Source organism: Hypanus sabinus, chromosome 4, assembly GCF_030144855.1.
Source record: "Hypanus sabinus isolate sHypSab1 chromosome 4, sHypSab1.hap1, whole genome shotgun sequence".
Classification (NCBI taxonomy): Eukaryota; Metazoa; Chordata; class Chondrichthyes; order Myliobatiformes; family Dasyatidae; genus Hypanus; species Hypanus sabinus.
The window spans coordinates 168,840,054-168,907,295 of record NC_082709.1 but is presented as its reverse complement, the minus strand read 5'-3'; the positions used below and the strand labels follow the sequence as shown (position 1 = coordinate 168,907,295).

General features: G+C 43.8%; 1 protein-coding gene across 2 annotated transcripts; it reads right to left on the bottom strand.

The window, feature by feature from the left end:
* Positions 1-9,966: 9,966 nt before the first annotated feature.
* On the bottom strand, positions 9,967-59,636 carry LOC132393475 (interferon-induced GTP-binding protein Mx-like). Of its 2 annotated transcripts, none has more exons than XM_059968753.1 (15): positions 59,528-59,636; positions 57,196-57,367; positions 48,801-48,880; positions 46,610-46,802; positions 45,063-45,200; positions 40,142-40,296; positions 38,535-38,673; positions 30,709-30,907; positions 30,307-30,385; positions 28,578-28,700; positions 18,337-18,481; positions 17,591-17,749; positions 14,757-14,833; positions 12,159-12,389; positions 9,967-10,643 (listed from the first exon to the last, which is right to left on the bottom strand). In XM_059968753.1, exons 2-15 carry the CDS (start codon positions 57,239-57,241, stop codon positions 10,419-10,421), a joined length of 1,989 nt encoding a protein of 662 aa, XP_059824736.1. In that variant the 5' UTR covers positions 57,242-57,367; positions 59,528-59,636; the 3' UTR covers positions 9,967-10,418. The 2 variants fall into 2 exon arrangements, with proteins under 2 accessions (XP_059824736.1, XP_059824735.1); XM_059968752.1 differs by lacking the exon at positions 59,528-59,636 and adding an exon at positions 59,080-59,278.
* Positions 59,637-67,242: the final 7,606 nt, after the last annotated feature.

The following is a 67,242-nucleotide window of genomic DNA, read 5'->3' as shown; positions in this document are numbered from 1 at the left end:
CATTCCTTTCCTGTCCATATACCTATCCAATTTTTTTTAATTACAATATTGAACCTGCCTCAACCACTTTGACAGGAAGCTCATTCCACACAGCTACCACTCTCTGAGTAAAGTTCCCCCTCGTGTTACCCCTAAACTTTTGCCCCCTAACTCCCAACTCCTGTCCTCTTGTTTGAATCTCCCCTACTCTCAATGGAAAAAGCCTATCCACGTCAACTCTATCTATCCCCTACATAATTTTAAATACCTCTATCAAGTCCCCCCCTCAACCTTCTACGCTCCAAAGAATAAACACCTAACTTGTTCAACCTTTCTCTATAACTTAGGTGCTGAAACCCAGGTAACATTCTAGTAAATATCCTCTGTACTCTCTCTATTTTGTTGACATCTTTCCTATAACTTGCTGACCAGAACTGTACGCAATACTCCAAATTTGGCCTCACCAATGCCTTGTACAATTTTAACATTACATCCCAACTCCTATACTCAATGCTCTGATTTATAAAGGCCAGCATACCAAAAGCCTTCTTCACCACCCTATCCACATGAGATTCCAGCTTCAGGGAACTATGCACCATTATTCCTAGATCACTCTGTTCTACTGCATTCCTCAATGCCCTACCATTTACCATGTATGTCCTGTTTTGATTAGTCCTACCAAAATGTAGCACCTCACACTTACCAGATTATTAAACACTTATTAAACTCCATCTGCCATCTTTCAGTCCACTCTTCTAACTGGCCTAAATCTCTCTGCAAGCTTTGAAAACCTACTTCATGATCCACAACGCCACCTACCTTAGTATCATCGGCATACTTACGAATCCAATTTACCACCCCATCATCCAGGTCATTAATGTATATGACAAACAACACTGGACCCAGTACAAATCCCTGAGGCACACCACTAGTCACCAGCTTCCAACCTGACAAACAGTTATCCACCACTACTCTCTGGCATCTCCCATCCAGCCATTGTTGAATCCATTTTACTACTTCAATATTAATACCTAATGATTGAACCTTCCTCACTAACCTTCCATGTGGAACCTTGTCAGAAGCATTACTGAAGTCCATATAGACAACATCCACTGCTTTACCCTCGTCAACTTTCCTAGTAACTGCTCCAAAATATTCAATAAGATTTGTCAAACATGACCTTTCATGTACAAATCAATGTTGACTCTTCCTAATCAGACCCTGTCTATCCAGATAAATTATATATACCATCTCTAAGAATACTTTCCATTAATTTACTCACCACTGACCTCAAACATACAGGCCGGTAACTGCTAGGTCGGTTTACTCTTAGAACCCTTTTTAAACAATGGAACCACATGAGCAATACACCAATCCTCCAGCACCATCCCCATTTCTAATGACATTTGAAATATTTCTGTCAGAGCCCCTGCTATTTCTACACTAACTTCCCTCAAGGTCCTAGGGAATATCCTGTCAGGACCCAGAGATTTATCCACTTTTATATTCTTTAAAAGCATCAGTACTTCCTCTTCTTTAATCATCATAGTTTACATAAATACCCTACTTGTTTCTCTTACCTTACACAATTCAATATCCTTCTCCTTAGTGAATACCAAAGAAAAGAAATTGTTCAAAATCTCCCCCATCTCTTTTGGCTCCACACATAGCTGTCCACGTCACACAGATCGGTAACCAGGTGGACCGTGTCTCCACTCATATCACTCAACCCCAAGCTTCACCAACACCCCCGCCCAGAGAGCCTCACGTACCAGAGCCGGAGCACTATGCTGGAAAACTGGGGAAGTGTCGGAGTTTCCTCCTTCAGTGCTCCCTGGTGTCTGAGCAGCAGCTGTCGACATACTCCACAGATAAGTCTAAAGTTGATAGTCAGAGGCTTTTTCCCAGGGTTGAAATGGTTGCCACAAGAGGACACAAGTTTATGGCACTGGGGAGTAGAAACAGAGGAGATGTCAGGGGTAAGATTTTTGCTCAGAGAGTGGTGAGTGCATGGAATGGGCTGCCAGCAACAGTGGTGGAGTCGGATATGATAGGGTCTTTTAAGAGACTTTTGGATAGGTACATGGAGATTAGAAAAATAGAGGGCTGTGGATAAGCCTAGTAATTTCTAAGGTAGGGACACGTTCGGCACAACTTTGTGGGCCAAAAGGGCCTGTATTGTGCTGTAGGTTTTCTATGTTTCTATGTTGCTTATGTCATAGGGTTGCTAAGGGGGAATGCATTAGTATGGGCCACAGCAGTTCGGGACAACCAACCTGATATCTGCTCCTCCTTCACCACTTTCAATGCAGAGATGAGAAAGGTCTTCAATCATCCAGTCCGGGGTAAAGATGCTGCTAAGCGCCTACTCACTGTCCACCACTGCTCCCGCAGTGTTGCTGAATTTTCAGTGGAGTTCCGGACTTTAGCAGCCAACTCGGAGTGGAACAATGAGTCGCTCCAGGGGGTATTTCTGAGTGGACTCAGAGACCTGGTGAAGGACAAGTTGGCGGCAAGAGACGATTCTGCCAGCCTGGATTCCTGATCTCCCTGGCCACCAGGTTGGACAATCGCCTCCGGGAGCACCTGGTCGTCCACCACCTTTGGCCACCTCTCGGCTCTCTTTACTACGTCCCGCCAGAACAAGCCTCTCTCCTCCTCTTGCACCCTGAGTAGCTCCCAGCACTGCCGCTTCGACCGCCCTGGAAGAGGAACCCATGCAGCTGGGACGGACCCGCCTTTCTCCCGCTGAATGTCTTCGGAGAATGAGAGCAGGTGAGTGTCTATATTGCAGTGAGTTCAGCCACTTCCTTGCCACCTGTCCCCTTTGGCCAAAAGGGGTGGGGGGCCCACCAGTAGCAGTGGGTACCCTGGAGAGCCAGACAACCTTCCCTTTCATACCCCAACCCCGAAGGCAGCTTCAAGCCACTCTGTGTCATAATCAACAGTCCTTGTCTCTGCCTGCGCTACTGGACTCCAGCGCAGAGGGAAACTTCCTGGACAAAAACCTAGCCCTCCAAGCCGGTATTTCTCGTGACCGTCTGTGTACCCCCCGAATGCCAAATAAATGAAATAAATAATGGGAGAGAGATATTTGTAATCCAAGGTAAAATGTAGAGAGAAGGCAACTCCATCAAATTCCACAGGTTCCACGATGGTAATTAATAAATATCAGTGGTGGAAGATCCACCGTTGAGTCATTCCAAATCCACATACGAATTACCACCAAAGTGATCTGTCACGGGGAAGTTGTCTTCAAGGGGTTACTACATAACATACCCAGGCAAGGGTTAACTTCGAGAGGTCCCACAGGACATTCCTTAATCCACTCCTGTGGATTATACGAAGTGACAGCCACACATTCAATATGCACTGGAGCGATACTCAACCCACCCTTGTGGGTACAGCAGAGTTCCAAATTCCCAGCTTGGACAAGCTGGAGCTGCTGCCTTTTCCAGGTTTGCTCCTCTCTCGCTCTTCTTCTGACTTCTGACTGTGACTGACTTGTCCTTGTGTGAAAGGTAAACAAGCTGCGAGTCAGTCAGTGAACAACATCATCATCCTGCCTCGCTGAAACGTTCTTTTAAAGTGACAGTCCACAGTAAACGAAACCTGCGGGTTCGTAACAAGTTGTAACTGTGAACCAGATGCCAAATATGTTGACTCCATCTGCTCTTCTTGCTGGTCTCCAGGGTCCCAAGCATGTCTAGCAAGGTCCAATTAAATCTCTCTGGCTGGGGATCTCCCTGCGGGTGATAGGGCGTGGTCCTCGATTTCTTGACTCCAAGCATGCCCAGTATGAGTCTGCTCTCGAAATCCCATCCCTGATCACTACTTACCCAACTGGGAAGGCCATAATAAGTGAGATACCCTCCCATAACACCTTTGACATGTAGACGGCCTCTGGTCCTTGGCAGGAAAAGCTTGAGCATATGTGGTGTACTGGTCCCTGATGACTAAGATATTTGCCGTGTTGCTGGCATCAGGTTCTATTGACAGGAAATCCATACACACCAGGTCCAGGGGCACCGCACTCTGCAAGTGGGACAAGGGAGCTGCCCGGGTAGGCAGTGTCTTCTGCCGTATGCATCGAATGCACAACTTGCAGTATTCTTCGACTTCCAACTTCATTTGGGGTCAGTAAAACCAGTCTCTGAGCAATCCATTGGTGTTTTCCACCCCCAAATGTCCAGAATCATCATGAAGTAACTTCAACGCCATCCTCTGATACTTCTTGAGCAGAACCAGCTGGCAATGCAGAGGTCGGTCTGGGGGTGATGTGACCCAGTATAAGATGCGGTTCTTCAACTCCAACCGAGGTCATTCTCAGAGTAATGGAGGCACCAATGCATATTTCGTATTCTCCGCCTGAGCCATGTCTCCCTTTTCGACCACTGCCCAAATGGTACCAATGTCCAGATCATCTCACAGAGCAGCTGCCGCTTCTCCAGAACTCAATTCTGGCAGCTGATCTGTCTTCAGAGCAGTCAAGTTACAGTAAACTTGGGGAATGGCATCATCAGAATGGGATCAATTGATCCACCACTCGATCCTGCCCCTCCTTTCCCTCTGACTTCACGGTGATGGCAACCTGACACAGGGCCTTCACCCCGGGGCAGGAAAGCTCTCCCACTCCTCATCCCTGACCAGTCAGTCCCTCATACACCCGTCGGTACAAAACATCAGCATCATGTTCCTGCTTCCCGGCCGGTACTTCAGGCTGAAACCATAGGCAGAGAACACGGCCAAACACCAATGGCCCCTTATCATCCAATTTTGCCGGGGTCAGAATATAAGGTAGGGGGTTATGTCTGTCCTCACCTCAAACTTGGCCCCATAGAGGTAGCCACTCAGCTTATCCACCACCACGCATTTCAACGCCAGAAGTTCCAACTTGTGTGCAGGATAATTCTTCTCGGAGGGCGACAGACTCTGGCTGACAAACACAACAGGCCTCAACATGGTGCCCTGATCCTGATAGAGGATGCCCCCATCTCCTCTCGGCTGGCATCCATATGCAGTACATTCGGCAATCGGGGGTCCGGAAACGCCAGCGCCAGCGCCTGAAACAGCAGCTTCTTCAGAGACTTTGCATCACACCTCGTTCCAAAGGGGTCTGATAATCTAAGATACTCTCCACCCTTCTGTCCTTTTGCCCCTCCCCTTCTTCCCCAATAATACATTTGCCACCGCACAGAAGCTGATTCAATGGGTGACTCACCTTTGTGTAGCCCTTCACGAATCTCTGATAGTAACCACAGAACCCAAGGAACAAGCGCAGAGCGCTCACAGTCTGGGGTCTTGGCCAAGTGGTGACTGCTTCTATCTTAGCTGGATCAGCTGCTACTCCATCCCATGAGAACTATGTGCCCAACATAGCTAACAGATGTTTGGCAGAACTGGCACTTGTCCAGGGAAAGTTTTAACCCTTCAGCTTTCAGGCGACCCTGTACCTTCAGCAGCCTCGCTTCATGTCCTTCCAAGGTGGATCCAAATACTATGGGGTCATCCAGATATACCAAAACCTCAGAGCTGGTCTGCATTAAATCGAGAGCTGCGCCAGCCATTCCATCAAACCTCAACCCACAATCACAACTTTAACAGTAATTAACAGGCAAATTAACAATTCACTCAGGATAATCACACGGCAACCGGAATCAACCCCAGACGAGCCCCAACAATTGCAACTCTCACTTCGGCTAATGACTTAATGTAGGGGATGATAACACTTGGCCCGGCTAAACTTAAGAAATCTCATTTGGGTGGATGCTGCACGATGTGTCCCCGTTACAACTCAGTACCACGAAATAACAAACAGTACACAAACACGAGGAAATCTGCAGATGCTGGAAATTCAAACAACACACACAAAATGCTGGTGGAACGCAGCAGGCCAGGCAGCATCTATAGGGAGAAGCACTGTCGATGTTTCGGGCCAAGACCCTTTGTCAGGACTAACTGAAAGGAAAGATAGTAAGAGATTTGAAAGTAGGAGGGGGAGGGGAAAATGTGAAATGATAAGAGAAGACTGGAGGGGGTGGGGGTGAAGCTGAGAGCCGGAAAGGTGATTGGCAAAAGGGATACAGAGCTGGAGAAGGGAAAGGATCATGGGACAGGAGGCCTAGGAAGAAAGAAAGGGGGAGGGGAGCACCAGAGGGGATGGAGAACAGGCAGAGTGATGGGCAGAGAGAAAAAGAGAAAAAAGGGAGGGGAAAAACCCTAAATATATCAGGGATGGGGTAAGAAGGGGAGGAGGGGCATTAACAGAAGTTAGAGAAGTCAATGTTCAATGTTCAACAGTATACAATGTATGATTAAATGATTGAGCTTTATAATTCTGAATTTGACTATATGGTTAGTAAAGAAAACAAAAAAGAAAAACGGCCCATTCTTATGAAACAAGTCTCTTGTGCAATGTTGGAGCTCACCGATAAGGTTGTTCATCCACCAGCAACCTCCTCCGACTGTCACTGACCTTCGGACCCTCGCTCCAGGTCCACTCCATCCAGTGGTCTACCAACTCTCTCCATTCGCATCCTCTTCCCCGGCAAAAAACCTGCCAAATTCCTGGTTCCCAGACACACAGGAAAGAACAACATCCTACTCATTGACTAGCATGCCCCATTATCTCTATTCATAACCCAAACATTGCTGCTACAGAGAAACCATTATCTCAGCAGTGGAACATTACAGAGAAGCCATTACATTAGCAGTGAAACCTTACAGCGTGTCACAGGTGTATAAGATGATGAGAGGCATTGATCATGTAGATAGTCAGAGGCTTCTTCCCAGGGCTGAAACGGCTAGCAGGAGAGGGCACAGTTTTAAGCTGCTTGCAAGTAGGTACAGAAGAGATGTCAGGGGTAAATTTTAACGCAGAGAGTGGTGAGTGCATGGAATGGGCTGCCAGCGAGTGGTGGAGGCGGATATGGTAAGGTCCTTGAAGAAACTCCTGGACAGGTACATGGCGCTCAGAAAAATAGAGGGCTGTGGGTAACCCTAGGTAATTTCTAAGGTAAGGACATGTTCAACACAGCTTAGTGGGCTGAAGGACCTGTATTGCGCTGCCCAGATGGAATATAAGGTGTTGTTCCTCCAACCTGAGTGTGGCTTCATCTTGACAGTAGAGGAGGCCATACATAGACATATCAGAATGCGAATGGGACGTGGAATTAAAATGTGTGGCCACTGGGAAATCCTACTTTCTCTAGCGGACAGAGCGCAGGTGTTCAGTGAAACGGTCTCCCAGTCTGCGTTGGGTCTCACCAATATATAAAAGGCCACACCGGGAGCACCAGACGCAGTATACCACACCAGCCAACTCACAGGTGAAGTGTCGCCTCACCTGGAAGGACTGTCTGGGGCCCTGAGTGGTGGTGAGAGAGGAAGTGTAAGGGCAGGTGTAAGGATTTTTCTTTTTTTTACATGTACATCATAAATATTCAAGAATTGATTATTTTTTGTTGGATACGTGATTGGTTCCTTTTGTTGCCGACTGTGCGTATTGCATGAATATCTTTAGCTTCACAAAGTGCAATAGCCAAGGGTTCCAGCACCAAATTAAATAACAAAGGACTGAACAGACATCCTTGTCTCGTACCCTGCGAAAGCTGATAAAAAAGATCTGCAATTATTAGTAATAAAAGTAGCATTAGGGCTTTTATATATCATTCTGATCCACTTATTAAAATTAATACCAAAGCCAAATTTATCTAAAACATCAAATAAGCATGCCCATTCAACTCTGTCAAATGCCTTTTCAGCATCGAGAGACACAACACATTGGGGAGTCTTAGAAAAGGATGAATATATAACAGTTAACAGTCTCCGACCATTAGAGAAGGAATAATGGCCCTTTACAAAACCTGTTTGGTCTTGGGAGATAATTTTAGCTAGTACACTCTCCAGCTGATTAGCCATAATTTTGAAAGAATTTTAGCATCCACATTTAATAATGAAGTGGGTCTATATGAAGCACAGTCAGTAGGGTTTTTATCTTTCTTAAAAATTTAAGAAATAGAAGATTCATAAAATGTGGGAGGTAACTCTTATATCAGAAAAGAATCTTTAAGCATTTCCAACATGTATGAAGAAAGCAATTTTTCAAATTTTTCATAAGATCCTACAGAATAACCATCCAGTCCAGTCCAGGAGCTTTACTAGATTGCATTGAAAAAATAGCTTTCTGAATTTCATTTTCAGTAATAGGAGCATCAAGCGTTTGTTGATCTTCAACAGAAATTCAAGGAAAATCCATCTCTTGTAAAAATGTATTCATTTTAGAAGAATCAACTGGAAACTCAGATTTATAAAGTTCAATATAAAAGTCTTGAAAAATTTTATTACTTCCTTCATAATTACATGCTAAACTACCATCTCCCTTACGAATTTTTAAAATTTGTCTTTTAGCTCTAGCTGCTTTTGAGATGCTAATAGCTTTTTATTTTTTATCTCTAAACACATAAAATTGATTTTTCAATTTAAGCAATTTTATTTCAATAGGATAAATTAATAATAAATTATACTATTAACAATTTTGGAGCTATAGACGCATAGCACTGTTAACATTGTTTTAAGTTAGTTGCTTGTTTAATTTTCTATGTTTCTGCTTGAGCATTAATAAACTTAGTTATTTTGCAATAATTCCTTGACTCTATTCCAGATCCATTGCTGCTGGTTCCATGTTACACACATGACTCAAAAACATTACCTACAAAATAAATTTTTGGTCCTAATTGATATCCAACAATATTTTCCTTGTGACAGGAATTGTAACCAGATGCCCACTAGAACTGAAGCTAAATAGAATTAAAAAGGAGAATGTTTTGAAGGGGAAAATCAGCTACAGAGATTATTCAAAGGATCTCAGCAGTGCAGCTGAGGTGGAAGAAATTGTCAAAGGTATGTTCCAAAACATTGCTGTGTAGGACCAGCTGTGGATTCAAAATTAATGATAAATTGGGGTTTAACATTGCCAGGATATGTGCTGACAATGTCAGACCCCAAGTGCAGAGGAAAGACAAACTCTGATGTAGAGACGATGACCAGAGTTTATTTATAAGAATTCCTACGGAACATTAGTGTCTCGACACTGCGAGGCAAAACATTCTCAAAACTAGGACCCCACAGTTAGTGCTCTCCAGGCGTCCACTTAAGTAATATGGAATCCGAGCCTATCGACATAATCTTAACAAGTGAAAACAGAAAACACTAGGAGACGGCATCACAAAAGAGAGGTTGCTTGAGAAAAATGCAAGGAGCCCTAAACAATTAATAACTCTTATTAAACAACAATTATCCAATTCGAGTACTTTAAAAAAAATCAGAGCCCCTCACTCTCCTGCTCCCTGAAAAGGTCTGAAGAGCTCATTGCAAACACATCATAATACTGTAAAAATTAATTTAAAATATTGTGAGAGCCAGCTACTTTTTTCTAAGTTAAATATGGCATGCTCAGGTCTTGTGGCAAAATCACCGTTTTCTCTCAGTAATCATCAATAAAAAGTCAGGAGAAATATGGTTTTGTGCTTTGATGCAAGTCTCTTTAATACAAATCATTCTATCAAATGTTTATTCTGGTAAGCAAGTGAGGACTGAGGCTTTTAAAGATTGAATTTTTAACTTTATTTGTCATATGTGCATGAAAACATCAAAACATGCAGTGAAATGCCTGCAGTCCAAGGATTCTGCTGGGGTCAGTCTCAAGTATGGATTTGCTTCTGACACCAGTAACCACCTAGCTGTAGTCCTACTCCCTGCGCATCTGTGAACAGTTGGGATTGTACTGTAACTCTTCACTTAAATGATTATTAACACTTCTACCTTCCAATAGACCTAAGTATTTCAGTGTTTTGCGACGTCATTAACTCTCAAAAAATGTAAATGCAGAGCGGGTCTGAGGAGGAGATGGGATTAAGCTTGGTCAGAGCATCAGGAAAGGTGAGAAAAAACAAGTGCTATTAATTCAGTAGAATAAAAATGGGAAAATAGACACATTAATTAAATAGTCTTTTATTGAATCATAGAAACATTAAATGCAGTTCAATTTAATGCATTAGTGGAAGGTCTCATTACCAGAGCACAGCCCTGTGAGGCTGTTCACTGGGACCAAATTCATACTGAATATATATTGCAATCACTAAATATAGATTTCGAAGAGAACATAGTTTAAAAATACCAGAACATTTGCATTGCTCACCTACAAGAAGTTGCTGGCTAGAGGTAAAATATTGTTCTGTTTGCAATTTTTGCATAATAGAAAATTCCTACATTGAACCTATACCTAAACCTAAATGGAAACTACTGAACCCAGTGGAAAATTTTCATAATGTTTTAACTATATTCAGCTTCTTTCCACATACATGGGCTATCAACAGCTATTGCTATTCATTCACTAGTTTATTTAATGTTCACTCTATCTAACAGCAGGATATTTCCTGTTAATGCATGGTCAAGGCCTCACTAGCTTTTTTCAGTCTCTTCAGGCGGTTGGAGAGGAACTGGCGCTTCTCGAAGATACCCGCCTCTTCCATCAGCAACATCTCAATCTGATTCCTGTGCTGCAGCAACAGCAACATTTTACGTTGCAGCTTGTCTGCGAACTCCTGCAGCAGGTGAAAGTTAATGGCCATTGGCACTATATCAGCCAGTCGGTTCAAAGCAATCTGAAATATAAAGTGGATCCATCATCAACCTTCTGCGAGTCTTTGCTGCAAGTGAGGGTTGAGGCTTTTAAAGATTGAATTTTTAGCTTTATTTGTCATATGTGCATGGAAACATCAAAACATGCAGTGAAATGCCTGCAGTCCAAGGAGTGTGCTGAGGTTAGTCTCAAGTGTGGCCTTGCTTCTGGTGCCAACAAAGCATGTCCCCAACTCACTAACCTTAACGGTCTGCACACCGAGAGGAATCCCCCACTGTCACAGGGAGAATGTACAAACTCCTCACAGGCAGCAGTGGAAATCAAACCCAGATTAGTGATCAATGGTGCTGTAAAGCACGAACTGCTAGGCTACCAAGCCTTTAAAGTACCTTGCATACTTTAGATGTACAACATTTTGGTATTATGACATATTAAGGAAAAGGTAAGAGAGACAATACACTATACTATATTAACCTGGTTTACCAGAGTCTTATTTCCTGGTAGCAGAGTTTTTTTGCAGACTCAGGTGAACTTTTTCCAGTTTGTCCGCAAAACGAGTATCTTTCCTCTTTTTTTAGGTCTCTCTTTTCTTCTCAATGTGTCTGGGGTTCTGTCGGAGTCCTTGGTCTACAGCTTTAGCTCAGACTATGGTTTTCCACGCAGTGTATTCCTGTTTTCAGACTCACTGTGTGGCCTGGTATTTCCATATCTCCAGGTGTGGCCTAGAAGTGTGCCTTTGGAGCGTAGCCCTGTGGACAACCTAAAGACCCCTGCAATCAATCTCTCTCTTTCTCTTGATGGGGAGTAAGAGTCGGTCCTCGACTCAGGGAACTCGGACAGGCAACATGGCAGATTGTAACATTGAAACAGAGAGCTGTTCATCCTTCCTCTTGTTGTTGCAGGAGCAATAACTCTCTGCCGCTTGCTAGTGAGGGGGAGAGCCTGTCTGAGGTGTTGAAGTGTTGCGATGGACGTAGTTCCTGATGAACTCCAGATCGTGGTTTCTGGGGGCTTGCTACTGATTGGTGGGTGGTTGGGGAATTTGATGCTTTTGCTGGACCAAGTGGGGGGAAGGGGGAGAGTTGATGCTTTTGCTGTTGCCTGTGAACGGGAGGGTGGGATTGGGTTTTGCAGTTCTAACATTTTCTGCCATTCATTCTTTGGGTGTTTTTTCTGTTCTGTGGATGTCTGTGAAGGGTAAGAATTTCAGCCTGTATATTGTATACATTCTCTGATATTAAACTGAACCATTGAATCAGAACAGCGTCTCATAAGCATTCTCAGCAACAATCCAACCACACAATTCGGATGGGTGAAGAGGTTTCTGCTAAAAATAACTTGGGCATCTTTGGTCTTTAATACCAGTTTATTTTGTTCCTGGAAGCACTTGCTGCTCAGTACCCTTAGGCTGTGGTGACCTTTGCCCTCCTCCTGTTCACAATGCTGTGTACATGCAGACCAATCAATCTAGACCTACTGAAGGGAGTAGCGTTAAGTATATTGTTAAAAGTCTAGTTGTATTAGTTGGCTAACTCACCTTATAATAGGCCTTCAAATGAGTTGACATTCCGGCCATTTGTGTGTTTTTAACAACATTCTCTGAGGTTTCTTCTTCTTCATCTGATTCTTCATATGTGTCCTGAACCTTCTTCAGCTTTTTGCAGTAAATTAAGTCCTGAGTGTAGATCAGGCTTTCCATTTTGAACAAAGTATTCAGCATTTTCTCCGCTTCCATTTCCTGTTCCTCCTGAATATCATCGGTCATTTTCTGCAGAAGACAGGTTGTTTGTAAATATAGGTTGAGTACCCCTTATCCAAAATGCTTGGGCCAGAAGTTTTCAGGATTTTAGATTATTGTTTTGAATTTTGGAATATATAATTGAATATCTTGGGACCGCCATAATTTCCAACTCTGAATTTATGTGCTACTAGTAAGCAGTCTTTGTCTTACACTTGTTCATCACACACGTCCTGCTGCAGCGTTAGATTTTCATCAGCGGCTATCTGATCAATAAATTTCTCTGCTACTTCATCATCAGCATACACTTTATCACCACAAATCTTTAAACAGTTAATACTGTGCCTTTTCTTAAATTTCTGCAACCAGCTTGTTGAATATTCACAATTACTTTCAATTTTCAGTTTGCCACAAAAGAAATTTGCTTGTTTCATGATCAGCAGATGTTCACTCTGACGCTAATGAATCCATTCTTTCAACACATAGTTGAGATCTTCATTTTTCACTTTATTCAGCGTTTTTCTATTTTTCATTATGTTCTGTTCATTACAACTGTGAGGTCCCTTTTCAGAGCTGTCTGTGGTGTGCAGATATCTGCACAATGTCTGGGAACCTTCCCAGCACCTTGAAGAATTTACCATTTGTGACATCATGTCAGCACTCAAAACAACTTTGGATTTTAGAGGTTTTTGGATTTGGGATTTCACATAAGGGATACCCAACCTGTACTTTGCTAGGACTTTACAGATGATTTGCGTCAATGCCAGACTTGGCTATGGGTCAAAGACCACTGCCAGTGTTATCCACTCCCACTCAAGTTAGTCCCAGACTTGGAGAGAGTTGCTTCTACCCAGGGTATACTGAGTGAGATGTTGGTGCATATATCACTCTCCATTGCTGGGCCATGTGGAGCTCAACAGCAGAGTCTGACCATGCTGGGATTCCCCTTCATTATCTAGTGAAAGTTGCTTCTCCCAGACCTCACCAAGCTAGCATGGCTTCAGATCACTACTTTCTCAGTGATAGGAATGGGGATTCTGCACTACCAGTTACAGGAGAAAAGGTACTTAGCAGTGTTGTTTCATAATTTATTTCATTTCATATTAATAGTACCATAAGATGTATGAGGAGAAGTAGGCCATTCAGCCCATCATGTCTGCTCCATGATTCAGTTATTACTGATTTATTCGTCCTTCTTGACCACAGTTTCCTGCCTTCCCTCCATAGCCAGTGACATACTTGCTAATCAAGAACCTATCAACCTCCACTTTAAATATACCCAGTGACCTGTCCTTCACAGCCACTTGCAACGATGAATTCCAGAGATTTACCAACTTCAGGCTAAAAATAAAAACTCTCATTATCTCTGTTCTAAAGGGATGCCCTATTCTGAGGCTTTGCCTTCTGGTCCTAGACTTCCACATCCACAACATCTATGCCTTTCAATACTTGGTAGGTATTTGATAGTTGATTTTCGGTCCCCTTCGATGATATTGCCTTCCCACACACTCTTTCGAAGTGCATTATTCACATAATCTCATTAAACTATACCTAGCAAGACTTTTCTCTCAAAAACTACAACTGGTCTTTTGAGTTACTCTAGTTGCAAACTGAAGAACACACAGGTATATGGAACGAGCTGCCAGGGGAATTTGTAGAGGTCGTTAAAATTGCAATATTTCAAAGACATTTGGACAGGCACATGGATTTGAGGGAGATGGGTCAAACACAGCCAAAATGTAACACTTCACACCCGAGTTAAATTCCACCTGCCATTCCTTGGCCCACTTTCCCAGTTGATCAAGAGACAGATGTACCTTACATAACCGTCACTGTCTACTATAATACCAATTTTTTCAGTCGTGATGAAGGGTCTCGGACTGAAATGTAAACTGTTTACTCTTCTCCATTGATGCTGCCTGGCCTGCTGAGTTCCTCCAGCATTTTGTGCGTGTGTTACTCAGCTTTCCAGCACCTCTTGTTTGTACCATTTGTTTTGTGTCATCTAAAAATTTACTAAGTATGTCAACTACATTCTCATCCAAATCCATAACAGTGGACTCAGAATCAATCCTTGTGACACATCACTAGACAGAGTTTTACAGTTTTCCAAGTGTTTCATTGTTGCCATTACTTAGATTGTTTTCCTTTAATTACTCCATATTTTGTTTAAATTAGCTTAGATTCAATTCTCCAGTAGCTGAGGTGAGATTTGAACTCATGCCATTAGATCACCGATCTCAACCTCTAGAGCTCCTCAATTCTTTCTAAATATTACCAGTCATTTTCCCTGGGAGATTCTGCTTTTCAGATTCAGCATCCTCTGATGGATTTCAGACACATCACTCATTCCCAACCCTTCGGCAATAGAAAAACAGACGTCAACTATCCACGTACCTGGACCAATCTCAGTAGGTTCGGCAGACCTTCAAAGTGCCACAAAATCATGTTTATAAGCACTCCCTGGACCTGGGCTGCAGAGAAAATAAGAGTGAAGTCAGTCAGAGAATTATAATGTATTGATTGTGTTTTAAATGACACAAGTAAATCCTGCTTAAAAGGCAAAAGCACTGGCATTCAATGGCCACTCTTTTAGGGACACCTGGACACCTACTCTTTAAAACAAATATCTAATCGGCAAGCTCAATGCATAAAGCTTGCAGACATGGTCAAGAGGTTCAGTTGTTGTTCAGACCAAACATCAGAATGGGGAAGAAATGTGATCTAAGTCACTTTGACCATGGAATGATTGTTGGTGCCAGACAGGGTGGTTTGAGTAGTTATGAAACTACTGATCTCCTGGGGTTTCACACACAGCAGTCTTTAGCATTTTCAGACAATGATGTGAAAAACAGAAAATCATCCAGTGGGTGGCAGATCAGTGTACAAACATACCTTAATGAGAGAGGTCAGAGGAGAATGTCCTCTGAAACTGACTGGGAGGTGACAGTAACTCAGATAACAATGCATTACAACAGTGGTGTGCAGTTTGAAGTAGTAAAGGAGTAAAGAAGAAGTAATCAGATAGGGCAGGACAGTAGACTCTGGGAGAAAGGGAGGGAGGAGGGGAACCAGAGGGAGGTGATGGGCAGGTGAGGAAAGAAGAGGTAAGAATGGAGCCAGGAGGGGGAATGAAAAAAGAGAAAGTACCAGAGATTAGAGAAATTCCAGGGCCTGAGCTGCTGAGTTCTTCTAGCAATTTGCATGTGTTGCTCTGGATGTCGAGCATCTGCAGAACCTAGAGTTGGCTGTGGTCGGACGCTTCATCGGCAAGTTTGAGGCCCTGGAGGTTCATGGCAGGAGGAGTTTTTCTTCCTTCTACTGTCTGCGTGAGATGATGGGCTATCGGGGACTTTGAGACTTTTTTTTTTACAGTGCCCATGGTCTGCTCGTATCAAATTACGGTATTCCTTTGCACTGTTGTAACTGTATGTTACAATTATGTGGTTTTTGTCTGTTAGTCTTGGTCTGTCTTGTGTTTCTGTGATATCATACTGGAGGAACATTGTATCATTTCTTAATGCATGCATTACTAAATGACAATAAAACGAGGTCTGACTGTCCTCATAATCTAATAATCTAATTCTGCTAACACGAGAAATCTGCAGATGCTGGAAATTCAAGCAACACACACAAAATGCTGATGGAACGTAACAGGCCAAGCAGTGTCTATAGGAAGGAAATAGATGCTGACTGGCCTGCTGCATTCCACCAGCATTTTGTGTGTGTAACCTATTGTGTTTATGATTTCCAGCCTCTCCCAAATGTTTAGGCTGTGTCATTGGAATTCTACAGTTCAAAAGAATGATCCTGTGTTGTTTTTATTTATCTCTAGACTAACGCTCAGTGATGAAATTCCTCTCATCAGATTCCTCCTCCTCCAGTTGTAAGACCATCATACACAGGAGCAGAATTAGGCATTCAGTCTATTGAGTCTGCTCCACCATTCTGTCATGGCTGAGCCCAGATCCCACTCAACCCCATAGACCTACCTTCTCACCATATCATTTGATGCTCTGACTGATCAAGAAATGATCGGCTTCCACCTCAAATATACCCACGGACTTGGCCTCCACTGCAATCTGTGACAGAGCATTCCACAGATTCACTACTCTTTCACCAATCAGCTTCCCAGCTCTTTACTTCACCCCAGCCCCACTCCCAGTTTCACCTTTCACCTGGTGTTTCTTCCTCTCCTCCCCCGACCTTCTTGTCCTGACTCCTCATCTTTGTTTCTCCAGTCTTGATGAGGGGCTTGGCCTGAAACGTTGATTGTACTCTTTTCAATCCGATGCTTCCTTGCCTGCCGAGTTTCTCCAGCATTTGTGTGTATTGGTTAGAAAAATTAATGTTGAATCCGTCGATTTGGAGGCTACCCAGATGGAATATGAGTTGTTGCTCCTTCAGGGGGCAGGTACTCTCACTATATTTAACAAGGACAAGCAAGGACTTGAAATGCTGTGACATATAAATCTACAGTGATAGTCCAGGATAGAGATGTTATTGTGAGGGTTCTTGATGGCCAACACAGTCCATTTCTATAATGTATGATTCATTGAGAAAGAGACCATTCATCCTTTCAACTTAATGCTGGCAATCAGTTTTGTTTAATTTCTCCACTCTTTTGTTCTATCCTTGTGTATTATTCACTCTCAGCTGACCATCCAATTCTCCTTCTAGGGAGTAACTGACAGTTCAAAATCCTCACATTGCTTCTTACATTTTCCCCTTAATAACCTGAGATCTTCCACCCCTGGTCCTTGAGCAATCACCTAATGGGGTCAGTTCCCCACCATGTATTCCTTCTAGCTAATCAAAACCTTGCTCCCTCTGTGAAATCTCTTCTCGCAACAAGTACAAGATTCATGATTGTTTATTGTCATTCTTCAGTAAGTGACTGTGGAATGATTGTTAGTGTCAGGGGAGAACGGCCAGACCGGTTCCAGCTGTCAGGAAGGTGACAGTAACTCAAATAATCATGCATTACAACAGTGTTGTGCAGAAGAGCATCTCTGAATGCACAACATGTCAAACCGTGCAGGTGGATGGACTACAGCAGCTGAATACCACAAACATTCAGGAACACACTGACTCAGTAGCCAGTTTATGAGGTACCTCTTGTACCTAGTAAACTGGCCACTGAGTGTACAAACGAAGCAAGGCATCAGTACCTGAGTGCTCAGAGCTTTTCTGCTTCATGGTTATGGCTTGTTGTCAGTTGTACGCATTACCTGATATTTCTTTCAGCATGGTTAAAGAGTGAGGTTGCATCTTCAGGATCAGATTCCTGGCGAGTGACTCAAAGGTCTTGTAATTGGTAAATCCAGGTAATTCTCTCCCACGGGACTTTGCAAAGTGTTCTGTTACTTTAGTTTTCATTTCCTTTTCGGCTGGAAAGACAGAAGATTGAAGAATAAAGCCTCTTTATGACTGATGCACCATCAATAACTCTTGGAGACAGGAAGTGAATGATAGGCTTTTATTATCGGCAAAAGGGGAGCACGAAATCTTGGAGACTGAGGGAGGAGTAGTGCCTCCAGTCGCCTTTAGTATAGGGGTCTGTGGGAGGAGCCACAGGAGCAGTCAGCAGAGGGGCGTGTCCAGACAGGTATACATAGTTTACCACAATGATGTACTTTTATATTTTGACTATTTTTTTTTGAAATTTAAAATCTTTGCTGAGCCTGGCCTCTGTCCTTGCCCCTTCCCACAAGCAAATCCATACATCTTTGGAACATAAAAGGAAACTAGAACACCCAGTGGAAACCCACGCTGTCACGGGGAGACGGTACAATCTCCTTCCAGTCAGCAGAAGAGAATGAAGCCCGTCACTGGTGGTGTAAAATATTACACGAGCTTCTAGCTACCATGACACCCATAACAGTAACCCATTGGCCTTTGGGTTCACAGAAAACTTGGGAAGCTTTCAAGTGCGAACCCCATGACATTATGAATGGAAGTCAGTTTTAATACTTACTCTGAGCCTGCTCTAAAATAAGCAGCTTATTCCAATTGCCAAAAGCCGTACGTGCCATGCTGTACAGTCTATCGTCATCATTGTAGTCCCCTGTGCACTCTCCGCTAGTTACGTTAACAACGTCCTTAATATAGTCTCTAATTTTCTGCAAATAATACAGAAAGTAATTTGTCAGAGATACATTTGGGCACCACACTTGTATCAGCACTTTCCATTCCCTCCACAGCTTTATACCAATCGTCTCCATTACATGCATTTTGTGATTTCTGTTGTAGGGTTTTGTAATAAAATGACAGAGACATTTTAAGTTTAATGCAAACCAGTACAACTGACTATATTGTCAACCAAGCACAGAACATGAAGTGCAGTAAGTAAAACTCCATGTCATTATATCAGACCAGCCTCTTAAAATGAATCCCAACTCAATGTTGGTGCCTGTGAATTATGAGTAGGTTTCCACCCCTTACTTTGTTTTTGTTCCTTTTCATGCAGAGGGCAGCATTTTTTTTTTGCTGTTTCCTTAGCATTTGTTTTTTTTTATAAAGTTAAGTTGCAAGCTCAACAATCAACCCAGGTGAAAGGTGTGCAAGGAGCCAGTCAGATTCGAACCCGGGCCTCAAAGTCCAGTGTTGAAGCCACTGCACCATCAGCCAGTATAACCATACCCCTGCCTCCCTTACATTACCCTCAACAATTGTTTGAGAGAAGTGTCATCGCAACGGAAGGCAACACTTTCAGCACTTTATAGAGTAGGTAATTCCAAAGATTCATAATCCCCTTTCTGAAGGAATTCCTCTTTATCCCAGTATTAAAAGGAAACCTCTTATTCCCAGATTCTAAATTTCCGCCTTGGGGGAAACGTCTTCACTGCAGCTATCCAGACAAGCTACTCAGAATAGTTAAAGCCTTGCGCTTTATTATTCACCTGTATTGCACTTTTTCAGTAGCTTTCACATTTTATTCTGCATTGTTACTGTTTTATTTTAGCTCAATACACTGTGTAATAATTTAATCCATATAAACAGTACGCACATAAACACAGGAGATTCTGTGGATGCTGGCAATCCAGAGCAATGAACACAAAATGCTGAAGGAAGTCAGCAAGTCAGGCAGCTTCTGCGGCAAGGAATGGATAGTCCACGTTTTGGGCCAAGTCCCGATGATTTGTCACAGCCTGAAATGTCGTCTGTTTATTCCTCTCCATAGAATCTGCCTGATCTGCTGAATTCCTCCAGCATTTTGAGTTTGTTGCACAGTATGCAAGACAAGTTTTTCACTGTGACAATGCTAACATTAATACCAAGATTTCAACAAAAACACAGAATATATAGAACATAGGAATTGCCTTTTGAGCAACAATGTTGACTGATGCTGATTTAAACTAATCCTATCAGCCTGCGTGAGCTGTATGGGGTGTTCAGGGAGGGTAGCACCTCTGGTGAAGGGGCTTGACGTGTCCATTCTGGGGCTGCACATTCCCCACTGGACACCCAGCCCTCACCTGTGGCTCCTAGTAGTTATTGACATGCGAGAGTGGTCACACCCTGGTACAGTGTTCCAACAAGGCAAGCTAAACCAGGTGAGGGTAAGTCGGGGGGGGGGGGGGGTCTTATACCCCAGTGAGATATAGACATGCCTGCCCTACAATGCAAAGTCAGCTCCAGCATGGCAGACTGAGTACACTGAGACCCAAAGGCCAGGATTTACAACGCTCTGTGGAGAGCAAAGGGCACAGTGAGGCACAGAAGTCACGGACATCCACTGCAGCCAAGGAAGACTCCAGTGTAAACACAAAGTACACTGCAGATGCTGTGGTCAAATCAACACGTACAAACAAGCTGGATGAACTCTGCAGGTCAGGCAGAATCCGTTGAAATGAGCAGTCAACGTTTCGGGCTGAGACACGTCGTCAGGACTATTCATACCAGTGGATCTGGTCGTCCGAGATCAAGAGAGTGGAATCGCCCCAGTGCCATGGATTTTCCACTTGAAAACTCTCTCACACAGGTTTCTTGTCACCTGTGAATGTGACAGGCAACTACCATCAGCCTGCACACTGCCTATATCCACTCATCCCCTGTCTGTCCATGTGCCCGTCTAAATCCCTCTTGAACATTGACACAGACAGCCTGCACACTGCCTATATCCACTCATCCCGTCTGTCCATGTGCCCGTCTAAATCCCTCTTGAACATTGACACAGACAGCCTGCACACAGCCTATTTCCACTCATCCCCTGTCTGTCCATGTGCCCGTCTAAATCCCTCTTGAACATTGACACAGACAGCCTGCACATTGCCTATATCCACTCATCCCCTGTCTGTCCATGTGCCCGTCTAAATCCCTCTTGAACATTGACACAGACAGCCTGCACACTGCCTATATCCACTCATCCCCTGTCTGTCCATGTGCCCGTCTAAATCCCTCTTGAACATTGACACAGACAGCCTGCACACTGCCTATATCCACTCATCCCCTGTCTGTCCATGTGCCCGTCTAAATCCCTCTTGAACATTGACACAGACAGCCTGCACACTGCCTATATCCACTCATCCCCTGTCTGTCCATGTGCCCGTCTAAATCCCTCTTGAACATTGACACAGACAGCCTGCACACTGCCTATATCCACTCATCCCCTGTCTGTCCATGTGCCCGTCTAAATCCCTCTTGAACATTGACACAGACAGCCTGCACACAGCCTATATCCACTCATCCCCTGTCTGTCCATGTGCCCGTCTAAATCCCTCTTGAACATTGACACAGACAGCCTGCACACAGCCTATTTCCACTCATCCCCTGTCTGTCCACGTGCCCGTCTAAATCCCTCTTGAACATTGACACAGACAGCCTGCACATTGCCTATATCCACTCATCCCCTGTCTGTCCATGTGCCCGTCTAAATCCCTCTTGAACATTGACACAGACAGCCTGCACACTGCCTATATCCACTCATCCCCTGTCTGTCCATGTGCCCGTCTAAATCCCTCTTGAACATTGACACAGACAGCCTGCACACTGCCTATATCCACTCATCCCCTGTCTGTCCATGTGCCCGTCTAAATCCCTCTTGAACATTGACACAGACAGCCTGCACACTGCCTATATCCACCCATCCCCTGTCTGTCCATGTGCCCGTCTAAATCCCTCTTGAACATTGACACAGACAGCCTGCACACTGCCTATATCCACTCATCCCCTGTCTGTCCATGTACCCGTCTAAATCCCTCTTGAACATTGACACAGACAGCCTGCACACTGCCTATATCCACTCATCCCCTGTCTGTCCATGTGCCAGTCTAAATCCCTCTTGAACATTGACACAGACAGCCTGCACACTGCCTATATCCACTCATCCCCTGTCTGTCCATGTGCCCGTCTAAATCCCTCTTGAACATTGACACAGACAGCCTGCACACTGCCTATATCCACTCATCCCCTGTCTGTCCATGTGCCCGTCTAAATCCCTCTTGAACATTGACACAGACAGCCTGCACACTGCCTATATCCACTCATCCCCTGTCTGTCCATGTGCCCGTCTAAATCCCTCTTGAACATTGACACAGACAGCCTGCACACAGCCTATATCCACTCATCCCCTGTCTGTCCATGTGCCCGTCTAAATCCCTCTTGAACATTGACACAGACAGCCTGCACACAGCCTATTTCCACTCATCCCCTGTCTGTCCACGTGCCCGTCTAAATCCCTCTTGAACATTGACACAGACAGCCTGCACATTGCCTATATCCACTCATCCCCTGTCTGTCCATGTGCCCGTCTAAATCCCTCTTGAACATTGACACAGACAGCCTGCACACTGCCTATATCCACTCATCCCCTGTCTGTCCATGTGCCCGTCTAAATCCCTCTTGAACATTGACACAGACAGCCTGCACACTGCCTATATCCACTCATCCCCTGTCTGTCCATGTGCCCGTCTAAATCCCTCTTGAACATTGACACAGACAGCCTGCACACTGCCTATATCCACCCATCCCCTGTCTGTCCATGTGCCCGTCTAAATCCCTCTTGAACATTGACACAGACAGCCTGCACACTGCCTATATCCACTCATCCCCTGTCTGTCCATGTGCCCGTCTAAATCCCTCTTGAACATTGACACAGACAGCCTGCACACTGCCTATATCCACTCATCCCCTGTCTGTCCATGTGCCAGTCTAAATCCCTCTTGAACATTGACACAGACAGCCTGCACACTGCCTATATCCACTCATCCCCTGTCTGTCCATGTGCCCGTCTAAATCCCTCTTGAACATTGACACAGACAGCCTGCACACTGCCTATATCCACTCATCCCCTGTCTGTCCATGTGCCCGTCTAAATCCCTCTTGAACATTGACACAGACAGCCTGCACACTGCATATATCCACTCATCCCCTGTCTGTCCATTTGCCCGTCTAAATCCCTCTTGAACATTGACACAGACAGCCTGCACACTGCCTATATCCACTCATCCCCTGTCTGTCCATGTGCCCGTCTAAATCCCTCTTGAACATTGACACAGACAGCCTGCACACTGCCTATATCCACTCATCCCCTGTCTGTCCATGTGCCCGTCTAAATCCCTCTTGAACATTGACACAGACAGCCTGCACACTGCCTATATCCACTCATCCCCTGTCTGTCCATGTGCCCGTCTAAATCCCTCTTGAACATTGACACAGACAGCCTGCACACTGCCTATATCCACTCATCCCCTGTCTGTCCATGTGCCCGTCTAAATCCCTCTTGAACATTGACACAGACAGCCTGCACACTGCCTCTCTCCACTCATCCCGTCTGTCCATGTGCCCGTCTAAATCCCTCTTGAACATTGACACAGACAGCCTGCACACTGCCTATATCCACTCATCCCCTGTCTGTCCATGTGCCCGTCTAAATCCCTCTTGAACATTGACACAGACAGCCTGCACACTGCCTATATCCACTCATCCCCTGTCTGTCCATATGCCCGTCTAAATCCCTCTTGAACATTGACAGAGACAGCCTGCACACTGCCTATATCCACTCATCCCCTGTCTGTCCATGTGCCCGTCTAAATCCCTCTTGAACATTGACACAGACAGCCTGCACACTGCCTATATCCACTCATTCCCTGTCTGTCCATGTGCCCGTCTAAATCCCTCTTGAACATTGACACAGACAGCCTGCACATTGCCTATATCCACTCATCCCCTGTCTGTCCATGTGCCCGTCTAAATCCCTCTTGAACATTGACACAGACAGCCTGCACACTGCCTATATCCACTCATCCCCTGTCTGTCCATGTGCCCGTCTAAATCCCTCTTGAACATTGACACAGACAGCCTGCACACTGCCTATATCCACTCATCCCCTGTCTGTCCATGTGCCAGTCTAAATCCCTCTTGAACATTGACACAGACAGCCTGCTCTGGGCACCTACCACTCTCTGTGTAAAAAAAAAACTTGCCCTCGTAAATCTTTAAACATTGCCACTCTCATGGTGAAGTTATGCCCTTAGTATCTGATATTTCCACCTTGAGGAAAAAGGCCATCTCCTGTTTCTATGCCTCTCACTGTTTATCTTCAGTCACGATGCCTCTCAGCCTCTGACACTGCAGAACATATAATCAATGTTTCTCCAACTTCTCCTCATGGCTAATACTCTCAAGGGCAGGAAACATCCTGGTGAACATCAGTACCCTCTCCAATGCTCCCACATCCTTCCTGTAAAGTGGTGATCAGAACTGCACACAGTACTCCAAATGTGACCTAACCAGAGAGCATCCCTACCTTCAGAAAGCGCCAGGGTCTGTAACAAAGCTTTAATCTGATGGTTTGGAAATGCAAATGGTCTATCCTCTGGCTCACCCATTCGTCTGGAATGTGATTCAGTGGTCCAGGGTGGAAGTAGGATGTGTGGCCAGAGCCAGGATTTAGACTGTTGGCAGAACCGCAGGCCGGCCTGTTAGTGGGGTGGGTGAGTGAAGCCAGGATTGGAGTTTGGATCCTTGCTGATGCTCGAGAATGGGGCAAAGTTGTAGCTGGTGTCAGGTTTTGGAATGTTTTTTATCGCCAGCTCCACTTAAACTAAATGACCAGTCCACATCCCTGCTAGCTAATGAAGTCAAGAATTCTTCTAAGTTTACACAAGGCTACATATGGATATTGGTTCTGTATTTCTCTTGAAGTTGTTAAGTGGTGAAGATAAATTCAGCATCTGACAACACAAGAGAGACTGCAGATGCTGGAATCTGCAGCAACACACAATGCTTTGGAAAAACTCTGGGTTGGTAGCAACTATGGAGTGAAATGGAGAGCAGAGACCCTTCATCTGGTCCAAATGATAGAGAGCCGGCCGATGTACAAAACAGAAGTGGAGTGACTTAGTGACACCTACTGACCAGGGTGGGATTACAGATGTGTGAGGGTAATGCTAACTTAATGGGTGTGTTACCAGGCCTGTCTTAAATAGGCTTTGAGAATACACATTTCGTTATAATTGCATTTGGGGAATAAAAAGCTGGTGTCAATGAGATAGTTTCAAATATGACCCTGTTAAAAGACTTCTCCACTACATGTTCTTATTATTCCAAACATTAGATTATGCCACAAACACAAGAGATCTTACACATGCTGGAAATCCACAGTAATAAACATGCGCACACACACAGACACACACACAATGCTAGAGGAACTCGGGAGGTCAGGCAGCATTTGTGGAAGTGAATAAATAATTCAGAGAGCAGTGGAGATCACAGAGGGGGAGCAGTGAGAGAGTCTTAATGAACTCCAATCGAAGAGAAGATAAAAGACATCATTGAGGAAAGCAGGGAGAGAGGATCTCGATGAACTCCTGGAGAGATGACAGTAGAGATTGTAGAGGGAGGCAGCAGTGAGAGAGGGTCTCACTAAACTCCCCTCGAGAAGTTAGTGGAGATCACAGAGGGGAGCAGTCAGAGAGGGTTGCCCTGAACTTCAGGGGAAGAGAATATCACAGGCTCCTCTGATGAAAAGTCTCGGCCTGAAATGTCGACTGCATATTCCTCTCTATAGATGCTGTCTGTTGCATTTTGCTACTTGGATTAAATTACGGCACTCTCCAGCACTGAAAACACCACTTCACCATATTGTATTGTTGGTGCATTGGTGAATCCATCCAAATAGTCCTGATCCTCCCAGCCTTCCTCTGAAGCTCCTTCGAATCCTCTTTCCCTTTGGAAATGGAGCTACTATTCTTGGTACTGCATTCCAGTTACAACATCGCTTCTGAATAGATGTATTTCTTTCTGCTGCCTCTTCCTCTTCAGCCAGTCAGTCTCTGTGACCCGGATAGCAAGTTGCACTCTATTTACTCAAACACAACCACTGGTGCTTTGGAAAACCTCTATTTCAATTTCTACTTACTCAAGTTCTACGCTTCATAGAAAACAACTCCACTTTTACCAGTTATTCCACACGACTGAGTTCATTCATTTGTAGTCACACCTGGCACATCACGTCCACGTACCGTGACTTTGTACTCCAAGACCATAAGACATAGGAGCAGAATCAGGCCACTCAGCCCATCGATCTGTTGCATCATTTCATCATGACTGATCCCAGATCCCACTCAACCCCATACACCTGCCTTCTCGCCATATCCTTTGATGCCCTGACTGATCAGGAAACAATCAACTTCTGCCTTAAATATACCCATTGGACTTGTCCTCCTCCGCAGTCTGTGGCAGAGCATTCCACAGATTTGCTACTCTCTGGCTAAAAAAATTCCTCCTTACCTCTGTTCTAAAGGGTTGCCCCTCAATTTTGAGGCAATGCCCTCTAGTCTGAATACCCCCACCAGAGGAAATATCCTCTCTACATCCACCCTTTGAGTCCTTTCAACATTCGATAGGTTTCAATGAGATTCCCCCTGCAGTCTTCTAAATTCCAGTGAGTACAGGCCCAAAGCTGCCAAACACTCCTCATATGTTAACCCCTTCATTCCTGGAATCATCCTTGTGAGTCTCCTCTGGAGCCTCTCCAATAACAACACATTCTTTTTGAGGTATAGTGCCCAAAACTGTTGACAATACTCTGTAAGTGTAGCCTGACTTGTTTCTTATAAAACGTCAGCATTATCTGCTTGCTTTTATATTCTATTCCCCTTGAAATAAATGCCAACACTGCATTTGAGTCTTGCACAAGAAGTCCTAAGCCCCTCTGCACCTCTGATGTTTGAACCTTTTGCCTATTTAGAAATAGTCCACAGTATTGTTCCTTTTACCAGAATGTATTGTCATACATTTCCCTACAGTCTATTCCATCTGCCACTTTTTTGCCCATTCTTCCAATCTGACTGTCCTTCAACAATTGTATTGCTTCCTCAGCACTGTCTACCCCCCTCCCCCTCCCCCACTACCTACGTTTGTATCATCCACATATTTTGCCACAAAGCCATCAATTCCATTATCCAAATCATTTACAAACAACATGAAAAGTAGTGGTCCCAATGCTGACCCCAGAGGAACACCACTAGTCACTGACAGCCATACGGAAAAGGCTCCCCTTATTCCCACTCACTGCGTTATGGCTGTCAGCCATTCCGCTAACCATGCCAGTATCTTTCCTGTAATGCCATAGGATTTTATCTTGTTCTGCAGTCTCGTGTGTGGCACCTTATCAAATCCCTTCTGAAAATCCAAGTAAATGTCATCCACTGCCTCTCCTTTGTCCACTCTGCTTGTTATTTCCTCAAAGAACTCTAACAGATTTGTCAAGCAAGATTTCCCTTTACATAAACCATCCTGACTTTGACTTATTTTATCATTAGTCTCAAAATACCCCGATACCTCATCCTTAATAAGAGACTAACACTTTCCCAACCACTGAGGTCAAGCTAACTGGCCTATCATTTCCTTTCTTTTGCCTTCTGAAAGAGTGGAGTGACATTTGTAATCTTCCAGTCCTCCAGGACCATGCCAGAATCAAGTGATTCTGGAAAGATCATAACCAATGCATCCATTATCTGTTCAGCAACCTCTCTCAGGAGGTTATGGAGTGTTATGCTTGGACGTGGACACAACACTGTAAAATAGCTGAAAATCAAAGCACTATGGATGCTGAAAATCTGAAATTAAAACAGAAAACGCTGATAACACTCAGCAGATCAGGCAGCATCTATGGAAGCAGACAAAGAGCTATATTTGTTCTCTGAAAAAGGCTCTTTGGCCAAATATATTAACAGTATCTTTATCCACAGATGCTATCTGACCAGCTGAAATTTTCCAGCACCTTCTGCTTCATTTCATTACTGAACAATATCTGACAAAACCACCATCTTCTTCCCAATGCTAAAAGAAAAACAAGCAGTGTAGATTACATTGTTAGTATAATGCCTCTTAGTCCATTAGGGACAAAAATAATTTATCACAAATTAAATTACAAATGAGCTCACTGAGAGCCTACAGGCTGAGTCTTGAGAGAAGTTCTGAATGATTGCCTTCTGTTCCCTAGCTCTCCTGTCAGCCTGACTTCTATCAAATCAAAATGGCTCAAACGTTTTTGTCACAAAGCTGAACTTTTTTTGGAGAAGATCCCTCAGTGAGTGCTCTATTGTGAAACACCCCGGTTTCCTTGCTGCACAATTCAAGGAAAGACAATCTCTGGCCCTGCTAAACTCGTGAGATTGAGGTGCACTTGATCCCACCCCAAACCCCAGATTGTGTGGATGCTGTGTCATTTGCTACTCCGTTACAAGTTAATGCCACGAAACAACAGACAGTACACTGCATACGATTAAAGAAATTATATTTATGAATCTTAACTAAAGGGGTAGTAAAGAATAACAAAAAGAAAAGGGCCCATTCTAATTAAAGAGTCAAATCTACACAAGTTGGAGCTCATCTTGAACTTCCCTGTCATTCATGCGCTAAGCCCTTGGTCCATGTGAAAGCACACACCAGCTTCCGAACATCACTCGCAATCCATCTCGAACAAATGGGTCTCCCACCGATCGTACACTACAACCCATTCTCCCCAGTGTCTTCTCTCTTTATCTCCTCTCCAACAAAAGCACCAAGCCCATTCTTAGCGTACCTCACCAGAGAAACCTCCCCATGATCTGACCATCCTAATTGGATGGCACACATTTTTCCTCATCTCTTATCTTCAACAGTAACCCAAACATAAGCTGAAAACCAGCAGCTCGCATGGAACACAAACTGAAATAGATACAGCATAACAGGAAAAAATATGAACCAGGACATTACAATTGTACTTACATCAGTGAGGAAGGACATCTTTTCGTCATCATCCACAGGCACTCTCCGTCCAAGCCTCTGCAATTCCTTATTGGTATCCGCAATTTTGTGCTGAATTTCATTCTGAATTGTTGGTAAAGTTCTCTTCATTGTGGAGAGAAGTTGAGAACATGTTATTATACGCTACAAAACTGTCTTGAGCAGGCAGAGTTTTCCCCCACTGCCCCTCTTTAACTGAAGAATTGCTTCTAAAACCTATTTACCTCTCCTGGGTAGCATTGATTTCGCCTTTTTTTGGAAATAAATTATTTATTTATTTAGCACAGGGTTTCCTAACCTTGGATCCACAGACCTCTTGCTTATTGGTATTGGTCCACGATGTAAAAAAAAGTTGGGAACCCCTGGCTTTGAAATACAGAGCGGAATACATCCTTCCAACCCATCAAGCCTCACTGCTTAGCAACTTCCAATAACCCTGATTTAACCCTAACCTAATCACAATTCAATTTACAATGACGAGTTAACCAACCCGGTACGTCTTTGGCCCGTGGGAAGGAAGTGGAGCACTGGGGGAAACACTGCATTCCACGGGTAAGACGTACAGAGACTCCCTACAGAGGATGCTGGGATTGAACTCTGAATACTGTCACAGAATAAAAATGTGTGTGTGTGTGCGTACCTATATATATAGATATATGTATCGAGCCAGCAGTTCCCAGCAGTCTGTAGATAGACACACAATCCAACTTGTCATTCCACTGATCTAACACTGGAGGGTAGCACTGACAGGAGAGACCAACCTCCAACCCAGTATGGAAGCTATGCCTCCGGCGTCTCCTCTCCTGGATACCCAGCAGGCAAGCCCGTGGATTGCGGCCTAGTCATCACTACAAACAAAGCCACACAACTTACAGGCTGGCTGTCACATCTTACATTATCAATGTCCAACAGGGTTCTGTGATTGCAAGAGAAATGTCTGAGACAGTCACCCGCGGTTACTCTGCATGCTGCTTTCGCGCACCAAATCCTTCCTGTAGCAGACAGCAACACAGTTTTCACCAAGTTCAGCTCCTCCACCAACAAGCAGCTTACTGATGGGGTAGCCTGCAGTACCCGAAGTTCCTGGAGTCCAGCATTGTCTTGCAATCGTAAGAAAGACATTTTAAAAAGAGAAAAGAACTCCTTTGTTTGGCCCCCGGAGCACACCACCATCTTACCAGAAGAGGATCAGAGGACATTGTGCCACTTGCTGAACGAGCTGCTTGCTGCGCTGTTTTTCAGGGTTTTACAGCTACTCTCAGTATAATACAGAGGTTTATACTGTATAACCATCCAAGAAGACCACAACCTTGGATTGGAGGCTTGCATGCCTCAATGACCCAGAGAGCAGTGTTGGCTGGAGTCAGGGCTTTATGTTTTGACTCTTGGTAGGGTCACCCATGCCAAACAGGTCAAAGGGTAGGGGACAGATGAATAATGGTCTACCAAGCTCCAGGTCTGGGCATTCAGCTCAGGGCTAACAACCCTGACTGGTGAAACAAAATTGTTACGGAAACAGCAATGAAGATTCCTTCTACATCTGAGTGTGATGGATTCCTGAGCCTTGCATGACTGACAGTAGTGAAAACTGAGAGGAAGCTATTGACATGATGAAGGAAGCCCTGACCACTGCCAGAGATGGAAGAGCTAAACACCAGCAGTGTAACAGGCAGTAGGTTCAGTATACTGGATGAAATAAAGAGTCACTCACCTGAATGTGCATCACCAATTCTTTCGACAATCTAGCAGCCACACACTGTATTGTCGCCGCATTATCATCCAAGAGTGTTCTAAGAAAAAACAAAAAGAGAAAAACATCACATCTGGATTCCTGTGACCACTTAGGTGAGATCAAAAAGTCTGCAGATCCTGCAAATCCAAAGCAACCCACAGAAAATGATGGAAGAACTCAGCAGGTCAGGCAGCATCTGTGGAAATTAATAAACAGTTCATGTTCTGGGCTGAGATCCTTCCTTATTAATTAGTTAATCATTCTTCAACCCACAGTTGCCGACTACAAAGACGTATTCAATATTCTTTGTAATCTTCCCTATTGAAACAATAACAATGAAAATATGATGACAAAGGAACAATAACAACCATTTTGTCTTACCTGAAAACCTTATTTTGCTTGAAAAAAGCTTTCTCATTCTCTAAAGCCTTAGCCAGTGTCAAATTGTCATTAATATCCTGTTGTCCACGGCATTTCACAACCATATAACCTTTCTTCAAAGTAACAACCTCGTTATTCACCAGTTTAAGGATGTTTATTTCTGTTCCCTTGTCAACCAGGTCAGGTTTAGTCAATATACCTGCATATGAAAAAGACAGCAAGACTTCTGTTAAAAGCAGCAGAGTCGTGGAATGGCAGAGAAAGGCAGTTTGTCCTATCAGGCCAATTCCTGAATGATGTCTATATTTCTACACATCAATTCCTACGCCCTTGGATCTTCCATCGCCACTGAGTGGATCCTAGTTTAGAGTTGATTCTGGGTGTATACCTTCATGTGGATTTAACGTACTTCTGACCAACATCAAACTATTTTCAGGATTCTGATTGGATGTTAGTTCAACAAGCAGCACATTAGCTACACACAAAGTGTAATGCAGTGGTTAGCAAACGCTCTTGCAACTCAGGGCATCGGAGTTTGGAGTTCAATGCCAATGTCAACCGTATGGATTTTGTACATTCTCCCTGTGAATGCATGATTTCCTCCCACAGCCCAAAGACATTCCAGTTAGTAGGGTAATTGGTCATTGTAAATTGTTCTGTGATTAGGCTAGGGTTAATAGGTGGGTTGCCAGTTGGAGTGACTCATTGGACCAGAAATGCCTGTTCAGTAATGTATCTCTAACTTATATATACTTCGCAACCCCCTTGTCCATTCATCACTCCCCACTGGTCTTCCTCCTGGCACTTATCCTTGCAAGCGGAACAAGTGCTACACCTGCCCCTACATCTCCTCTCTCACTACCATTCAAGGTCACAAACAATCCTTCCAGGTGGGGCAACACTTCACTTGTGAGTCTGTTGGGGTTATATATCGTGTCCGGTGTTCCCAGTGTGGCCTCCTGTATATCAGGGAGACCCGATGTAGATTGGGAGACTGCTTCGCTGAGCACCTACACTCCGTTCTCCAAACAAGCGGGATCTCCCAGTGGCCATCCATTTTAATTCCACTTCCCATTCCCATTCTGATACGTCAATCCATGTCTTCCTCTACTGTTGCAATGAGGCCACACTTAGACTGGAAGAACAACATGTTATATTCTATATGGGTAGCTTCCAACCTGATGGCAGGATGTCTCAAACTTCTGGTAATGCTCCCCCGCCCTCTCCTCCGCCATTCCCCACCTCCTTTTCCCTCTCTCACCTTATCTCCTTGCCTGCCCATTGCCTCCCTCTGGTGCTCCTCCCCACCCCCTTTTCTTTCTTCCATGGCCTTCTGTCCTCTCCTATTCAATTCCCCCTTCTCCAGCCCTGTACCTTTCACCGATCAACTTTCCAGCTACTTACTTCATCCCTCCCCCTTCAGGTTTCACCTATCACCTTGTAGTTCCCTCTCCCCTTTCCCACCTTTTAAATATACTCCTATTCTTTTTTTCTCCAATCCTGCCAAAGCATCTCAGCCTGAAACATCGACTGTTTACTCTTTTCCATAGATGCTGCCTGACCTGTTGTGTTCCTCCAGCATTTTGTGTGTGTTGCTTTGGATTTCCAGCATCTGCAGATTCTCTCTTGCTTGTGACTGTACCACCTTGACCACTTTTGCTGGCAGCTCATTCAAGGATACACACTACCCTCTGTGTAAAGAAGTTGCCCCTCATGTGTCCTGTGAACGTTTCCCCTTTTTCCTTAAACCTACGCCTTCTAGTTTTTGATGTCCTTTCCATGGACTGTGTGTCTTCACCCAATATACACCTCTAACATCATCTGAAGTGAAGGGGAAAGATGACAATACACGGCCTATCAAGCAGAAAGAGAAATGCTGAGTTGAATGTTACAGGTTCACAAGGTTACATCAGAACTTGAGGAAAGTTGATGAGGTCCTGAAGTGTGAGTTTCGGGCAGAAGGCTGAAGAACAGGACCTCAAGGGTGGCGTTCTCAGGATTGCTGCCAGTGCTACGTGATAGTGATGGTAAGAATTGGAGGAGATGGTAGTTGAATGCATGGCTGAGGAGTTGGTGCAGGGTGCAGGGTTTTAGATTTTTGGATCATTGGAATCTCTTCTGGGGAAGGTGGAACCTGTACAGATTGGATGGGTTGCACCTGAACTCAAGGGAGAGCAATATCCTTCCAGGTAGGTTTGCTAGCATGGTTCAGGAGGGTTTAAACTGATTTGCAAGGGGGATGGAACCCAGAGCGAAAGAGTAGTGAAAGAAGTGCATGGAGTAAAGCCAGTTGTAACATATAGAGAGGCTTTGATGAAAAAGAAGCAGAATAAAGGGTGTAAAGGTAGTAAGGTAGAAGGGCTAAAGTGTGTGTACTTCAATGCAAGAAGCATCAGGAACAAAGGTGATGAACTGAGAGCTTGGATACATACATGGAATTATGAATTAGTGGCCATTACTAAGACTTGGCTGGCACCAGGGCAGGAATGGATTCTCAATATTCCTGGATTTCAGTGCTTTAAAAGGGATGGGGGGGGGGGAAGGGGAGGACGGGTGGCATTACTAGTCAGAGATACTATTACAGCTGCAGAAAGGGTGGATAATGTAGCAAGATCCTCTTTTGAGTCAGTATGGGTAGAAGTCAGGAACAGGAAGGGAGCAGTTACTCTGCTGGGGGTATTCTATAGGCCCCCTGGTAGCAGCAGAGATACCGAGGAGCAGATTGGGAGGCAGATTTTGGAAAGGTGCAAAAATAACAGGGAGTTATCATCGGTGACTTTAACTTCCCTAATATTGATTGGCACTTGATTCGTTCCAAGGGTTTAGATGAGGCAGAATTTGTTAAGTGTGTCCAGGATGGATTCCTGTCACAGTATGTTGACAGGCCAACTAGGGGTAATGCCATACTAGATCTAGTATTAGGTAATGAACCAGGTCAGGTCACAGATCTGTCAGTGAGTGAGCATCTGGGGGACAGTGATCACCGCTCCCTGACCTTTAGCATTATCATGGAAAAGGATAGAATCAGAGAGGACAGGAAAATTTTTAATTGGGGAAGGGCAAATTATGAGGCTATAAGGCTAGAACTTGCGGGTGTGAATTGGGATGATGTTTTTGCAGGGAAATGTACTATGGATATGTGGTCGATGTTTAAGGATCTCTTGCAGGATGTTAGGGATAAATTTGTCCCGGTGAGGAAGATAAAGAATGGTAGGGTGAAGGAACCATGGGGGACAAGTGAAGTGGAAAATCTAGTCAGGTGGAAGAAGGCAGCATACATGAGGTTTAGGAAGCAAGCATCAGATGAGTCTATTGAGGAATATAGGGTAGCAAGAAAGGAGCTTATGAAGGGGCTGAGAAGAGCAAGAAGGGGGCATGAGAAGGCCTTGGTGAGTAGGGTAAAGGAAAACCCCAAGGCATTCTTCAGTTATGTGAAGAACAAAAGGATAATAGGAGTAAAGGTAGGGCCGATTAGAGATAAAAGTGGGAAGATGTGCCTGGAGGCTGAGGAAGTCAGCGAGGTCCTCAATGAATAATTCACCAATGAGAGGGAACTTGATGAAGGTGAGGACAAGATAAGTGAGGTTGATGTTCTGGAGCATGTTGATATTAAGGGAGAGGAGGTGTTGGAGGTGTTAAAATACATTAGGACGTTTAAGTTCCCGGGGCCTGACGGAATATTCCTCAGGCTACTCCACAAGGCAAGGGAAGAGATTGCTGAGCCTCTGGCTATCTTTATGTCCTCATTGTCCACAGGAATGGTACCGGAGGATTGGAGGGAGGTGAATGTTGTCCCCTTGTTCAAAAAAGGTAGTAGGGATAGTTCGGGTAATTATAGACCAGTGAGCCTTACGTCTGTGGTGGGAAAGCTGTTGGAAAAGATTCTTAGAGATAGGATCTGTGGGCATTTAGAGAATCATGGTCTGATCAGGGACAGTCAGCATGGCTTTGTGAAGGGCAGATCATGCCTAACAAGGCTGATAGGGTTCTTTGAGGAGGTGAGCAGGCATATAGATGAGGGCAGTGCAGTGGATGTGATCTACATGGATTTTAGTAAGGCATTTGACAAGGTTCCACATGGTAGGCTTATTCAGAAAGTCAGAAGGCATGGGTTGTGGTGGAAAGAGTACATTCTCTTGGAGGGTTGTGATTAGTGGTGTCCCACAAGGATCTGTTCTGGGACCTCTACTTTTCGTGATTTTTATTAACGACCTGGATTTCAGGGTAGAAGGGTGGGTTGGCAAGTTTGCAGATGACACAAAGGTTAGTGGTGTTGTAGATAGTGTAGAAGATTGTCGAAGATTGCAGAGAGACATTGATAGGATGCAGAAGTGGGCTGAGCAGTAGCAGACGGAGTTCAACCCGAAGAAATGTGAGGTGGTACACTTTGGAGGGACAAACTCCAAGGCAGAGTACAAAGTAAATGGCAGCATACTTGGTAGTGTGGAGGAGCAGAGGGATCTGGGGGTACATGTCCACAGATCCCTGAAAGTTGCCTCACAAGTAGATAGGGTAGTTAAGAAAGCTTATGGGGTGTTAGCTTTCATAAGTCGAGGGATAGAGTTTAAGAGACGTGATGTAATGATGCAGCTCTATAAAACTCTAGTTAGGCCACACTTGGAGTACTGTGTCCAGTCCCGGTTGCCTCACTATAGGAAGGATGTGGAAGCATTGGAAAGGGTACAGAGGAGATTTATCAGGATGCTGCCTGGTTTAGAGAGTATGGATTATGATCAGCGATTCAGGCAGCTAGGGCTTTACTCTTTGGAGAGAAGGAGGATGAGAGGAGACATGATAGAGGTGTACAAGATATTAAGAGGAATAGTCAGAGTGGACAGCCAGCGCCTCTTCCCCAGGGCACCACTGCTCAGTACAAGAGGACATGGCTTTAAGTTAAGGGGAGGGAAGTTCAAGGGGGATATTAGAGGAAGGTTTTTCACTCAGAGAGTGATTGGTGCGTGAAATGCACTGCCTGAGTCAGTGGTGGAGGCAGATACACTAGTGAAGTTTAAGAGACTACTAGACAGATATATGGAGGAATTTAAGGTGGGGGGTTATATGTGAGGCAGGGTTTGAGGGTCAGCACAACGTTGTGGGCCGAAGGGCCTGTAATGTGCTGTATTATTCTATGTTCTATGTTCTAAAAACAGGAAAACGCTGTATTTCACCTCCTAGATACTTCCAATGAAGCCCAATACAAACTGGAGGCTCAGCTCTCAAGCCTCCATATTGAATTCATTTATTCCATGTAGATAGTCTTCCAAGATATAAAGTCATCCATTTATCAGTTACAGCATGGAAACAGGCCCTGTATCCCAACTCCTCCTTCCAATTATGAAGCCTTCCTGAGCTAGTCCCATTTGCCTACAAACCACCCATAACCTTTTCCAATCTATGCACTGTCCAAATGTCCTTTAAACACTGCAACTGGCAGCTTGATCCATACTCCCAACACCGTCTGTGTGAAAAGCTTGCTTGTCAGGTCCCCGTTAAATCATCTTTCTTTTCCTGAATCCTTGGCACTCTAGGTTTAGGCTCCCCTGCCCTGGGGAAAATGACTGTGATCCCTCACCTTATCAATCACATGCCTCTCGTGAGTTTGTATACCCGCATCAGGTTACCCCTCAGCTTCCTACATTCCAGGCCTATCCACTCTCTCATTATAACCAAAGCCAAGCAGCCCCAGCAAGACAAAAGCACAAAGATTTGGCAGAAGCTGGAAAACCAAAGTTACATATTCATAAATGCTGGAGGAGCTCAGCAGGTCAGGCAGCATTCATGAAAGAGTTGGCATTTCCGGTCGAGACCTTCTCCCCACTTTCTTTCCAGTCCTGAAAGGTCTTGGCATGAAATGTCAACTGTTTGTTCATTTTCATCGATGCTGATGGCCCCAGCAAAATCCTTGTGATGATATGAACTCCATGATTCCCTCCCTACAGATGTTACCTGTATACTTCCAAAGTTCAGATTATCAGCATATTGTTGCTTTCTGTTTCTCATTCATCACCCTACAGAAAGATCAACAATGATCTAATAACTAAACAGCACTCAAAGCAATTCTCTCAAGAGGACCAGAAACTTGTCATTGGGTTTGGAGGCTTGCATGCCTCAATGACCTAGAGAGCAGTGTTGGCTGGAGTCGGGCCTTTATGCTTTGGTTCTTGATAGGGTCACCCCTGCTAAACAGGTCAAAGGGTACAAGCCAGACTAAGGGTGTTCTCCAGGTTCGGAGGTCAACTCAGGGCTAACAACCCTGACTGGTGAAACAAAATTGTTACGGAAATAGCAATGAGGAACCCTTCTACATCTGTGTGTGGCAGTATGGACTGACGGAGATGGAGGACCTTCATTGCTGCCTTAAATGCCAGTGCATAATGGGTAGTAATTACCCCAAGCAATTGTGTCTCACAGCACGAGGAACATGAGATCTTAACCTTGCATGCTGTCTGTGTGGAGTCTGCATGTTTTTCATGTGACAGGGAGATTTCCCACTGCAAATTCCATGCAAACAGAACTGATGCTTGGACCCTGGAGCTGTGAGACAGCAGCATCAACTACTCTGCCACCACAGAATGATCAGCTTGAAGTCGGCCTATACCAGATAGTCAAATGCAATTGAGTCATGATAGGAGATTCCCTTTGTTTTCCCATCCTTTCCTCCTTTCTGTGCCTTAAAACATGCTTGATCTCTCACTTTTTCTCTATTCTGAAGAAAGAAACATAGAAAATAGGTGCAGGAGTAGGCCATTCGGCCCTTCAAGCCTGCACCGCCAATCAGTATGATCATGGCTGATCATCCAACTCACAACCTCCATCCCCTCGATCCCTTTAGCCACAAGGGCCATATCTAACTCCCGCTTAAATATAGCCAATGAACTGGCCTCAACTGTTCCCTGTGGCAGAGAATTCCACAGATTCACCACTCTCTGTGTGACGAAGTTTCCCCTCATCTCGCTCCTAAAAGGCTTCCCCTTTATCCTTAAACTGTGATCCCTCGTTCTGGACTTCCCCAACATCGGAAGCAATCTTCCGGCGTCAAGCCTGTCCAATCCCTTTAGAATTTTATACGTTTCAATAAGATCCCCCCTCAATCTTCTAAGTTCCAGTGAGTATAAGCCTAGTCGATCCAGTCTTTCTTCAAATTAAAGTCCTGCCAACCCAGGAATCAATCTGGTGAACCTTCTCTGTACTCCCTCTATGGCAAGAATGTCTTTCCTCAGATTAGGGGACTAAAACTGCACACAATACTCCAGTATTGTACAAGGCCTTGTACAACTGCAGTAGAAGATTGACCTGCAACATTCACTGATCTGACCTGCTGAGTACATTAACAATTTTCTGTTTTAATTCCAGGGGAAGAAAATCATCCAGTAATGTTTATGTTCTTTTCAGAACATTCAGATCTCTTTACAGCTAATGAAAGGCTTTGGATACAATAATAGTAAACATGGTAACCTACTCACACACACACACTAAACACCAACATCAGAGAAATTATTACATGTCTGCAATACTAGCCCTTCCATCCACAAGCTACTTTCTTAGCTTCACCAATGGCCCTTGTACTTTCAACTGTATGTTCTTGTCCTCGGACATTTCCTTGTACAATCTCTCCGTCACTCACTTCACCTTTAAGAGATCCACAGAACCTACTTCCATGATCTAAGAACTCGTTGTAAGACTCACTATCAAATGTTCTTTGATGAAGTTCTATGTTAATGTCTTAAAGGCACATATATAGCTGTTGCAAACCCTTGATGTTTAATCAGAGGTTTGGTGCACTATTAAAACAGCAACCTTCTAAAAGTGAGAAACTTTTTCCTTACCCAGTGTTCTTTCTCCTGTAGGGTCAACTTCCTGGGCCATTTTCAAGGCCTCTGTGGTCGCTATGTCAACATTACATGGTATGACAACAAGGTTAATGGTCTTATCCTCCTTAATGTAGGAGCCAATTAGCTGCTTGATCTGAACGAAGAATGAGGAAACTTAATTCATTCAACAAATTGATTGATTGATTGATTTAATATTTACAATTTTTCTGCATCTCTTTAAACAGAAATGCAACAGTCAATGTTTTCACGACAAGGAAGAAGTTCAACAGTATGATTTGTTATCTTTCAATGTTAGTTGGCATATTGGAAACTTTTTTCTGTTTCCTGTCCAGATTGGGACCAGTTGGGTTCAGCTGGAATGATCTGAAGAAGGCACTTCCTAATGAAACACTAACAGCTCACTTCTGGACAGAAGGAGAAGATGTCACCATTTTGGGATAAATTGTGTAGCTGAAATGTAAACAACAACTTCAGAAAGGACCTAAAAGTGAATGGAAAAATGCAGAGCACGTAACATAGAAGATCAATATCAGAAGAGCAGATAAATGAGGTGAACAGTTAACAAAAGGGGTAATAATTCCCGACGTAGATTGGGAGATTGCTTTGCCAAGCACCTTTGCTCCATCTGCCACAAAAAGCAGCATCTCCTGGTGGCCACCCATTTCAATTCTACTTCCCATTTCCATTCGAACGTGTCAGTCCATGGCCTCCTCTACTGCCACAATGGGGCCACATTCAGGTTGGAGGAGAAATAACCTATATTCCATCCGGGTAGCATCCAACCTGATGGCATGAACATCAATTTGACGAACTTCTGGTAATTCCCCCCTTCACCTTCACCATTCCCTATTCCTGTGTCCCCCTCTCACCTTATCTCCCATCAACTCTCTCTGGTACTCCTCCTCCTTCCCTTTCTTCCATGGTCTTCTCTCCTCTGCTATCAGATTCTCCTTTCTCCAGCCCCTTATTTATTTTATCAATCAACTTCCCAGCTCGTAACTTCCCCCCACCCCCTCACCCGGATTCACCTATCACCTACCACCTTGTACCTATTCCTCCCATCCCTTCCCACCTTCTTACTCTGACTTTTCCCCTCCCTTTCCTGTCCTGATGAAGGGTCTCAGCCCGAAATGTCGACTGTTCACTCTTTTCCGTAAATGCTGCCTAGCCTGCTGAATCCCTTCAGAATTTGGTGTGCTGGCTTTGGATTTCCGGTACCTGCAGAATTTCTTCATATTTGTATTCACTGTTTCCCCAGTTGCTTGCTGGCTTCTGAGAGCTTCCAGCATTGTCCATTTGAGAGAAGAAAAGATCAAGGGGGCAAGACATAAAGTAAAAAACAAGAGAAATGTAGAGACAGCAGACAAGAGGAACAGAGAGAGATGACTAGTAGGAGTGAAAGAAGAGGAACAAAATGTGAAGAAGACAAGTTTCACCTGAAACACAAGGATGAGTGGGAAGAAAGAATAACAGATATGTTCAGGTGTGAAAGAAACGCTCCCTTTAATTTGCCGTAAATAGAAACTTCAGTAGCTGATTCAGATCCAAAGATTACATTGTCACATAATAATTTCCTACCGCACAGTCAGTTTCTGCCTTACTTGGTCTCCAATATCTCGTGGCTGGTTACCGACAGCAACCCTAGTGATGCCTGGAAGGTCGATTAACGTGAGGTCGGGGACGTTGTCAGACTCCACCTCTAGACCGATGAGCTCGGAGCTGATTCCCTGGTCCGCGCCGGCCATGGTGTTCTGAGCTGTGACCCAAACAAACCCATTATCAATGTCGCTGCACAACTACAAGGAATCTGCAAAGAAACACATCGCTGTGGTAGCAACCTCACCAGGCTAGTAAAAAAGAGGCAGACACAACGTGACGGCCTGAATTCAAATCCTGCTGGGACAGCTGTGGAGTTCAAAAGGAGACAATTAAGTAAACCAGGAATCAAGTGTCTGGCTCCGCCGCATTTATTAGGGTAAGGGTAGCCCAGGTCTGACCTTTAAAGCAACCTGCAATCACACACCAGGGAAAAGGCCCTTTGGCCCACAAAATGAAAGCTGGATAACTCAGGGTTGTTTTCTCTGGAATGGCAGAGGCTGCAGGGAGCCCTAATGTCAGTTTATAAAATTACAGGAGTCAGAAATGAACAATTAATATCTTTATCTCAGGATCAGAAAGATTCATACTAGCGGATATGCTTTTAAAGTGAGAGGGGGTGAGTTCAAAGGAGATGGGTGGGTCAAGTATTTTATTTTACACCAAGAGAGCAGGGTTCACAGAATGTGGTGCCTGGGATGGTGGTGCAGGCAAACATGATAAAGGTGTTTAAGATGGTCTTAGACAGGCAAGTGACTATATTGAGAGTGTTGAAATATGGACCAAGTGTCAACAGAAGGGATTTAACGTCATTAATTTCAACTGTTTGGCACAATATCGCGGGTGGAATGGTCTGTTTGTGTGCAGTACTGGTCTCTGTTCTCTGACTCCATGCTGACCATCAGTTACCAGTTTACATTTACTTTATCATCCTCACATTGCATAGAAAATAGAATACTTCTGCACAATACCAACCCTTTGAGCCACAATGGTGTGCCGATCTTTTAACCCATTCCAAGATCAACCTAACCCTTCCCTCCCAAATAGTCCTCCATTCTTCTTTCAACCATGTGCTTACTAGTTTCTTAAATGCCCCTGGTGTATCTGCCTCAACCACCACACTTGGAAGGGCATTCCATGAACCCATCACACTGTGTAAACACCCCCACCCACCCTAAAATAATGTCCTCTTGTATTAGCAATTACCTGGGATAAAAGGCGCTGGCTGTCCACTCCATCAACACCTCTTTTCATCTCATACGCCTGAGGCTCAGAATCAGAATCAGCCTTCCTATCGCTGACATATCTCATGAAATTTGTTGTTTTGCAATGTGTGTCCCATCACTGAACTGATCCCACAACCTACGGGCTCAGTTTCAACGACACTTCATCACATATTCTCAATATTTGTTGCTAATTTATTCATCATTATTATTTGCTTATTTTTCTAGTTACCCAGTTTGTTGTGTTCTGCGCACTGTCTGAATGCCCAGTTGGTTTCACTGACTCTATTACGGTTATTATTAGATTATCGATTTATTGAAGAAAATTAGCCTGCAAGATAGTTAGTCTCAGGTTCATATAAGGTAGAACGTAGACAACATAGTAAACCTACAGCACAATACAGGCCCTTCAGCCCACAAAGCTGTGCCGAGCATGTCCCTACCTTAGAAATTATTTGGGGTTACCTTTAGCCCTCTATTTTTCTGAGCTCCATGTACCTGTCCAGGAGTCTCTTAAAAGACCCTATCATATCTGCCTTCACCACCGTTGCCAGCCCCCCATTCCACGCACTCACCACTCCCTACATAAAAATCTTACCCCTGACATCTCCTCTGTACCTACTTCCAAGCACCTTAATTCTGTGCCTGCTTGTGCTAGCCATTTCAGCCCTAGGAAAAAGCCTCTGACTATCCACACAATCAATGCCTCTTATCACCTTGTACACCTCTATTAGGTCACCTCTCATCCTCTATTGCTCCAAGGAAAAAAGGTCGAGTTCACTGAACCTATTCTCATAAGGCATGCTCCCCAATTCAGGCAACATCCTTGTAAACGCAAACATGAGGAAATCTGCAGATGCTGGAAATACAGGAAACACACACAAAACGCTGGTGGAATGCAGCAGGCCAGGCAACATCTATAAGAAGAAGTACAGTCAACGTTTCGGGCCAAGACCCTTCATCCTGACGAAACGTGGTGTCTGACCAAGGTCCTATATAGCTGCAGCATTACCTCTCAGCTCCTAAGCTCAATCCAATGATTGAGAAGGCCAATGCACCATATGCTTTCTTAACCACTGAGTCAACCTATGCAGCAGCTATGGACTCGGACCCCAAGATCCCTCTGATCCTCCACACTGCCAAGAGTCTTACATTAATACTATATTCTGCCATCATATTTGACCTACCAAAATGAACACCCTCACACTTATCTGGGTTCACCTCCATCTGCCACTTCTCAGGCCAGTTTTGCATCCTATCAATGTCCCGCTGTAACCACTGACAGCCCTCCACACTAGCCACAATACCCCCAACTTCTGTGTCATCAGCTAATTTACTAACCCATCCTTCCACTTCCTCATCCAGATCATTTATAAAAATCATAAGGAGTAGGGGTCCCAGAACAGATCCCCGAGGCACACCACTGGTCACCGACCTCCATGCAGAATATGACTCGTCTACAACCACTCTTTACCTTCTGTCAAATGCGTTGCTGAATTCCATATACACTACATCTACTGCTCTGCCTCCATCAATGTGTTTAGTCAAGTCTTCAAAAAATTCAATCAGGCTCGTAAGGCACGACCTGCCTTTCATAAAGCCATTTTGACTATTCCTAATCATATTATGCCTTTCCAAATGTTCATAAATCCTGCCTCTCAGGATCTTCTCCATCAACTTACCAACCACTGAAGTAAGACTCACCTGTCTATAATTCCCTGGGCTATCTCTACTCCCCTTCTTGAATAATGGAACAACATCCGCAACCCTCCAATCCTCCGAAACCTCTCCCATCCCCACTGATTATGCAAAGATCAATGCCAGAGGCTCAGCAATCTCCTTCCTCGCCTCCTACAGTAGCCTGCGGTACATCTCATCCGGTCCTGGTTATTTATCCAACTCGATGCTTTCCAAAAGCTCCAGCACATCCTCTTTCTTAATGTGTATATGCTCAAGCTTTTCAGTCTGCTGCAAATCCTCACTACAATCATCAAGAGCCTACTCCATAATGAATACTGAAGCAAAGTATTCATTAAGTACCTCTGCCATCTCCTTTGGTTCCATGCACACTTTTCCACTGTCACATTTGGTCCTATTCTCTCACATCTTATCCTCTTGCTCTTCACATATTAGCGTTTTCCTTAATCCCACCCATCAAGGCCTTCTCATGGCCTCTTCTGGTTCCCTTAATTTCTTTCTTAAGCTTCTAGATCTCTATCATTACCTAGTTTTTTGAACCTTTCATATGCCCTTCTTTTCTTCTTGACTAGATTTACAACAGCCTTTGTACACCATGGTTCCTGTACCCTACCATTTCCCTGTCTCATTGGAACATACCTATGCAGAACTCCACGCAAATTTCCACTGAACGTTTGCCACTTTTTTTCCATACATTTCCCTGAAAATATCTGTTCCCAATTTATGCTTCCAAGTTCCTGCCTGATAGTTTCATATTTCCCCTTACTCCAATTAAATACTTTCCTAACTTGTCTTTTCCTATCCCTCTCCAATGCTGTGGTAAAGGAGATAGAATTGTGATCACTATCTCCAAAATGCTCTCCCAATGAGAGATCTGACACCTGACCAGGTTCATTTCCCAATACCAGGTTATCTACATATTGTGTCAAGAAACCTTCCTGAACACACCTAACAAACTCCACCCCATCTAAACGTATCACTGTAGGGATATCACAATAGATATTTGGGAAATTAAAATCTCCCACCACAACAATCCTGTTGTTATTACACCTTTCCAAGATCTGTCTTCTTATCTGTTCCTCGATGTCCCTGTTACTGTTGGGTGGTCTATAAAAAAAAATACAGCACAGAAACAGGCCATCTGGTCCATACCAAACCAGTTAAATGGCCTACTCCCATCAACCTGCATCAGCACCATAGCCTTCAATATACTTCCCATCCATGCACCTATCCAAAAGTTGAAATCGAGCTTTCATTCACCATTTGTGCTGGCAGCTTGTTCCACACTCTCACAACCCTCTCAGTGAAGATTCACCTCATGTTCCCCTAAAGTTTTCACCTTTCACACTTAACCCATGATCTCTGGTTGTAGTCCCACCCAACCTCCAAGGAAAAATCATGCTTGAATTTACCCCTCAGAATTTAGAACACTTCTATCAAATCTCCTTTGAAACTTCTACATTCCAGGGAATAAAGTCCACACCTATTCAATCTTTCCTTATAACTCAGATTGTCTAGATCCGGCAACATCCTCGATGCAGCATTTAAAAAAAAACGTGATGAGTATAACACAATAAATATAAATATAAATGCAATCCTAAAAGCCCCAAAGCACAAGTAACTGTTAAATACTGTGCATGGGGAATGACGGGTGCTGAGGGGCTGTGGAAAGGAGTCACTGAAGTAGAGCTAGTGATGGTGGGGTGTGGGTTAGTGGTGGAGCTGTTGATCAGCCTGATGGCTTGGGGAAAGTAAATATTTCTGAGCCTAGTGGCTCTGGTGTGGATGCTGCGTAGCCTTCTCCCTGATGGGAAAGGGACAAACAGCACATGGGCAGAGTAAGGAGATCAAAGAGAATATGAGTTGGGCTTGAAGTATCAGTTCCCTAATTACAAAATTCAGAATTACTGTACATAATTATACTGTACATGATTATAATCAGACAACATGGAATAGACTAGGCATGTCATAGCAGTGATCTAGCAGTTACACAATTTCAACTGACCTTTCAGAATTTCTTTGCCCACTTCAGATGGGCCTGACAGTTCTTTGCTGTAGTTGCTGTAACTGATTTTGGCCCTCCACGTATTCTTCACCTCGGTATTCTTCAGCTTCAGTTCCAAAGGACATCTCGTCACCATACCTGCCAAATAAACAGAAATGACAGTGTCAGGCTTGCAATAATCAGAAAGGGGAGGGGGATTCACAGAGGACGGGGTGGGGCGGGAGCTGGTGTCATCGGGTGAGTACTTTTGGTCTGTTACTGACTGTCACTGTTGCTACTAAAATAGGATTAATATAAACCAACAATGAAATGACTAATCGACTTCCTTATTTCCCTTTAGAAATCTCTAGGCATAGCCTATTCAGTCCCTCAAATGCTTACTAGCTCTCAATATTATTTCTATTGTTTTATCATCTCTAGTACATTATTACTAACAAAAATCTACCAATCTATAACTGAGGGCTAAGTTCCAGCTTTCTCACTATCCTTACCACAGGAGCTTTTGCAGATGCTGGAAAACCAGAGTAACACACACAAAATTTTGAGAGGGATAGATAGAGTTGACGTGAATAGGCTGTTTCCATTGAGAGTAGGGGAGATTCAAATGAGAGGACATGATTTGAGAGTTAGGGGGCAAAAGTTTAAGGGAAACACAAGGGGGTATTTCTTTACTCAGAGAGTGATAGCTGTGTGAAATGAGCTTCCTGTAGAAGTAGTAGAGGCCAGTTCAGTTGTGTCATTTAAGGTAAAATTGGATAGGTATATGGACAGGAAAGGAGTGGAGGGTTATGGGCTGAGTGCGGGTAGGTGGGACTAGGTGAGATTAAGAGTTCGGCACGGACTAGGAGGGCCGAGATGGCCTGTTTCCGTGATGTGATTGTTATATGGTTATATAAAATGCAAGCCAGGCAGCATCGATGGAGACAAACAAGTACAGCTGTAATCAATTATCAGGGTGTAGGCAATTATGGTCTATCCTTGTCCATAACTGTTCTTGGCAAATTTTCTTACAGGTATGGGTCGCCATTGCTTTCTTCAAGCTGCAAGGAGTTGTAGAATTATTCAGCCCCATCATGGGCACAGGCCTCCATAGTACCCAAGACATCTTCAAGAAGTGGGGTCAGAAAGATGATGTCCATCATTAAGGACCTCACCACCCAAGACAGGCCTCCTCTCATTGTCACCATCAGGAAGGAGGGACAGAAGCCTGAAGGCACACACTCAATGATTCAGGAACAGCATCTTCCCCTCTGCCATCCGATTCCCAAATGAACATTGAACCTATGAACACTACCTCACTATTTTCTATTTCTGTTTTTGCACCACTCATTTAACTAATATATATGTATATATACACACACTGTAATTTTTTTTTACTATATTATCACAGATTGCATTGTATTGCTACCGCAAAGTTAATGAAATTCTTGACATATGACAGTGATATTAAACCTGATTCTTATCTGCCTGAAGTAGGTAGCTTTAGTAAACCGAGATTAAATTTGTTCAAAGGGATTTATTTCATTGTTTTTGGGTACTGCTCTTACCACTGCCCCTGGGTAGAGCAATCCCAGAAAGTGCCTCAAGGACGGAGCTTTTTCCAGAGCTTTGATCTCCAATTACTGCGATGGCTGGAAGAGACAGATCCTTTTCCAAACCCAATGCTCTCAGCTTGTCGATGAGGTCAATGCAAGGTCGCACTCTCTTCTCATACTGATTGTACAGCACTGCATCACTTTCCTGAGGCAAGAAACATTGGACCATAGAGTGAGGTACACTTCACAAAGTAATTTTTTCTCTGTGCCAAAAGATGAACTCGAAGTCTGGTAATAGTATTCACAACCTCGGATTATTTCAAAGAACTTCAATGGCAAAATAGCATATATGCAGTACTGTGGATAGGACAGCATGGCAGTTATGAATTTGTTTGTGGAGAGCTGGGCCACTGATCGTGATCATCTAAAGGTCATGGGTTAAGGATGAAAGGTGAAATGGTTAAGGGACCTGAGAGGAAACTTCTTAACTCAAAGGGTGGTGAGAATGTGGAATGAGCTGCCAGCAGGAGTGGTAGGTGCGGGTTTAATTTCAATATTTAAAAGAAACTTAGATATATACGTGGATGGGAGGGCTATGGTCTGGACACAGGTGAATGGGACTAAGCAGAATAATAGTTAAGCACACTAGATTGACCAAAAGGCCAGTTTCTGTGTTGTAGTGTTCTATTGCTTTATCGTGAATTTAACTTTCACCATTTTAGCTGGTGTCTAAATTATGAGTGAGGAGACATCTTTAAATGTAAATTTTAATTCACTTCTAGACAGGGTATTAATTTATTTGGAAATCTCCAAATTCAATATATATTTCACTCATTGCTTACAAACTTCCCTCGTCGGAACATAAAAATATAAGAAAATAGTAACAGGAGCCAGTTACTTGGATCTTTAAGCCTGCCGCACCATTCAGTATGATCATGGCTGAACTGTCATCTCCATCTCCTCTTCTGCACCAGTTATCCAAAGTTCTCAATTCCATGAACTTTCAGGAAAACCATCCCACTCTCCTTTATAAATATCACAGCTCAAACGCAATCTATAATGATTGAACTTGATCTCTAGTGGTCTTGATCTTAGGCTGCACAATCTTCTTGGGTAGAGAATTTCATGCGTTTAACTAGTTCCTCTACATGTTAGTTTTAAATGACTGCTCTGTAATCTTGTAACCATGTTTCCTTGTCTGAGATTCTCTCATGAAAGGATTCGCCTCAACATTTATCCTAAGGACTGTATAGATTGTTCTAAATTCCAAGACATTTAGATCTAATGTTTTTAGTCACTCTCATCCTAGAAAATGGCCCAATGAGTAATTTTTGGACCACCTTCAATGGCACTATATCCTTTTATTAAATAAGGGGACTAGAATTATGTACAGAACTCCAGGTGTGGCCTCACTAGCATTGTATGCAATTCGAACAACACTGCTTTATTTCTAAACTCCAGCCTTCTGGAATAAAGGTCAGTATGCCATTTACCTTCCTATTCATTTAGTGCAACTATCTACTCATTTTTTGAAAATTGTGCATGAGTACACTGAAATCTTTCTGCACTTCATCCACCTTCAACGCCTCTCCACGGCTTTTGGATTTGTCTTTCTGAAGTGCGTAACCTCACACTTTCCCACACTGAACTCCATTTGACAAGTATTCACAGATTCAACCAGCCTGTCTGTATCTGGTTGCAGAATTGTGATATCTGCTTGTTACATCCTCAATGAACTTCAGTAAAGTTGTCAGATGTGATTTACTTTTCATACATTTACTGGCATGTTGTCAAACTGTGGGAAGAAACTGGAGCACAGGCAGGAAAACCACATGGTTCACAGGGAGAACGTACAAATCCCTTACAGCCAGTGCCAGAATTGAACTCTGAACTGCGATGCTCTGAGCTGTAATAGCATTATGCTAACCACTACACAGTCATACTTATTTATTTATCATCGTTATTATTATTTTGCATTTCTTTTTGCATTTGCACTGCTTGTCGTCTCTTACACGTTGATTGGTTGTCCATCTTTGGTTGTGTGTAGTTTTTCATTGTGTTTCTTGTGTTTCTAGGTATCTACTGTGAATGCCCACTAGAAAATGAATCTCAGGGTAGTATTTGGTGATGTATATGTACTTTGATAATAAATTTACTTTGAACTTTGAACTAAGTGAAAACCTAATAACATTTGCAGACCCACCAAATTATTATCATGTGTGTCCTTTGATGGAAGAACGGAGTCCCTGTACGTCCCCTGAAAGTCTTGTTCATGGCTTTCCTCTGAAAAACAAAAGGGGAAATGCAACAGACATGGTCAATCAACATTCCTGAGAGTTGAGCAAGTGCTTTCTAACATAGTCCTATAATGGAAAGGATGAGGTCAGAATATATGCCAAAATTATTTGGAACTATTTCAGAATTCTATTAGTGGCTAATGTACTGGAACAAATCTCCCAAGCCAGAAAATGGTGATCAAATGACACAAGATCAAAACTCACCATTGGCAGCTTCATTTAAGAACAATTACCTGAACCCACAAGTGGAATTTGCTCTTCTTACCCTCTCCTTCTTCTCAGCAGTCTTTTGCAGTGAATAATGATTCAAAGTCAAGGTACTTATGTGTGTATTCTTTCATTCTGGGACAGCTCTTGGAAACCAGCTAGCATATGGTCCTGATGGAGTGAGGTTTTTATCCAAGATGATGTACATTGATAAGCATACATAAGTTCAAATAAGTCCCCTTCTCCATTCTCCATTGAGTTGAACAAGTACTTTGGATCTGTCTTGTCTAGGGAAGACACAAACAATCTCCCAGATGTAATAGTGGTCAAAGGATCAAAGGTAAAGGATGAACTGAAGGAAATTTATATTAGCCAAGAAACGGTGTTGGATAGACTGTTGAGTCTGAAGGCTGATAAGTCCCCGGGACCTGATGGTCTGCATCCCAGGGTACTTAAAGAGGTGGCTCTAGAAATCGTGGATGCATAGGTAATCATTTTCCAACGTTCTATAGATTCAGGAACAGTTCCTGCAGACTGGAGGGTGGCCAATGTTTTCCCACTTTTCAAGAAAGGAGGGAGAGAGAAAACAGGGAATTACAGACCGGTTAGCCTGACGTCAGTGGTGGGAAAGATGCTGGAGTCAATTATAAAAGATGAAATTATGACACATTTGGATAGCAGTAGAAGGATCAGTCTGAGTCAGCATGGATTTATGAAGGGAAAATCATGCTTGACTAACCTTCTGGAGTTTTTTGAGGATGTAACTATGAAAATGGATAAGAGACAGCCAGTGGATGTAGTGTACCTGGACTTCCAGAAAGCTTTTGAAAAGTCCCACATAGGAGATTAGTGGGCAAAATTAGGGCACATGGTATTGGGGGCAGAGTACTGACATGGATTGAAAATTGGCTGCCTGACAGGAAACAAAGAGTAGCGATTAACGGGTCCCTTTCGGAATGGAAGGCTGTGTTCAGTGGGGTACCGCAAGGTTCGGTGCTGGGACCGCAGCTGTTTACAATATACATTAATGATTTAGATGAAGGGATTAAAAGTAACATTAGCAAATTTGCTGATGACACAAAGCTGGGTGGCTGTATGAAATGTCAGGAAGATGTTATGAGAATGCAGGGTGACTTGGACAGGTTGGGTGAGTGGGCAAATGTATGGCAGATGCAGTTTAATGTGGATAAATGTGTGGATAAAGAACAGGAAGGCAGATTACTATCTAAATGGAGTCAAGTTAGGAAAAGGGGAAGTACAATGAGATCTAGGTGTTCTTGTACATCAGTCAATGAAAGCAAGCATGCAGGTACAGCAGGCTAATGGCATGCTTGCCTTTATAACAAGAGGAATTGAGTATAGAGGTAAAGAGGTCCGTCTGCAGCTGTACAGGGCCCTTGTGAGACCCCACCTGGAGTACTGTGTGCAGTTTTGATCTCCAAATTTGAGGAAGGACATTCTTGCTATTGAGGGAGTGCAGCGTAGGTTCACAAAGTTAATTCCTGGAATGGCAGGACTGTCATATGTTGAAAGATTGGAGCGACTGGGCTTGTATACACTGGAATTTAGAAGGATGAGAGGGGATCTGATTGAGACATATAAGATTATTAAGGGATTGGACATGCTGGAGGCAGGAAGCATGTTCCCGCTGATGGGTGAGTCCAGAACTAGAGGCCACAGTCTAAGAATAAGGGGTAGGCCATTTGGAACAGAGATATGGAAAAACTTTTTCACGCAGAGAGTGGTGGATATGTGGAATGCTCTGCCCCAGAAGGCAGTGGAGGCCAAGTCTCTGGATGCATTCAAGAGAGAGTTAGATAGAGCTCTTATAGATAGCGGGGTCAAGGGATATGGGCAGGAACGGGGTACTGATTGTGTATGATCAGCCATGATCACAGTGAATGGCGGTGCTGGCTAGAAGGGCCAAATGGCCTATTCCTGCACCTATTGTCTATTGTCATTCCTTCTTCCCAGAATGGCATGACGCTGCCTTGTGCATCTAGATCCTGGACTTCCTGTCAGATCCCCGGCAGGTGGTAAGAGTGGGCTCTCTCACCTCCAACCCTCTGACTTTAAACACAGGAGCCCCTTAGGGCTGTGTACTAAGGCCCCTCCTTTACTCCCTGTATACCCATGACTGTGTCGCCACCAACAGCTCTAATCTGCTAATTAACTTTGCTGATGACACTACATTGATTGGGCTAATCTCAAACAATATGAGGTGGCCTACAGGGAAGAAGTCATCTCTCTGACACAGTGGTGTCAAGAAAACAATGTCACCCTCAATGTTGTTAAAACAAAGGAGCTGGTTGTGGACTTCAGGAGGAATGGAGACGGCTAACCCCTATTGACATCAGTGGGTCTGGGGTTGGAAGGGTAAACAGCTTTTTCCTCGGCATCCACATCACCAAGGACCTCACGTGATCTGTACGCACCAGCTGTGTGATGAAAAAGGCACAACAGCGCCTCTTTCACCTCAGACAGTTGAGCAAGTGCTTTGGAGAGCATCCTGACTGGCTGCATCACTGCCTGGTATGGGAACTGTACCTCCCATAATTGCAGGATTCTGCAGAAAGTGGTGCGGACAGCCCAGTATATCTGCCGTTGTGAACTTCCCATGATTCAGGACATTTACAAAGACAAGTCACCCCAATCACAATCCATTCCAGCTGCTACCGTCTGGGAAACAGTACCACAGCATAAAAGCCAGGACCAACAGGCTCCGGGATAGCTTCTTCCACCAGGCCATCAGACCGATTAACTCAAGCTGATTTGAGTGTATTTCTGTGTTACAGACTGTTCTATTTATTATAAATTACTATAATTGCACATTGCCAATTTAGAGAGAGATGTAACGTAAAGATTTTTACTCCTCGTGTATATGAAGGATGTAAGAAATAAGGTCAATTCATTCATTCATTCATTAAAAATGTGCTAATTCGGGTTATAGTTTGAATTTAATTTGAGATGAAACAAGTAGCCTGACAGATATTTATAAAATTCATTATCATTATGTGCTAGATCATATGACAAAGGACATTATTGTATTTGACCATGATTGTACCTTGGCAAATTTTTCTACAGAAGCGGTTTGCCATTGTCTTCTTCTGGGCAGTGTCTTTACAAGATGGGTGACCCCAGTCATTATGAATACTCACCAGAGATTGTCTGTGGTCACATAACCACGACTTGAGATATTTATCAGCTGCTCACACAACCATCCACCACCTGCTCCCACGGTTTCACATGGCCCTGATCCAGGGAAGGGGGGATAAGCAGGTGCTACACTTTGTATAAGGGTGATCAGCAGGCTAGCAGAGGGAAAGAGTGCCTTACTCTTTCGTTGGTAGAGATTTAAGTCCGCCCTGCCATCCCAATGTGTAAAATTATTGAGGGGTGTAGATAATTAGGGCAGACAGAGTCTTTCTCCCAACATAGAAAAGTCAGATACTAGACGTCCTGGCTTCGAGGTGAGGAGATGAGTTTAAATATTTGTGAAGCAAGTTATTTTACACAGAGTAGTAGATGCCTTGAACACACTGCCAAGGTAGAGATAGAAGCAGATATGATAGCTATGAAGAAGAGGCATTTAGCCAAACTTATAAACAGGCAGGGAATGGACAGCTATAGTCGCTGGGCAGGCAGATGTGAATAGATTAATTTGGCATCTTGGTCCTGAGCCTAAGATTCTGTTTCTGTGCTGAACTACCCTCTTTCTCATTGCCTAATATCCCAGAGTTAGGCCTCTTCTCAGATTCCTGCTATCTATGCATCATATTTCAGATCTACTTCAGAGTGCTTTGGAATGTTTTGATTATTATTTTTCTCTTTCACTTTCTGTATATCAAAACTTAAAGTGAAATGTTTGCATCGAATTAAATCAGCAAGGTTTGTGCTGGTGGCAGCTCTGGCACCAACATAGCACCCCCACGAGTTAATGACTCAAACCCTGAGGTCTCTTGAATATGGGAGGAAATCTCACATGGTCATGGGGAGAATGTACAAACTCACAGACCGTAGTGGGAATCAAACTCTGATCTTACAGTGGGCAGAGTAATAGTTCTGCTATCTCCTCTGACATCTCATATTAACAAAGTTTTTTCACTCACGGGACTGCTACTCACTGTATGTATCTGTTTTTTTTTGTTTTTTACATCATTCTCTGTAAACTCTAGACTGAAAATCCCAGGTGATCAGCAGTTTCTGAGATACTAAAACCTCCCCATCTGGCACCAACAATCATTCCACAGTCAAAGTTAGTCATTCTTATGTTTGATCTGAACTTCAAATAGATCTCTTGACCGTGTCTGCGTGCTTTTATGCATTGAGTTTCTGCCACATGATTGGCCAGTTTAATATTGCATTAATGAATATAAGTACAGGTGTGCCTAATAAAGTGGCCACAGGGTGTAGGTTCCAATATTGCCACTAATCAGTGGTAAACTCGTGATTGATTTAAGCATTCAAACAGTACTGAAATATGATGCTTTGAAAACCAAGAAAATGCTCTAAAAACCTGTATTGATTGGATGAGCCAAAATTTCCTCCAGTTAAACAAAGAGAAAACTGAAATAATTGTTTTTGGCAAAAAAAAGAATGATTAAAAGTCAGCGCTCATTTACAATCCCTGTCGATACAGACCACAAACCAAGTCAGATACCTTAATGTTGAAATGGACTCGGGGTTAAGTTTTAACTGCCACATTAATACAATTACAAAGTCAGCCAACTACCACCTGAAAAACAGGCCGAGAGTTAAAGGGATTATGTCTCAACAAGATCTAGAAATACCCATCCATGCATTTCTATTCAATTGGCTTGTCTACTGTAATGGTGTTTTCACAGGTCTCTGTGAAAAGTCAGACAACTGCAGCTCATTCAGAAGGCTGCTCCCAGAATCCTTACTAAGAACTCATCACTCCAGTTCTCAGAACACTACACTGGCTTCCTGTAAATCAGAGGATCGACCTTAAAGTATGACTACTGGTTTACAAAGCACTGAATGGACTCGGGCCAAAACACATCTCCAATCTCTTGCTGATTATGAAACTTCTCCAGCTCTTAAGTCGTCTAGGGCGGGTCTGCTTACCATCCCCAGGGTCAAAACTAAACACGGTGAAGCAGCTTTTAGTGACTATGCCCCACATATCTGAGGATCTGAAGTCTGCCCCAGCTTTAAGCTCTTTTAAATTGAGGCTTAAAACTTTTCTTTTCCCTGTAGCTTTTAATTAGAATCTACAGCACTGTAACTTCTATTTATCATATTTATTTTTTGTGTGATTTTATTCTCTTATTTAAATATTCTCTGAAATCTAATGTTTGATTTTTAAGTCTTGTTCTATATAAAGCACTTTGAACTGCCTTGTGTTTGCAAAGTGCTATACAAATAAACTTGTGTGGGACTCTCAGTACCAGTAACAGTGGTATTAACTGTTCAGGTTCAGTCTAACAAACTGTTTTGTTATAATGAAATGGCTTTTCTATATTGTTCTAATGAAATGGCTTCTCTGTAATGCTGTAATGGGTTTCTGTGTCTGGTATGTTTGGGTTATGACTACCAATAAGGGGGAAAATAACCAATGGAGAATAGTTATGCTATCTTGTATGTGTAAGCTGAGCGGGAGTTCGCGGTCTTTTTCGGGAGGCGAGCGAGGAGGACGGACGTGTGAGGAGCGGACAGCGGTTCCAGAGCGACGGATACTGGACGTCGGCGGTTTGGATGGTGGCCAAAGGCTTGGAATGTCATTGTGGATGGAACCAGAGGCATGAGCTTTAACTTATTAAAATATTATGTGCACAAACTGATAAACTTATTTACTTGGCGCCTTTAGGTTATCTGTTTCTACTAACCCATCACTAAGAGATAACTATAAGGCTGCAATTATTTACTTGCTTTTGGGTGTATTGTCTGGTATTTGTATTCCAAGCGAGTACTGGGGGAGCATTACCCCGTATTTACACCAAAGTATTGCACTACCGGCGGGGCGACGGCAGTTCATCCTAGGCGAATGGGGGTCAACTGGGGGCACGGAGGCTACACTTGCTTGCTATCAGTTTGTTTAGACACTGCCTACTACACACAAAGCCCTGTTGACTTTCCTTAATCAGTCCATATCTATCTGAATACTCATATATCCAGTGCCTCACAATACCTTTCAATAACTTTCCCACTCCTGATGTCAGGCTAACTGGCCTGTACTTTCCCGGTTTATTTTTAGAGCCTTTCTTAAACACTGAAACAACAATAACCATCCTCCAGTATATCACCCATCACTAAGGATGACTTAAATAGCTCTGCTATGCCCCCTTCAATTTATGCATTTGCCTCCCATAGGGTCCGAGTGAACACCTTGTCAGGCCCTGGAGATTTATAAACCTTAATTTGGCTCAAGGCAGCAAACACTTCCTCCTCTGTAATCTGTATAGGGTCCATGACCTTGATGACTTTATCTTATCTGACCTTGGACAGAGGGGTCTCACTTCCATAGACTATGTCTGACTCCTGAGTAAATACAGATGCAAAAATGCATTTAATATCTCCACCATCTCATTTGGTCCATGCATAGATTACCATTCTGATCTTCCAGAGGATCAATCCTTTTGCTCTTAACGTACCTGTAGAATCTCACGCCTTGTCTGCTACAGCAGCCTCACACCTTCTTTTAGCCCTGATATTCTTTTAGAATATCAACCAGCGGACCATACCTATCTTTTTCCATATTTACTTTGAAACTAATGGCATTCTCATCATCAGATGCAAAGTGTTCCCCTACACCAGGGGTCAGCAACCTTTACCACTGAAAGAGCCACTTGGACCCGTTTCCCACAGAAAAGAAAACACTGGGAGCCGCAAAACCCGCTTGTCATTTAGATCATTTAGATCATTTAGATCACATATCTTCCCCAATCTGATGTTTGGTCTGAACAACACCTGATCCTCTTGACCATGTCTGCATGCTTTCATGCATTGAGTTGTTGCCATGTGATTGGCTGAGTAGGTATTCTGCATTAACTAGCAGGTGTACCTGATGAAGTGGCCACTGAGTATATATATTGATATCAACAAAACAAACTGTTCTCAAATTTTCTAACTATTCTAGTATCATTAGGTTCATTTGCAACCACTGAACAAATAGAATCAAAATTATTTAAAATCCTGTCACATATTTGTTGTAACAACTTTCCACAAAATTATGTTTCAGAATTTTGAATCCTGCTACAGACAGTACCGAATCTACAATTAAGCAGACTCTTTTGTCATTTGCATTTACTTTAAAGCCTAATCAGAAAAAGCAATAATTGTTTGAAGAAAGTGTAAAGAAATGTACAGTTTATTAATTTATATTTCTCATGGACAGTACCTGTTCTACAGATCACAATGGTGATATCTTACAGGGACAGAATGGCATTGCTTTCCAAATAGTTAACATACTTGCCACTTTACTGTATACTGCCCTGGTGACTGAAGCAGACAGAATTTGTTTTTTGGATTCCGGAAATGCACATGTCTAGCAGCAATTAGCCTGTAATGGATTCTGCTCAAACTAAAGCAAAACCTGTCTATTATGTTCAGGTATCCTTTAATTCATGTATGCATTCCTTTGTTTAACAGAGAACTAATTTGCTCCACCTAGAGTACTTCCATCGAGGGCTGGTGTCCCATTAGACCTCAGGGCAGAATTAAGCCATACAGCCCAACAAGTCTGCTCCCCACTTCCATCATAGCTCATTTATTATTCCACTCAACCCTATTCTCTTGCCTTCCTTCCATAACCTTTGACACCCTTACTAATCAGGAACCTATTCACCTCTGCTTTAAATGACTTGACAGCCGCCTATGGCGATGAATTCTACAGATTCACCTGCTTCTGACAGAAGGATTAATGAGTGATACTATATGCTCCAGTTCCTTAGCAGGAGCATATAGTCATCCAACAACCCTTCTCCATTCACTTCTCCCAGTCCGTAGACACTTTACTTGCTGTTTTTCAAGCTCTGACCTCATTATAGAGTATCCAAATTTAACACTAAGAGTGGTTTTCTATTGCGAGACCCAGGTGGTGTTGCAAATATTTAGAAGCAACTCTGAACTAACCTTCGGTGTATAACAGTTTCTTTAGGCTTCCAAAATTCGGGAACATGCTTAAACTCGATGCTGATCTCCTGTGTGGTGGAAGATGTCCTCCTTGGGAGGGTGGCTCCTGAAACAGGTATGACAGCCAAGTGACTTGTGTCGTGATTCGATGCTGACCTGGGGGAGTCTTTGTCTACCAGTCGGTAGGGCAAGGAAATAAAAGGAAAATAATTAGATGAGAGAGTACATGCCTTAGTGCTACCATCTTCAAAACTGTGATGCTCACAAAGGTGACATCCATCACTAAGGACCCCCACCAGCCAGGGAGGCTCTTTTCTTATTACTACCATCAGGGAAGAGATATAGGAACAGTTTCAGCATTTCAGGGACAGTTTCTACCCACTACCATCAGATTTCTGAACAGACAATGAACCAACCTGAGAGCATTACCTCACTATTTTGCTCTCTCTTTGCACTCTTATTTAACTTATATAACATTTCATGTTGTAATTTACAGTATTTTGAGCGTATTGCACTGTAATACTGCCACAACACTACAAATTTCATGGCATGCAATATGTCAGTGATATTAAACCTGACTCTGAGTCCGTACAATCAGAGATTCAAGAGGTGTCAGATTCATCTGAAACTTCCAGCTAGCCTGAGATCTGATACAGTTATGGTCGGGTCCGAAATCTGCGTTCCGGTTCTTGATTGGTCCGCGGACTCCGGGTCCCTCGACTGTCCCTAGTTTCGCCTTGAACTCAAATAGTCACACCTGAGGATCATCTTGGCTCGGTTGGGCTCAAGGAGGTGCACCTGATGCCTATCGGTTTTCTGTGAATATAAGCGGCTCTGGGATTGAGTATAGTTGAGGGGTCATCTTGCCTGTCCTGGCTTGGAGTACCACCGTTAATGATGAGTTCTGTGAGTGACTGATGGACTGGGCTGTTCCGTAGCCCGTCCGAGTCCCCGGTCTCAGTGAGTCTTGAAGTCACCCTGCACTGAGCTCCCTTCCTATCCATTGCCTCCGTCGGGTAAGCCAGGCCAGATTGCCGTTGCCTGGCGGAGGGCTCTGCCCATTCCTATCCCTTGCCTCCATCAGGTAAGCCAGGCCAGACTGCCGTTTCCTGGCGGGGGACTCTGCCCCTTCCCATCCCTCACCTCCAACAGGTTGTGCCCCGCGACCTGCCCAGGCCCCTGTGTCCTGCCTGGGAGGTCCGGGCCCTGCCCAGGAGTTCTGCGGCCTGCCCAGGGGGCTATCCTCCCAGCATTCCTAGTCCCAAGAACCCACGCCTCGAGACCCCAGCCTCTGGCCAAGCCTCGAGACCACCTTGGACCAAAGTTCTCTCTGAACTCCAAGATCATCTCTGAACTCCAAGGTCTCCACACCTTGTTCTATCCTTTAGCTTGTCCCGTCCTGCCCCTGGTACTTCAGTGCCTGCGTCCTGCATTTGGGTCCAGTCTCACGTCCCCTTATGACAGATACAAGTCCTGAATGTTCAACTCCTAGACGACTGAACATAAGTTTCTCAGGGTTTGTGGGAATGATCTATTTGATAATTAACAAATTGGTTTGGTTTATTATATTCCTCATACGTGGGGCATTTTCTTCCTCAAGTCCTGACTCTTACCTGTGTGCTACCTGGCGCTCTTGTTCGCGTTATCGAGCCGCCGGGATTCGGTGGGAGGGAACCGCTACGTCTTTCAAAGGGGTGGGGGCGGCGCGAGGATCACCGCAACCGGTCCAGCAGATCCATAGATGGGGTTACGACCATTAGGAAGGGGTGAAAGGAGCCTAAAGGACCCCAGAAGAGATGGGTTCCCACCACCGGAATTATCAAAACCATCGGGAACAGAATATCCGGCCCTTCAAACCTGGGGTACCAATAAAATCAGACCTACCGGTAGAGACCCAAGTGCCTTGGGGTCGACAATTGGGGGCAAACATCACAGCACCGGAACACCAGCACTTTGCTTCTTTTGGTCAACATGTTAATCAGTGATTGCACTCGATCTAATATCTAAACAGTCTTTTCCACTGGGACTTAGAAGGCTTAAGAAAACAAATGGGCTTGAAGACCCCATTGCCAGTTGCAAATAACTTTTAAAATTAAAGGGGGAAACTGCATCAACCAAACTAACTGCAGAAGTTGCAAGTTTCCTGTTATTCAGAGATGAAGGGAAAGGCTTAATCGAGCTCGCTAATGCTTGCACGCGAATGAATCGATAGCGCCTCTGGACGCTATCGATTCATTCGCGTGCAAGCATTAGCGAGCTGAATTTAGAGTTAGGAAGGGTTGGAAACTACGGTTCGAAAGGCATAGGGTTTCGCCGGCAGTGTTAACAATACCTTGCAATTGAGAGCTCTCCTCGCAGCCGAGACGCCAACAAAAGGAAGGATAACACTACCGGGGATTTTCTGCACCGCTATATCTTACTTCTTTGCTTTCACTTTCCCCGCTCAGACATCTCGCGTCACGTGATTTTTTGTAACTACAGGTTTATTTCTCTGAATTCAACCACCTTATCGCCAGTTACTGATGATGGACTAAGGAACTTCACACTCTGAAACAGTTTGCAAAGTCATTCTTTAAAAAAAAAGACACGCGGATAAAGACGTCTGAAATCTCCAAGAGAAGTTTCATGGCTGTCTATGCATGCTATTATCACATTTAACATGACAATACAATTAATGTATTTAACATTAGGATTCAGGTTTATTTATCACATGTACATTGAAACATAGAGTGAAACACATCACTTGCCTTAAGAACCAACATCCTTGCTGCGACAGCTCCCTCCCACCCACCCATAGACACAGACAGTCCCCCAACTCCAGGACAGCCCTCTGGGCATCCAGTCTCCAGGCTTCAGCCATTAAGCTCTGACTTCCGATTGAATTATGGGCTCCGATCTTCGGAATAAACCCCCAGAATAGCTGATGATGCGACGCCCAAACTCCAGGTTCTGTTTCCCTCTGGCAACAAGTATTGCCAATACTCCCATAGTTTCTATAGGTTTAGACCCGAACGCCTCTGACCAGGTCAATATGCACAACACTCCCCGCTTTCCATCGAAATCACTCTCACACTCTGGTCTTTATCATTCAGAGATTTAGTGTCATAGAGCTTATCCATGCCAGTCAAGATACCCAACTCAACTAGCCCCATTTTCCCATGTTGGCACATATCGCTCTAAGCCTTTCCTGTCCATGTACCTCCCCAAGTGTCTTTTCAATGTGGTTATTGTACCCACCTCAATCATTTCATATCTGCACCATCCTCTCTGTGAAGAAGCTGCTCTCATGTCCCAGACAGAGATCAGAAGATCGGACTTGGCTCACTCAGGTTCACCAACTGAGTAGAAAAGGCAGCAGTTTAGGGCTTTGAACCGTGGCCAATCAGCTTTCGGGATTGATTGGCAAGAACAAAGTAAAGTAAGTCAGGGGCAAGAGGAGCAGCCATTGTTGGATCAGCCATCATTAGTCAGATTTGGAGTGGGGTTTTTGAGGCTTTAGTTCTTCGTGGCTTCAGCAAGGAGAGTCTTGAGAGGGAGAGAGAAGGCAAGAAGAGCCTTCTCCCCCACAGGTTACTATATATTTCATTCTTTGTAGCTGCTCAGTAAGTAACAGTAAAGGTGCCAGGCAGGAGAGTGGAATGCTCCTCTTGTGGGATCTGGGAAGGCAAGGAGACCTCCAGTGTCCTTGACAACTACAACTGCGAGAAGTGCATCCAATTGCAGCTTCTAACAACCTGTTAAAGAGTTGGAGCTGGAACTGCATGAACTCTGGATCATTCAGAAGACTGAGGGGGTGACTGATAGGACACACGGAGAGATGTGTTAAACTCAGGGTGCAGGACACAGGAAATTGGGAAAATGGTTATACAACCAGTGTGGAGTATCCCTGTGGCCATCCCCCTCAACAACAGATATATCACTGTGGATACTGTTGAGGGGGAATGACCTAGCAGAGGAACGTCACGGTGGTCAGGTCTCTGGCACTGAGTCTGGTTCTGTCACAGAGAAGGAAAGGAGGGGAAGAGGCAAGTTGTGGTCATAGGGGATTCATTAGCTAGGGGAACAAAAAGGAGGTTCTATGGTCAAGAATGAGATTCCCAAATGATATATTGCCTCCCAGATGCCAGGGTCCAGGACATCTTGGATCGAATCTGAGGTGAACAGCCAGAGGTCATGGTCCATGTACTGTAGGTACCAATGACATAGGTAGGATAAGTGATGAAGTTCTGCAAACTGAGTTCAGAGAGTTCGGTGTTAAGTTAAAGGGCAGGACCTCCAGGGTTGTGATCTCAGGATTGCTACCCATGCCACGTGCTAGTGAGGCCATCTACAGTTTAACACATGGCAAGGGAGTTGGTGTAGGAGGGAGGGCCTAAGATTTTTGGATTATTGGGCTCTCTTTCAGGGAAGGTGGGACCTGTACAGAAGAGACACTTTGCACCTGAACTTGAAGGGGACTTATATCCTAATGGAAAGGTTTCCTAGTACTGGACAGAGGTGGGTTTTAACTAGGGTTGCAGTGGGGTGGGAACCAGAGTGGAGAGGTTGTTAAGACCTCAAACAAAGTCAGAAATTGAAAGGTTCAGCTGTGTATATTTCAATACAAGAAGTATGGTATGAAAGTAGGTGAGTTCAGGGCATGGATCAACACCTGGAATTATGACGTTTACCCCCATTTGTTTCCTGGGGTTCCATTTTCTTAGATGCGACAGAGCAGGAGGGATTAAAGGAGAAGGGGTGGCATTACTGGTCAAGGAAAATGTCATGGCAGTGCTCTGTCAGGACAGACTGCAGAACTCAACCAGTGAGGCATTGTGGGGCAACTTTTATGTGACGCTTCCAACCGCACCAGCTTCCAAGACTCTAACTCTCCGGAGTATGGATAGCTGGCATGGTCTCTTCAAGGGCTGAGGACATTCCCGTTAATTGATAATCATATTTTATGATCATAAAATTTCAGAGCAGAATTAGGCCATCTGGCCCATCGAGTCTGCTCCACCATTCAATCACAGTTGATCCATTTATCTTCCCCCTCCTCAGCCCCACTCCCCGGACTTCTCTGCATAATCTATGATGCCAATCAATACTCTATCAATCTCCACCGTAAATGCATCTAACAACAGTGGTAACAAACTCACCACCTTTTGGCTAAATAAATTTCTCCACATCTCTGTTTTAAATGAACATCCCTCTGTCCAAATGCTATGCCCTCTTGTCTTAGACTCCCCCACCATGGGAAACATCCCTTCTCATCTACTCTCTTTGGCCTTTCAACAATTGAAGGGTTCCAATGAGATACCCCCTTATCCTTCTAAATTCCAGGGTGTATAGGTCCAGAGCCATCAAACTTTCCACATATGATAACCATTTCTTTTCTGGTGTCATCCTTGTGAACCTCCTCTGAACCCTCTCCAATGCCAGCACATCTTATCTTAGATAAAGAGACCAAAACTGTTCATAGTACTCAAGGTTAGGCCTCACCAGTGATTTATAAAGCCTCAGCATCACATCCCTGCTCTTGTATTCTGGATCTCTTGAAATGAATGTTAGCATTGTATTTACCTTCCTCACCACCGACTCAATCTGCAAGTTAATCTTAAGGGTGTTCAGCACAAGGACTTCCAAGTCCCTTTGCATCTCAGATTTTTGGATTTTCTCCCTGTTTAGAAGTAGTCTGCACATTTATTTCTACAACCAAAGTGCATGGCCATGCATTTTCCAACATTGTATTTCATTTGCCACTTTCTTGCCCATTCTCCTAAACTGTCTAAGTTCTTTTTGTTTCCTCAACAATCTCTACCCCTCCACTTATCTTAAAACTTGGCAACAAAGGCAACAAACCCATCATCTAAATCATCGATATACAGAATAAAAATAAGCGGTCCCAACACTGACTCCTGTGGAACACCTCTAGCCACTGGCAGCCGAACAGAAAAGGATCCTTTTATTCCAACTCACTGCCTCCTACCAATCAGCCAATGCTCTAATCATGTTAGTAACTTTCCTGTAATACCATGGGTTCTTAATTTGGTAAGCAGCCTCATGTGTGGCACCTTGTCAAAGGTCTTCTGAATAGTCCAAATATACAACATCCTCTGCATCCCCTTTATCTATCCTACTTGTAACCTCCTCAATGAATTCCAACAGGTTCATCAGGCAGGATTTTCACTTCAGGGAACCATGTTGACTTTGTCTTATCTTGTCCTATGTCACCAAGTACTATAACCTCATATTTAACTTTAACAATTGACTCCAGCATTTTCCCAACCATTGACATCAAGCTAACTGGTCTATAATTTCCTTTCTGCTGCTTCCCTCCTTTCTTAAGGAGTGGAATGGCATTTTCAATTTTCCAGTCCTCTGGAACCATGCCAGAGTCCAATGATTCTTGAAAGGTCATTATTAATGTCTCCACAATCTCAACCATAACCATTTTCGGAATCGTTGGGTGCAGTTCATCTGGTCAGGGTGATTAATAATGTACCTTTAGGTCTTTCAGCTTTTTGAGCACCTTCTACCTTGTAAGAGTAACTGCACCCATTTCTCTTCCCTCACACCCTTCAATGCCTGGCACATTACTATTGTCTTCCACAGTGAAGACTGATGCAAAATACTCATTTAATTCATCTGCCATCTCCTTGTCCTCCATTATTATTTTTCCAATCTCATTTTCTAGCGATCCTATATCCACTCTCATCTCACTTTTATTTTTTATATATACTTGAAAAAGCTTTTTCTATCCACCTTTGTAGTGTTTGCTACTTTGCTTTCATATTTCATCTATTCCCACTCAATGATTCTTTTAGTTGTTTCTGTAGGGTTTTAACAGTTTCCTAATCCTCCGTCTTTCCACTAATGTTTGCTTTGTTGTATGCTCTCTCTTTTGGTTTTACATTAGCTTTGATTTCCCTTATCAGCCATGGTTGTACTATATTCACATTTGTGTATTTCTTTGTTTCTGGAATACATCAACCCTGCACCTTCCTCATATCTCCCAGAAACTCAAGCCATTATTGCTCTGCTAGAATCCCTGTCAGAACCTTCTTCCAATTTTCTTTGGCCAATTCCTTTCTCCTACCACTGAATTCCTTTACTCCACTGAATTACTGCTATGTCAGACTTCACTTTCTCCCTATCAAATTTCAGTTTGAACTCACTCATATTGTGATCACTGCCTCCTAAGCTGTCTTTTACCGTAAGCTCCCTAATCACCTCAAGTTTGTTACGCAACACCCACTCTAGTATAGCTGATCCCCTAGTAGGCCCAATGACAAACTGCTCTAAAAAGCCATCCTGTCAGTCTTCTACAAATTCACTCTTATGAGATCCATTAACGATCTAACTTTCCCAATCCACCTGCATGTTAAAATCTCCCAAGACTATCATATTATTAACTTTTTGACAGACCATTTCTATTTCCCATTGTAATCTGTGTTCCATGTCCCAGCTACTCTTGGGAGGCCTGTATATAACTGCCATCAGCTCCTTTTACTTTTGCAATTTCTTAATTCAACACACAAGGATTCACTATCTTCCAATCCTATGTCACATCTTTTAACGATTTGATGCCATTCTTTATCAGTAGAGCCACGCCAACCCCTCTGCCTACCTTCCTATCCCTCCAATACAATGTGTAACCTTGGATATTCAGCTCCCAACTACAACCATCCTTTAGCCATGATTCAGGGATTGCCACAACATCATACTGACAAGCTGTAAAAGTGCATCAAAATCATCCACCTTATTTCTTATACGCCACAAATTGAGATATAACACTTTAAGTGCTGTATTTGATATTCTTTTTGATTCTGCATCCCTAATGCACTGATACTCACCCTGCTGGCTGCATTTTGTGCTATCACCTTGACTGCCCTACCTGACAGTCTGACTACATTTTTTTACCATCCGTCCTATCCAGAGTCCTTTCACTCCAGTTCCCACCCCACTGCCAAATCAGTTTTAACCCTCATCAGCAGTTCTAACAAACCTCCCTACAACATTATTGGTCCTCCACGTGTTGAGGTGCAACCTGTCACTTTTGAACAGGTCATACCTCGCCCAGAAGAGATCCCAATGATCCAAGAACCTAAAGCCCTGCCCCCCTGCACCAGCTTCTCAGTCACACACTTATCTGCCAAATTGCCTTGTTTTTATTCTCATTGCCCTGCAAGCGCCAAGAATTGAGTATTTAAGGAACACTTGAACACAAGTTCAGTGCTCAACCTTAAAATTATTAGTGATTTTGTCTAGAGTTCAGTTTCTCAATCCCATTTGAGACCGTGTCTCAATCCCAGCCTTGGATACTCCAGCATATGGATCCAAGCCATCCTCATCAAGGACTCTCATCACAGTACGATCTAGCCAACATGGACCCAGCGTGGTATCAGAGACTATTGTCCGCTGTGACCAGCCGCAGTGAGGTATTTTCAGACTGAGCCTGGAGACTCACAAGCTCAGGTAAATTGAACAATTTACACAAGGAGGAGGCCAGAGTCATTTATGAGGACCAGTCGGTCCTGCTCCAGAGCCAGTAATCTCCCAAGCCCAGAGTGATTCGACAGTAACCTTGGCCCTTGCCACAGCCTCCTCATTCAAAGCTCATTAGTATTTGAAATTCAGCCATCCTGGTTCCTGGTTCCCTTCAGAGCACAGAAAAGTGGCTTTCATTATCTCTCTCCTGACTGAACGAACCTAGGCCTTCGCCACCACGCATTGGGAATGTGCCAGAGTTCTGCGCTGATTTGGGGACTTCATCACCGCCATGAAGAAGGTCTTTCAACACCCCGCTGGAGCCAGCCGATCCTCAGACCGCCTGATGAAGATTCAACAGAGCGGGCAGTTGGGCAGCCGACTAAGTGATCGAATTTCAGACTTAGCCCAGGAGAATGGTTGGCATGTGGAGGCTTTGGCCACACTATAACTGCCATGGACTCCGAGACAAACTGAAGGATGCCATCGACTTGGGAGAACCAGCAGAGAACTAAGAGGTTTTCATCGACTAGTCCAGGGGTCAGCAACCTTTACCACTGAAAGAGCCACTTGGACCCGTTTCCCACAGAAAAGAAAACACTGGGAGCCGCAAAACCTGTTTGACATTTAAAATGAAATAACACTGCATACAATGTTTTTTTTGCCTTTATGCTATGTATAAACAAACTATAATGTGTTGCATTTATGAAATTGATGAACTCCTGCAGAGAAAACGAAATTACATTTCTGCATGCAACAAAAACATTTTGAACTCCGAAAAAAAGACGTTGGGTTGAAAGTTACTTTTAAGTAAAATACTCAATGTCTATTTGAGTCCTTCTTGTATTTATGAAAAACGCCGAACTTAAATTTTCCGCCAGCAGCAAACCAAAAATAACATCAGCCAGCTGTCAGCCTGAAAAATAAAAGGACTATTTCACTGAACAATGAAAAAATATGAATATACATAAAATAATAGGCAATTAAAATATTTATCATACTTGGTTAATGGGATTTCTGCTCCTGGACCTCAGCGCACAGCGTCTGCACATCAGGGCTGTATGACGTCACCTTCATCTTTACACAGGATCGCAAGCTGTCATCTGTGAGGCGTGCGCGATGTTTGTTTTTAATAAAGTTCATGTTGGAGAACACCTGCTCACTTACATATGTGGATCCAAAGATCGACAGGACTCAAAGCGCATACTTTTTAATGTTTACATAAATGTCGGGCATAGCATTCCATGTTTCGAACACAAGTTTGTCCGGTTTTGGAAGGTTTTCAATATCACTCCATTTGTGTTTCTGAGCAAGAACAGCCTTCTGACGGGCAACATCTTCAAGGTCTGCTGTCAAGCGTCTAAACTTGGACACCCATATGACTTTGTCGGCTATGTCGGCCAGTTCCATCTCAAGATCAGGTTGACTCACACCTGCCAATGCAGTCGTATTCAGTAGGGAAGGATCGATGCTTAAGGGAGTGACCGGGAAGGATAATGTGTTTTTTTCCTCTCTGAACTCACAGAAGCGTTTCCCAAACGATGTTTGCATTGCGATGATTGCAGAATGTAAATACTC

Coding starts and splice junctions, on each gene's coding strand:
- LOC132393475 (XM_059968753.1), bottom strand. CDS start 57,241: ATGTTCCCGAATTTTGGAAGCCTAAAGAAACTGTTATACACCGAAG. Junction 46,803..48,800: donor ACACACATGATAATAATTTG/GTGGGTCTGCAA, acceptor TTCTTGCCTCAG/GAAAGTGATGCAGTGCTGTA. Junction 17,750..18,336: donor TATTTTAGAGCAGGCTCAGA/GTAAGTATTAAA, acceptor CTGTCTTTCCAG/CCGAAAAGGAAATGAAAACT.